This window comes from Arachis ipaensis, chromosome B7 (assembly GCF_059453495.1).
Source record: "Arachis ipaensis isolate K30076 ecotype BB chromosome B7, ASM5945349v1, whole genome shotgun sequence".
Taxonomy (NCBI): Eukaryota; Viridiplantae; Streptophyta; class Magnoliopsida; order Fabales; family Fabaceae; genus Arachis; species Arachis ipaensis.
In genome coordinates, this window is record NC_142442.1 from 24079178 (window position 1) to 24151266 (window position 72089).

General features: G+C 36.2%; 1 protein-coding gene and 1 pseudogene across 2 annotated transcripts; both read right to left on the reverse strand.

Annotated features, from left to right (window-relative positions):
- Positions 1-16765: 16765 nt before the first annotated feature.
- LOC107609755 (exocyst complex component EXO70B1-like) lies at positions 16766-24243 on the reverse strand. Of its 2 annotated transcripts, none has more exons than XR_015892254.1 (2): positions 21714-24243; positions 16766-16907 (listed from the first exon to the last, which is right to left on the reverse strand). XR_015892254.1 is itself a non-coding variant. In XM_016311777.3 (2 exons), the coding sequence occupies exons 1-2, from the start codon at positions 23936-23938 to the stop codon at positions 21896-21898; spliced, it is 1899 nt and encodes a 632-aa protein (XP_016167263.1). In that variant the 5' UTR covers positions 23939-24063; the 3' UTR covers positions 21583-21895. The 2 variants fall into 2 exon arrangements, 1 of the variants encoding a protein (XP_016167263.1); XM_016311777.3 differs by lacking the exon at positions 16766-16907 and having other exon boundaries at positions 21583-23400; positions 23545-24063.
- Positions 24244-30870: 6627 nt separating this feature from the next.
- On the reverse strand, positions 30871-33135 carry LOC107608081 (exocyst complex component EXO70B1-like; annotated as a pseudogene).
- Positions 33136-72089: the final 38954 nt, after the last annotated feature.

Sequence of the window (72089 nt, forward strand, 5' to 3'; positions counted from 1 at the left end):
AATGGGCTCTCTTGCTTGCTCCATCCTTTTCTTAGTGATGGGCTTCTCTTCTTCAATGGGAATGTCTCCTTCTATGAAAGCTCCAGCTGAGTAACATAGATGGAAAATAAGATGAGGAAAAGCTAGCCTTGCCCCTGGAGAGGGCTTTTCGGCTATTTTGTAGAGTTCAAGGGAGATGACTTCATGAATTTCTACTTCCTCTCCAATCATGATACTATGAATCATGATGGCCCGATCCACAGTAACTTCAGATCGGTTGCTAGTGGGGATGATGGAGCGTTGGATGAACTCCAACCATCCTCTAGCCACAGGCTTGAGGTCCAGTCTTCTTAATTGAACCGGCTTGCCTTTGGAGTCAATCTTCCATTGAGCTCCTTCCACACATATGTCCATGAAAACTTGGTCCAACCTTTGATTAAAGTTGACCCTTCTAGTGTAGGGACGTGCATCTCCTTGCATCATAGGCAAGTTAAACGCCAACCTCACATTTTCTGGACTAAAATCTAAGTATTTCCCCCGAACCATTGTAATATAATTCTTTGGGTTTGGGTTCTTACTTTGATCATGGTTCCTAGTGATCCATGCATTGGCATAGAACTCTTGAACCATTAGGATGCCGACTTGTTGGATGGGGTTTGTTAGAACTTCCCAACCTCTTCTTTGGATTTCATGTCGGATCTCCGGATACTCATTCTTCTTGAGCTTGAAAGGGACCTCAGGGATCACCTTCTTCTTGACCACAACATCATAGAAGTGGTCTTGATGAGCTTTGGAGATGAATCTTTTCATCTCCCATGACTCGGAGGTGGAAGCTTTTGTCTTCCCTTTCCCTTTTCTAGAGGATTCTCCGGTCTTGGGTGCCATCAATGGTAATGGAAAAACAAAAAGCTTATGCTTTTACCACACCAAACTTAGAATATTGCTCGCCCTCGAGCAAGAGAAGAAAGAATAGATGAAGAAGAAGAAGAAAATATGGAGGAGAGGGGGGAGGGGTGTATTCGGCCAAGAAGGGGAAGAGAGGGTTGTGTTGTGTGAAAATGAAGAAGAATGGAGGGATTTATATAGGGAAGGGAGGGGGGTAAGGTTCGGCCATAAGGGTGGGTTTTGGGTGGGAAATTGATTTTAAATTTTGAAGGTAGGTGGGGTTTATGAGGTAGGTTTATGGGAAAGAGTGGATGGATGTGAGTGGTGAAGTGGTTATAGGAAAGAGAGATTGAGGTGATTGGTGAAGAGTTTTGGGGAAGAGTGTTTATGGGATTGTGTGAAAGAGGGGTGAGAAGAAGTGAGTGGAGGTAGGTGGGGATCCTGTGGGGTCCACAGATCCTGAGGTGATCCTGTGGGGTCCACAGATCCTGAGGTGTTCAAGGATTTACAACTTTGCACCAAATTAGGCATGCAAAATGCCCTTGCACACAACTCTGGGCGTTCAGTGCCAGATTGGTGCTTGTTCTGGGCGTTGAACTCCCATTTGTTGCCCATTTCTGGCGTTGAACGCCAGAACCATGCTTGTTCTGGGCGTTCAGCGCCAGCTCTTCTCCAGGGTGAAATTCTGGCGTTCAAACGCCCAGATGCTGCCCATTTTGGGCGTTCAGCGCCAGAACCATGCTCTGTTCTGGCGTTGAACGCCAGCCAGATGCTTCTTACTGGTGTTTAAACGCCAGTAAGGTCTTCATCCAGGGTGTGATTTTTCTTCTGTTGTTTTTGATTCCGTTTTCAATTTTTATATTTATTTTGTGACTCCACATGATCATGAACCTAATAAAACATGAAAGAACAAGAAAAATAAAATTAGATAAATAAAAAGTGGGTTGCCTCCCAACAAGCGTTTCTTTAATGTCAATAGCTTGACAGTGGGCTCTCATGGAGCCTCACAGATGTTCAGAGCATTGTTGAGACTTCCCAACACCAAACTTAGAGTTTGGATATGGGAGTTCAACACCAAACTTAGAGTTTGGTTGTGGCCTTCCAACACCAAACTTAGAGTTTGACTGTGGGGGCTCTGGTTGACTCTGTTTTGAGAGAAGCTTACTGTGCCTCTTTTCCATGTTTACAGAAGGGTAACCTTGAGTTGTAAACACAAGGGAGTCCTCATTCAATTGAAGGACTAATTCACCTCTGTCAACATCAATCACAGCTCTTGCTGTGGCTAGGAAAGGTCTTCCAATGATGATGGATTCATCCTCATCCTTCCCAGTATCAAGGATTATGAAATCAGCAGGGATGTAAAGTCCTTCAACCTTTACTAACACGTCCTCTACTTGTCCATAAGCCTGTTTTCTTGAATTGTCTGCCATCTCTAATGAGATTTTAGTAGCTTGCACCGCAAAGATTCCCAGTTTCTCTATTACAGAGAGGGGCATGAGGTTTATCCCTGAACCAAGGTCACACAGAGCCTTTTCAAAGATCATGTTGCCTATGGTACAAGGTATTACGAACTTTCCAGGATCCTGTTTCTTCTGAGGCAATGTCAGTTGATCCAGATCACTTAGTTCATTGGTGAACAAGGGAGGTTCATCTTCCCAAGTCTCAAGACCAAATAATTTGGCATTCAGCTTCATGATTGCACCAAGGTACTTGGTAACTTGCTCTTCAGTAACATCCTCATTCTCTTCAGAAGAGGAATACTCATCAGAGCTCATGAAGGGCATAAGGAGGTTTAATGGAATCTCTATGATCTCTAGATGAGTCTCAGATTCCTTTGGTTCCTCAAAGAGAAACTCCTTATTGATCACTGGACGTCCCAGGAGGTCTTCCTCACTGGGATTTACGTCCTCCCCTTCCTCTCCAGGTTCGGCCGTGTTGACTATGTCAATGGCCTTGCACTCTCCTTTTGGATTTTCTTCTGTATTGCTTGGGAGAGTACTAGGAGGGATTTCAGTGATTCTTTTACTCAGCTGGCCTACTTGTGCCTCCAAATTTCTAATGGAGGACCTTGTTTCATTCATGAAACTTACAGTGGCCTTAGATAGATCAGAGATTAAATTTGCTAAATTAGAGGTATTTTGTTCAGAGTTCTCTGTCTGTTGCTGAGTGGATGATGGAAAAGGTTTACTATTGTTAAACCTATTTCTTCCACCATTATTAAAGCCTTGTTGAGGCTTTTGTTGATCCTTCCATGAGAGATTTGGGTGATTTCTCCATGAGGGGTTATAGGTGTTTCCATAAGGTTCACCCATGTAATTCACCTCTGCTATTGCAGGGTTTTCAGGATCATAAGCTTCTTCTTCAGAAGATGCCTCTTGAGTACTGTTGGATGCAGCTTGCATTCCATTCAGACTCTGAGAAATCATATTGACTTGCTGAGTCAATATTTTATTCTGAGCCAATATGGCATTCAAAGTATCAATTTCGAGAACTCCCTTCTTCATAGGCGTCCCATTACTCACAGGATTCCTCTCAGAAGTGTACATGAACTGGTTATTAGCAACCATGTCAATGAGTTCTTGAGCTTCTGCAGGCATTTTTTTTAGGTGAATGGATCCACCTGCAGAAGTATCCAATGACATTTTAGCCAATTCAGATAGACCATCATAGAATATATCCAGGATGGTCCATTCTGAAAGCATGTCAGAAGGACACTTTTTGGTCAGTTCTTTGTATCTCTCCCAAGCTTCATAGAGGGATCACCTTCTTTCTGTCTGAAGGTTTGAACATCCACTCTAAGCTTACTCAGCTTTTGAGGAGGAAAGAACTTGGCTAAGAAAGCCTTGACCAGCTTATCCCAAGAGTTCAGGCTATCTTTGGGTTGAGAGTCCAACCATATTCTAGCTCTGTCTCTCACAGCAAAGGGAAAAGCATGAGCCTATAGACTTCAGGATCTACTCCATTAGTCTTAACAGTATCACAGATCTGCAAGAATTTAGTTAAGAACTGAAAAGGATCTTCAGATGGAAGTCCATGAAACTTGTAGTTCTGCTGCATCAGAGAAACTAATTGAGGTTTCAGCTCAAAATTGTTTGCTCCAATGGCAGGAATGGAGATGCTTCTTCCATGTAAATTGGAATTAGGTGCAGTAAAGTCACCAAGCATCCTCCTTGCATTATTATTATTTTCGGCTGCCATCTCCTCTTCCTGTTCGAAAGTTTCTGAAAGGTGCTTGCTGGATTGTTGTAATTTAGCTTCTTAGTTTCCTCTTCAGAGTCCTTTCAGGTTCTGGATTTGCTTCAACAAGAATATTCTTGTCCTTGCTCCTGCTCATATGAAAAAGAGGGACAGAAAAATAATAATAATAATAGGGGTCCTTTTTACCACGGTATAAAGGTCCCTGTGTGAGTAGAAGAAAAGAAGAAGAAAAAATTCGAACACAGATGGAAGAGGGGGTTCGAATTTGGGTGAGATGAAGTGTTAGTAGATGAATAAATAAATAAAAGGAGATAAGAGAGAGAGAGAATTTTCGAAAATAATTTTTGAAAAAGAGTTAGTGATTTTCGAAAATAGTTTTTGAAAAAGGTTAGTAATTTTTGAGAATTAAAATCAAAAATTAAAATAATTAGTTAATTAAAAAGAAATTTTGAAAAAGAGGGAAGATATTTTCGAAAATTAGAGAGAGAGGGAGTTAGTTAGGTAGTTTTGAAAAAGATAAGAAACAAACAAAAAGTTAGTTAGTTAGTTGAAACAAATTTGAAAATCAATTTTGAAAAGATAAGAAGATAAGAAGTTAGAAAGGATAATTTAAAATCAAATTTTGAAAAAGATAAGATAAAGAGATATTTTTGAAAAGATATGATTGAAATTAGTTTTGAAAAAGAATTGATTTTTAAAATTACAATTAATGACTTGATTCAAAAGAAATCACGAGATATGATTATAGAACTCAAAGTTTGAATCTTTCTTAACAAGCAAGTAACAAACTTGAAATTTTTGAATCAAAACATTAATTGATGATGTTATTTTCGAAAATTAGGAGATAAAGATAAAAAAAAGATTTTTGAAAAATATTTTTAAAATTTTTGAAAATAAATACGAAAAATGAAAAGGATTTGATTTTTGAAAAAGATTTTGAAAAAGATAAGATTTTTAAATTGAAAATTTGATTTGACTCATAAAAACAACTAGATTTTAAAAATTTTTGAAAAAGTCAACTCAAATTTTCGAAATTTATGAGTGAAAAGGGAAAGAATTTTTTTTTATTTTTGAATTTTTAATGATGAGAAGAAAAAATATGAAAAAGACTCAATGCATGAAAATTTTGGATCAAAACAATGAATGCATGCAAGAATGCTATGAATGTCAAGATGAACACCAAGAACACTTTGAATGTCAAGATGAACATCAAGAACTTATTTTTGAAAAATTTTTAATACAAAGAAAACATGCAAGACACCAAACTTAAAAATTTTTCATGTATAGACACTATGAATGCAAGAATGCATATGAAAAATAAGAAAAGACACAAAACATGTAAACATCAAGATCAAACAAGAAGACTTACCAAGAACAACTTGAAGATCATGAAGAACAATATGAATGCATGAATTTTTCGAAAATTTTATGCAAACTTTAAAACATGCAATTGACACCAAACTTAAAATTGACTCAAGACTCAAACAAGAAACACAAAATATTTTTTATTTTTATGATTTTATTAAATTTTTTGGATTTTTGTATATTTTTTTCGAAAAAACATATAGGAGAAAGAAAATAAGGATTTCAAAATTTTTTAATATGAATTCCAGGAATCTTGTATTCTTAGTCTGAGGGTTAGGCATGGCTTAATAGCCAGCCAAGCTTTAGTATGTAACTCAGACATGCCACGGCTGACATTCCAATTAACTTGCCTCTATGCTGATGATTGGAAGCCCTTATCCAAAAGAATTAGACATGGCTTTAAATCCAGCCAGGCTTCAACATACTTCATGAAACTCTAGAATTCATTCTTAAAAATTCTGAAGAAAAATATATTTTTGAAAAGATTTTTTTTTTTCGAAAACAGATGAGAAATTTTTGAAAGGTTTTTGAAAAATTTTTGAAAATAAAACAAAAAGAAAATTACCTAATCTGAGCAACAAGATGAACCATCAGTTGTTCAAACTCGAACAATCCCCGGCAACGGCGCCAAAAACTTGGTGCACAAAATTGTGATCTCAGGCAACGGCGCCAGAAACTCTGTCAGCACGTCTTAATAATTCGTTTTTCATTCACAACTTCGATACAACTAACCAGCAAGTGCACTGGGTCGTCCAAGTAATAAACCTTATGTGAGTAAGGGTCGATCCCACGGAGATTGTTGGTATGAAGCAAGCTATGGTCACCTTGTAAATCTCAGTCAGGCGGATATCAAATAGTTATGGAGTTTTCGAATATTAATAATAAATAGAAAATAAGGATAGAAATACTTGTGTAATTCATTGGTTAGAATTTCAGATAAGCGTATAGAGATGCATTCGTTCCTCTGAACCTCTGCTTTCCTGCTGTCTTCATCCAATCAATCTTACTCCTTTCCATGGCTGGCTTTATGTAAAGACATCACCGTTGTCAATGGCTACTTTTTATCCTCTCTGGAAAATGGTCCAATGCGCTGTCACTGCATGGCTAATCGTCTGGAGGCATCACCCTTGTCAATGGCTGCATCCCATCCTCTTGTAAAAATGGTCCAAATGCTCTGTCACAGCACGGCTAATCATCTGAGGTTCTCGATTATACTGGAATAGGATTCACCCTCCTTTTGAGTCTGTCACTACGCCCAGCACTCGCGAGTTTGAAGTGCGTCACAGTCATTCAATCCCAGAGTCCTACTCGGAATACCACAGACAAGGTTTAGACTTTCCGAACTCTCATGAATGCCGCCATCAATCTAGCTTATACCACGAAGATTCTGATTAAGAGATCCAAGAGATACTCATTCAATCTAAGGTGGAACGGAAGTGGTTGTCAGGCACGCGTTCGTGGGAAATGATGATGATTGTCACGTTCATCACATTCAGGTTGAAGTGCGAATGAATATCTTAGAAGCGGAATAAGTTGAATTGAATAGAAAAATAGTAGTACTTTGCATTAATCTTTGAGGAACAGCAGAGCTCCACACCTTAATCTATGGAGTGCAGAAACTCTACCGTATGAAAATACATGAGTGATAATGGTTCAGGCATGGCCGAATGGCCAGCCCCCATGAAAGTCTAAGATAGCATAAAACTAATCAAAGATGTCTAATACAATAGTAAAAAGTCCTATTTATACTAAACTAGTTACTAGGGTTTACAGAAGTAATTGATGCATAAATCCACTTTCGGGGCCCACTTGGTGTGTGCTTGGGCTGAGCTTGAATGTTACACGTGTAGAGGTCAATCTTGGAGTTGAACGCCAGTTTGTAACGTATTTCTAGCGTTCAACTCTGGCTTGTGACGTGTTTCTGGCGTTTAACTCCAAACAGCAGCGTAGAACTGGCGTTCAACGCCCTTTTACATCATCTAAACTCGGCCAAAGTATGGACTATTATATATTGTTGGAAATTCATGGATGTCTACTTTCCAACGCAATTGGAAGCGCGCCATTTTGAGTTCTGTAGCTCTAGAAAATCCACTTTGAGTGCAGGGAGGTCAGAATCCAACAGCATCAGCAGTCCTTCTTCAACCTCTGAATCTGATTTTTGCTCAAGTCCCTCAATTTCAGCCAGAAAATACCTGAAATCACAGAAAAACACACAAACTCATAGTAAAGTCCAGAAATGTGAATTTAACATAAAAACTAATGAAAACATCCCTAAAAGTAACTAGATTCTACTAAAAACATACTAAAAACAATGCCAAAAAGCGTATAAATTATCCGCTCATCACAAAACTCAACACAATGAAGAGGTTAGCGAGACTCAATATTGTTCCACTGTTTGAAATACCTTGTATTCTCTGTGGTTGTGGAGAAGACGAGGTGGATCATCTCTTTGTTCATTGTTTTTATGTTTCATGGTTATGGCAAAAGGCATTAGCTCTTAGGGGAATTTGTTGGGTGAGACCGAAAAATATTAGAGAGCTCCTTAAGTTACGGTGTGATAAAAAAAGGTGTCAATGGCTATCTGACTTTGGGAGATTGTGGTCTATTCCGGGTTCACTAAAAGAACACTTCGAAAGTTGGACAGGTGTTGCTAACAGGAAGGGGGAGGGCAACAAATGGCTCATATGTTTTTTCTCGGTTATTTGGAACGTTTGGTTAGAGAGGAACGAGCAGATCTTCAATAACAAGGAAGGCAGTGCGGAGGAGGTGTTCCAGAAGTCCATAATCAGTTATACAGAGTGGTGTGGTTTGGATCCCTTTTGTTGTTAATGGCAATGCCGGAGATGACACTAGGGATAGTTTTCTGTTTATTTTTACTTGTTCTTCATTTTGTTAGTTTACGTTCCACTGTATTGTGTTGAGCTCCTTTGTTCAAAAAAAATGTAATAAAAATAATTGGTTAAACTTGTGGTTTGGGGTAGTTTAGATAACATGGAAAGCTAAAAACCAGACAATCTTTAAAAATAAATCTCTTCAGGTGAAGGAATTGAAGCTTGGGAGCGTGTACTTTTTTATTGGAAGGAGTGGCATATGTGTAATAAAAAATTAAGGAGAATTTTTTCAGTTAGAGGCGAGAAAGCAATTAATAAAAACAAGTATGAGATTCTTAGAAACTTTGAGTGGTCTTGGTGGATTTGTGGGGAATATCTGGCGTAAAAACAAACCATGATAGTGGGGATACCTTGTCAACGCTGAAAATAGTGTGTATAAATTTCTGTGTGAAGCCCTTAATGCAGGAACAAGAATACTTGCTATGATCGATGGGATTCAGATGGCTGCACAATTTTTGGTTGAGGAAGCAATGATTTCTTTGGATAAAGTGGTATTTAGATCAAATGACTCTTGCATCATCAGCTGGACTACAAAAAAAGGTAATGAATTATGAAGAATGTCTTTTGAAAGAAACAAACTAAGAAACTTCATGCAGTAATTCAACCCAATATGCATCCATTTTGCCGGTCGGAAAAAAAAATTTACATTTGAATAGGTGGAAAGAATTGGCTTTTAAGGAGAACATTCTAAGGTTTATATGGTGTTGATTATAGGTATCTTTGGTGAATTTGCTTCCACCTAATGGTAATGCTGGAAGGGGAAATGATTTGTCAAATTCTTACCAACCTTTTCCTTTGTAATGGTTTTAGATGTGAGATATAGAACTATCAACTATTACTTTTTATGATGTTTTAGGTTTTTTTTTGTTATTTAATTTTTTTGGTACAGTTGAACTCTTGTCTCCCACCCCGTGGTGGTCGAGAGTGCTTCAATTAATTGAAAAAAAAAAAAACCAATTCAAAACATTTAATTTTAAATATAACAAATTATTCGGTCTTTTGATCATATGAGATATCAAATCAACTCAAATAATACTTTCTCATCTAAATTCTTTTCAATCGTATTTTTTCAATATTTTACAATTTTAAAATAAGTGAATACCAACAAACAATTCAATACTTCAAAAATAGATATTCGAAAAAAATCAAATGTTTTAAAATAATATAAAGTTTCATCAAACATACATATGGTCTCATAAAAATATATAGTCCCATGTGCATATTAAAATGAGTTTAACAAGGGTAAATATTTAGTTCTAAATCGATTATTCAAGTCAATTTAAAATCCCTTGATAGTAATCTTTGTAAGTATAATTATAAGTTCAAAGCACCGTATATCAAAATAATTATAGATGCAAAGTCAAACAATTATAAATATAAAGCCTACTCACAAATTGACTCAAAAAGACCGAAAAATTAAACCTGGAGTGCCAAATTAAAAGTTGAAATACAGTGGTTGTAAAAGGGTTGACAACCGGTTGTGGGGGGTTGAAGGAAACACCAAATAAAGAATATAACGATGACGATGGAAGGAGACAACAACGACTTCAAAAGTAGCACCAGGATCATGGAGGCAACGGCAACTTTAACGATTGCAATGAGAGCAATAACACCTAGCTCATGATGGAGGTAGAAGATCGACGACGGCATTGCAAGAATCCAGCGCAAGCTTTGGCAGCTTCAATGATGGTGACGGAAGGGCCCCAACCTCCCTCGCTCGGACCCCGCGACTACAGCGACTATGACGACAACAATGTCAGCAGTGGTAGCCTTCATCATCATTGACATCGACTCCTTCCTCTTTTCCTTCTCTTCTAGTCGTCGGCTGCTCTCTCTATTCGTCTCTCTCTCTTCCTCTCGTGTCACTCTCTTTCCCCTCTGGTTCCCTTGTCTGCAACGGTAGCGGCGGTCCTCCCTCCACCAGCACCTCCTCCCCCTTTCCTCCTCTTCTTTTGTTCTTATTTTCTGTTTTTCGATCCTTTTCTCTTTTCTTTTTTTTTCTCTTCTCTGATTTGGGGGAAGTGTGTGTTGGTAATTTAAGAAATTAGGGTTAGGGTTTGGCTTAGAAAAAAGAAGAATAAGGATATTATAGAAATTTTATAGTATCATATTCTTTTTTATTTCTTTTTCATAAGTTTATGTATTAGTCATGAAGGACCGACCCAAGTTAAAGAGTGAAGGAACACTTGCCCACATAAAATTCAATAAAAAATATATATAATTGTATATAAAAAATATCTAATTGCTCTCATTATTTTGTTATTTTTGCCCTCACAATCAATTATAAATTATTATATTTTATTATATTATCTTTGTTTTTATTTTATTTTATTTTATTAAATTTAATTTAGTATCAACACTGAGAATAAATATATAAATTGACTGAATAAAAAATTAATAAATAATGATAATATAATTTTTAAAACTATCATATATTAGCTTTTAAATATAAGTGAAATCACTAGTATTTTTTGTCATGAAAAATGAATAGAGATAAGAAAGGATATTATTTATCTATTAATTAGTATTTTTATTTTAAAATTATATATATTTTATTTTTACTCTTAAATAATTTTGTTTGTAATAACTGCATATTATTAGTAAATTTTTTGTCATAAATATTATAACAATGCAAATAGACTTTCTAACTGAGTATGAGATAATCAATAGTTAGAAATTACTATAAGTAATAGAATAATTATTCAAGAGCATAAAATTTAATTTTCATGTATTTTATTATAATTCTATTTTCAAATTATAAATTAGCATACATATCTATTGATTTATACTTTTATTTATTAAATGTATGTAAAAATAATAAAAATAAAATTAGTTGAGATGACAAATTATTTATAATTTAATTAAGTTCAAATCTTGGAAATAAAAAAGAAATTTATAAATTATATATATAATGGAGGATATTTTAGAATAGAAAGTTGCGCATCAACCTTTTTTTAATTTTCATATTCTATTATATACAGTATAAATATAGATAGATAAAAGTATAAATATAGATATCACTTTAATTTTTAAAAAAATTATTTTAATATAATTTTATTCTCATAGTTAAAATTTTTTGAATCTGTTGGTTATTCTATAAATATTTTATAATGAGTATAAATTTTTAAGAGTAAAATAAAAAAAATTATTTAGAATGAAAGTAATATAAAGTATAATTTACTTAGATATGATTAAAAAATAATTGAATAACTATGTACTGTAAAAAATTAATATTTTTAAAGTATAAAATTAAAATTTATGTTTAAGTTAAATATAAAATTTATTTAAATTAAACATTAAAGAAGTTCAATAGATTAGAGACAAAAAATATAATTTATACTTTATTATATATGTATCATATTCATTTTTTTCTTTTTTACAAAAATTTATCTACTAGTCATTCTAGAAGTATTATATGATGAGTAAAAATTTTGACTTTATAATACAATTCATTCCATTAAAATCTTTTTGTTTTACTTGATTTGATAATTCTTTTAAGAATAATGTATCGTTTTTGTCCTCAACGTTTTCGTCCTATTTAAATTCCTAACATTTTAAAATCGTGTCAATTTTGTCTTGTTATCAATTCAGTTATCAAATCTTTAATGACATGACAACATTGAAAAAATTTTAAAATATTAGAGACTTAAATAGAACGATTTAAATGTTAGGAACAATTTTAAAATTTATCTCAAATGTTAACAATAAAAATAATACTTTACTATGTATAACTATTTTGATAGAATAATTATAAATAATATAATATTTAAATTAAATTAAGCTTAAATATTAAAACGTTAAATATTATATTTAATTTTAAATTATTATTTATAACGTATAATTTTATAAATTATGTGATATTTTATGAGATAAAATGAATACTAGCATCCAAGTTATTCTAAACTGAATTTGTTTTTGCTTGGGTCAAAACCAAGTCCAGTGATTGCAATCGTGTGTAGAAAACTAGAAGTTGGAATTGAAGTCTTGACAAATTCGTCCATCAATTTGGATCGTCTAAATTTTGAATTGAAAATAAAATTTAATTTTTTATTATTTATTTTATAAGTGGGACCAAGAGAAAATATAAAAGAAAGTACTGAATTCGATAATTTCAGAACGTTTGAATCATTAAATGATCTCATAACAAAACATGTTTTTTAAGTTTTTTAATAACTTTTAAATAGTCTTTATCTAATTTTAATTACAAATTAATCTCTTATAAAATTAGATAATTATAAAATTTATTTTTTATTTTATAAATTATTATTTTATCATTCATCTATTATATTTATTAATAATAAAAAACTAAAATAATAGCAAATTAGATCTTTCATTAATCGTAATAAATATTTTACAATTTTAATCGATCATAATTTTATCATTGATCTATTATATACGTATTAGATTGGAAAATCGTGTTTGTTAGAAATTCAATCTATTGAAATTGATACACAATCGATTGAATTTTGCAAGGCATGTGGAGTTTTTCTTATTTAATAGATTGGTCATATTACCCAATCGATTGAAATCATCAAAACAATATGGGTTTAGTTAATTCAATCTATCAGTTCTGTTACCCAATCGATTGACTTATGCTATTAGAATGATATATGAAAGTTTAATCGATTGGTATGATAATACAATCGATTGAAGTTTGTACGCGACTAATGGTATTTTCCAGTTCAATCGATTGGTATGAGCATTCAATCGATTTAAATGTGATGTGAATAAGGTTTTTTCTTGCATTCAATCGATTGGTATGATAATACAATCGATTGAATTTTGATATGCGCTATATATTAAGCCTGATAACCATCCGTGTTCAGCCTCCCTCCCCTTTTTAAATTTTACAACTTCATTTTTGCATAATCTCTCTCCTCTTTCTAAATCCACAAAACTTCTCTCTTTTTTTTCTCTAATCTCATCAACATCCACTCCAAATTACATACATATTATTAATCCTCATCCAAATCTTTACAAAACCCACCGAACCAATATTCCCAAAATGGCTAAAACTAAAAATGCAAAAAGAGATAGGATTGAAGGTGAAAGTTTTGCATTCATCAATTTATAACATTAATATTAAAGAAAAGATAAGATTAGAATATCTAAATCTAAATCAAAATAAAAACTTAAAAATTAAAGATAGAATTTTAAAGATAAGATAGATGGATAATAAAATAATAATTTATAAACATGAGTAGGAAAATTGAGAACCGCGTAACACATAACATAGTACACAATTCAATCGATTGGATAATACAACCAATTGATTGAATTGTGGAAATCCATATTACTTTGAAGACTTAAATCGATTGGGTAATATAACCAATCGATTGAATTGTGAGACCTCATATTGCTTTAAAGCCTTCAATCGATTGGGTAACATGAACAATTGATTGAATTAGAGAGAATCCACATTCTAATCATCGTTCAATCGATTGTGTAAAAGTTACAATTGATTGATTTTTGAAAAAATCATACTATTGTCCAACATTCAATCGATTGTGTTTGTGGAAACCTGAATTTCAATCTCAATCGATTGTTTTATTAATTCAATCGATTGATTTTATAAGAAATACGATTTCTTTTATACAAATGTAACGGCTCAAAGATAAAATTTTAATCGATTAGAATTGCTAAAAAATTATTACGATTAATGAAAGATTTAATTTGTTATTGTTTTTATTTTTTATTATGATAAATGAATGATAAAATAATAATTTATAAAATAAAAAATAAATTTTATAATTAAATAATAAATAAAAAATTAATTTATAATTAAAATTAAATAAAAATTATTTAATCGTCATTAAAAAATTTAAAAAAATATATTTTATTATAGAGTCATTTAATTAGAACCATCCAATCCTTCAAAATTTAGAGGATATCCAAATCCTATGTCAATTGCTAATAAATTATTAGAGCAGTTAGTACCCTATGACTTAAGACTGTTACGAGTCAACAAGACGCGTAAACTTATTCAGCTTTGCTTGGTGTTGAGCCTTCCATGCTCCAACACCTGGCTAGCCACATTGCGATAATTTTCTTTCTATCTCAAAAGTCAAAAACCTTCTTTTCTATAGTTTACAAGTTTAATTATTTTGTTGGTTTTTATAATTTTATGAAATTTTTAATTAGATTTTTATATTTTTTATTTTTAATTAAATTTTTATATTAATTTTTTTAATTAAGTCTCTCATAATAATAATTGGTTTAATTTTATAGAAATCTAACTAAAAAAAATTAGTACAAAAAAAATATAAAGACCCAATTAAAAAAAAAATTGATACAAAAACTCCATTAAAAAAATATATATAAGAATCTAATTAAAAATTTTACGAAAATATAGAGACTACCAATTAAAACTAGTTTACAACTTCATTACTTCACAGTTCACAAATTATAAACGTCAGAAATGTTAAGCATATTAGATTTTTGTCAACTATATACAATCCGATTAAATAATAAAATTTAAATAAATAAGTGAATAAAAGTTATGAAAATAAATTTTATTAATATTAAACAATTTAATTAGACTTAACTAACAAAAAATTTATATGCATAATATTATTCTATAAATATTAATACGTAAAAAAAACTTAATTATTATTCAGATTAATTTTTTTTTCCTTGATTTGTACTCTTCTTTTAAGTTTATTAGTCAAATTAATCTATGAAATATGAGACATTTTTTAAATTTATTTTAAATAAATTTTATTAATTAAATTAATTTTTCAAAAATTACAAATTAATTATATTTATCTTTTAGTTATTCAATTAATAATTTATATCAACGATTAAAAAATGTTCGAAACTTAATCTCTAATACCATAATAATACAATTGAAATCTCATGAAATAAACCGATGCACAGCATAAATTTCAAAAATCACTTCAAAAATTTAGTCTCCCAAGTTTATTTAGATACTTTGTTGGTGACTAAAAGTTTATGTTCAGATATTCTTATGTCTTTCTTATTTTATTTTTATTTATTACTATTTTATTAAAGACTAGGTGCAAACGTAGTTTTGGTAATGTATATTTCTACTATCTAGTTTAAGCTGTTAATTCCTAACATAGCAGCAATTGGTACATGGAACCCACTCTTTTATTTACAATATCAACCAAACACTACAAGATGACTTGTTTGTCTGCTAGTTCATAGAAGTGAATAACAATGTCCATATAGAGTTGCACATGGATCGGATCGGATTGGATATAGCCTAAAATTCTATTCGATCCGCACTGTATTTATCGGATCAGATCAGATACGATATCCGCATTTTTTCAAGTTGAATCCGATCCAAATCGGATATCGGGTATATCCGCATAATTCAAAAAAACAATTTTAAGATTTTGTTTGGCTGTTTTTACAAAAAAAAATATCCAGAAAATTCATTTTTTACCTGTTTAAGCCTATTTACTTTTTTTTGAAAGAAAGGGAGCTCAACACATTTAGTGGAGCATACAAGAACCAAAAGACAGTTTTGTAACTCCTATGTTATCTTCGGCATAGCCATCAACAACATGGGTTACTTTTTACACCACTCTCTAAAACAACAAAACGTCTTAGCAACACAATCTACCACTGCCGCTGCCTTATTCTGAAAAATCACCTCATTCCTACATAACCAGATGTTCCATATAACTGAAAAGAAATCCACTAGCCATGTTTTCCGCACATCTTTTCTCAAATTCATCGTCCTCCAGCTCTCAAAATGTTCTTTTATGGAACCTGGGCAGTTCCAAGCAAGACCCACATGACTTAAAATATTATCGATAAAAGTTCTCTTAAATAACAAAAACAAAATAATAACACAAGATTTAAGTTTAATTATTCTAAGTTGAAGTACAACATAAAAAATTAAAAACAAGATATCATAAAATTCATAAAATAACATACTAAAATTCATATCATATTAGAGTTTACTTTCTTAAACTATGCTATTTATATGAAATGTGCGGATATGCGGATTTACGGATCGGATCCGTGGATATCACTGTCAAATCCGTAATCCGATCCTATTATAGTGCGGATCGAATAATATCCGCAAAATTTGAATCGAATGCGAATAATTACCGCGGATATGCGGATATTATCCGATCTATGTGCAGCCCTATGTCCATATGTAGTCTTTAGGAGTTTCAAGTTTTGATATTGGAATCCAATGGCCTGTAATTCTTTATTCGTCTTATTCATTTTCAGTATGTTACATGCACACAAAAGAGACAAGAGGGTTTGCTGAATTTCTTAAAAGAATACAGCAGGCAATACGTGAACTGATATGATCCTACATTCCCACATAATAAGTCCATGGAACAACTCAGAGAGAAGGGGGGCGGTACCCTCACCAAATTCATTGATCACAAAAGAATAATGATGTACAATCTCAATGTCTACCCTTGTTACACTATCTCTTGATTCTAGCATACTAGCCTAATCAATTTCAATGAAATAACAAAATAACATAATCACTGAAATCCTATCCCTATACAATCATGTCTAGCTACTTCCGAATGTCCAAGAATTCTAAGCTTGATTGTACCTTATTTATTTAATCAGGCTATTATTCTATACTAATTGTTACTAGAGAATAATTAGAATCAATTCACATCAATTAGTATCATTTATATTTAGGTTTAATTATTCTGCTAGTCTCTATAGTTTTTCAAAATTTTCAGTTAGGTCCTTATACTTTTTTTTTTCTTTTAATTGAATCCTTGCACTAAATTTTTTTTTAATTGGGTCCCTACACTTTTTTTCCTTTTATTTAGGTCCCTGTACCAATTCTTTTTTTTAGTTGGGTTCCTATAAAATTAAGCCAATTACTACTAAGAGGAACTTAATTAAAAAAAAATTGGTGCGGGGACCCAATTAAAAAGAAAAAAAGTATAGGAACCTAGTTGAAAATTTCATGAAACTATAGGGATCAACAGAGTAATTAAACCTTATATTTATATAGAATATCTGTATCTTAAGTATAGGATTGTATTCTTTTATTACTTTGATTCTTCTAACACTTATATATACCTCTATGTATTGTACCTTTTACACACATTGAATAATACACTCTTTAGATAACTTTCTTATTTCTAACATGGTATCAAAAGCGTATGTTCTTTTTTTCCATGAAAATTTGTTCATAGCCCTTTTGTTTTTTCCTTCCGCCAGTGCTCTTTGTCCTCATTTTTTGATCTTTTTCTAACGCTTTGGTTCGTCACCGCCGCCTCCCGTGTGTTCGTCTCGTCGTCAAGATTCCAACGCCTCCAGACTCGCCGCTTTCCGTCGCCGGACGCGCCCTCACGCGCCATCTGAAGCCGCTGTCCGCTTCAGTTTTTTCATCTCTCCAGACGCCATCCAACATCATTGGATCCACGCCCAAGATCAACGGCACCAGACAGCGCCACGTGTCGAAGCCTCCAACACCCGCGGATCCGCTTCAGCCTGCGACGCACCCAACCCGGCCGCCTCTCCGACCCACGTGCCAACTCCCTGTCCGCGTCAGCGCTGACGCATCTCCCTTCTCTTATCATGCGTTGCCACGTGGCCTACCCTGCTGATGTGTCAGCTAACGTGGCAGATAGTAAGACTCTCCCTAAGATTTTTTGGTAAGCTCTTTCTGATTCTTCTGTCTGTTTTCTCGTTTTCGGCCTTGAATTTACAATTTTCTCTCCTCTCTTTGATCTTTGTATCTACTTTTATGAAAAAATCAAATGTTTTTGCTGCCACGAATAGAAAAGGTAACTTCTATCGAAATTGTAGCAGTTCTAGGCACTTATTCTCAAATTATCCTTCTGTTGAATGTCACAAATGCCAACAGAAAGGTCACATTAACTACAATTGTCCACTACTGTTCTGCCATTACTGTAAGCTCTCGGAATATTTTATTACTACCTGTCCTACTCGCCCACCACGTCCTGAATTCCTGATCATCTTAAGTATCATTCTCATCCCAACTTCTCCAAGAATGTGTCTGCTTCTGCTACTACTACTGAATCTACCACCTCTGCTCCGCAACCCGTCTTCTGTCTCTCTATCTGATCTTGTGTCTCTTCTTAAGCATCTTCTCTCCCTTGCTGGTAATACTCCTACTGCTTTTTCGACTCCTCCAGGTAACTCTAAATGGTATTTTGACTCTGGTTACTTTAATCACATGTCTCCTTTGCGTCATCTTTTCTCATATTTGTCTACCACTACAAATGCACCTTCTGTCAATACTGCTAATGGTTCCCTCTTGCACACGACACACAAGGGTTCTATTTTCGAATAATATGTTAATCTCCCTTATACTTATTATATTCCCAAATTGAACTTTAATCTTATTTCTGTTGGTCAACTTGTTGATCTCGGTTTTGATGTCAATTTTTCTATTTCTGGTTGTCGTGTACAGGCTAGTCGGACAGGACAAATCATTGGAACTGGACATAAGGTCGGAAGGTTGTTTGAATTTGAGAATCTTCATATTCCTTTTGTGCCAAATTTTTATGCTGCTTCTTCTCCATCTACCCTTCACTTGTGACATCACTGTCTTGCCCACAGCTCCTTAGAAAAATTGCGTCGTCTTGTGTCTCAGGGTGTTTTGGGTCAAGTTAATAATGAGTCTTTTGATTGCATTTCTTGTCAAACTGTCAAACAACCTGCTTTATCTTTTCACCATAATTCATCTCTTGCTTGCTATCCTTTTGATCTTATCCACTATGATGTTTGGGGCCCCGCTCCTACCACTTCTATGGGAGGAGCTCGATACTTTGTCGTTTTCATTGATGATTATTCACGCTTTACTTGGGTTTATTTGATGACTAATCGCCATGAGCTACATCAGATTTATATTAACTTTGGTACTATGATTAAAACTCAGTTTTCCAAGGTCATTAAGGTTTTTCGACGCAATAATGTTATGGAATACCGTGATTCCAAACTTTTAACCTTTCTTACAGAACAGGGTACTTTGTTTGAGTTTTCTTGCCCTAGTACATCTCAACAAAATGGACGAGCTGAACGCAAACACCGTCACATTCTTGACTCTGTTCGTGCAATGCTTCTTTCTTCTTCGTGTCCTGAACGTACTTGGGGTGAAGTTGTTCTTACTGCTGTTCATGTTATTAGTAGACTTCCTTCTTCTGTTCTTTGTAACATTACTCCCTTTGAGCATCTTTATCATACCTCTCCAGATTACAGTTCTCGTTGAGTTTTCGCTTGTATCTGTTTTGATCTTCTTCAGCCTCATGAACATAGTAAACTTGAACCTCGGGCTCGCACGTGTTGTTTCCTTGGTTATGGCACTAAACACAAGGGTTATTATTGTTGGGATTCTGTTTCTAGACGTATTCGTATATCTCGTCATGTTGTCTTTTGGGAGCATCACATGTTTTTTTCGGTTCTCCTCCTTGGAGTCAATTACTCCTACTCAGTCACCTTTTTTCATTAACCCCAATGTTGATCTTTTTTTTAGTGATGATTCTACATGTTCTATCTCGAGTCAACCTCTATAACCCCCTGTTCTTCCGCCTTCTCCATCTCCCAATGATTCCAGACCGGACGATGATCCTGCTCCTGCCGTCATGCCTCCTCCTTCCTTCTAAGGTAAGGAATTCACCTCCTCATGTTCTTGATTATCATTGTTTTTATACTATTCTTCATCAATATGAACCTAAGTCCTTCAAAGAAGCCTCCACAAATTCAAATTGGTAGCAAGCAATGTAGGAAAAAATCCAAGCACTTGAAAAAGCACACTCTTAGGATTTAGTTTATCCTCCTTCTGATAAGAAAGTTGTAGGTAGTAAATGGGTATACAAGATCAAGACTCGCTCTGAAGGTTCTATTGACCGTTATAAGGCACAATTGGTTGCTCAAGGTTGTACGCAAGAGTATGGTATTGACTATGAAGAGAATTTTGCTCCTGTTGCTCATCTCACATCTGTTCGAGCTTTTCTTGCCATTGCTGCGGTAAAAAAATGGTCTCTCAGTCAGATGGACATGAAGAATGCATTTCTTAATGGGAATTTGAAAAAGAAGGCCTATATGAAACCACCTCCGAATTATCTTTGTCCTTCTAGCAAAATCTGTCTCCTTCGCAAGGCACTTTATGGTCTTAAGCAAGCTCCCGTGAATGGTTTGACGAGTTCAGCACCACTATATGCAATCTTGGTTTCACTTGCAGCTCTCATGAGAATGCTCTCTTTAGTCGTAAAAGTGAGCATGGAGTTGTTCTTCTACTTTTGTATGTTGATGACATGATCATTATTGGAGATAATGTTGATGGTATCTCCGATCTCAAAACCTCTCTTCACCATATTTTTTACATGAAAGATATTGGTTCTCTCAGTTATTTTCTTGGTCTCGAGGTCATATCCACAGATGATAGTATCTATCTCTCTCCAGCTAAGTATGTTTCAGATCTTTTTGCTCGCGTCGGAATTACAGATAGTCGCACTGAGTCTATTCCCCTTGAGCCTAATGTTTGATTTATCCCTATGGATGTCACTGTTTTGGATAATCCTACTCTTTATCGACAGTTAGTTGGAGGTCTCGTCTACTTGACTGTCACCCGACCAGACATCACCTATCCAGTTCATGTTTTTAGCCAGTTCTTGTTAGCTTCTCGTACTACTCACTATGCGGCAGTTCTTCGCATTCTTCGCTACATCAAAGGAACCCTATTACATGGCTTATATTTTTCTGCCCATTCATCTTTATCCCTTCAGGCATACTCAGATGCTGATTGGGCTGGTGATCTTGCTGATCGTCATTCTACTACTGGTTATTGTTTGTTTCTTGGCGACACTTTCATTTCTTGGCGAGTTAAGAAGCAAACGTTCACTGCTCGATCAAGCACAGAAGCTGAATACCACACTCTAGCTGACACCACTGCTGAGATTGTCTCGATTTATTGGCCTCTTGCAAATTTGGGTGCTCATCAGTCATCCCCAATCGATGTTTTTTGTGACAATCGCAGTACTATTCAGATTGCACACAATGATGTGTTTTATGAACGCACCAAACACATTGAGATTGATTGTCATTTTATTCGGCAACATCTCTTTATTGATGCTGTTCGCCTCATCACTGTTGGAACTCTAGATCAGACTGCTAATATCTTCAAGAAAGCTCATCATCCTACTCGTTTCCAAACTCTACTATCCAAACTCAAGATGGTATCTTTAGCTCCCAATTGAGTTTGAAGGAGGATGTTAATGAATGATTAGAATCAATTTAGATCAATTAGTATTATTTATATTTATATAAAATATCTGTATATTAATTGTAGAATTGTATGTTTTTATTACTTTAATTCTTCTAAACCTATATATACTCCTATGTATTGTACCTTTTACACACACTGAATAATACACTTTTCAACACTTTTCAGATAACTCTTGTTTTTTAAGTTACTACTGGCTACATCACATAGTCAGCTACCCAAGAACCCTATTTTTCAGCATTTCATATTGATAATGATGAGCTCTCTGGTGCTGCATTAATGATCCAATTGCACATTGCCATTGGAGGCAAATGATTGATCTAGAATTTGAGAATCCTTAGATCTGAAGGTAAACTATCCATAAAGTTCTTACTTAATCTTTCATTTCTGCTAGTTGTTCATCTCTCCAGCCAAATAAATCCTTCAGTAGGTCTTCAATGTCTAACACTGAATACTTGATACACTCATGAGCATCCTTACCATGTATCCTGTTGAAACTCCAAATGAACAATCCATAGGTATGAGACAATATCTTTCTCAGCGATGCTATTATCTCTTCCCTTAGCTCTTCATCATGCATAAACCATGCACTTTGATCCATCCATATCTCCTTAAACCGCAAGTTGAACAGATTGAGCTTCTTCTTCATGGACTCTGCTTCTTCAATTTGCTCTGTGCTAAGTTTCAAAAATCCCAAGACCTCTTCCCACGAGCTTCTCCTGTAGTGTTCACAGTTTTCTCGGACTTTAGCAGCCCTTTGTCGGATCCAATGATTGCCCAAAATCTTATCCAATTGATACTGCTTTGCCTTCTTTTCAATGTACCTCTCATTATTCATCAAGAAAACAAAGCCCAAAGCAGGGTTGCTGTAATCTTTGGACTTGGCTTCCAGATGGCTTTCCAACAATGCAATTATTCTAGTTACCTCCGCAGAAAGCCAAGAAGACCCAAACTCTCCAACAGCACTAAGTTGGTTCATCACTTCCACGGTAACAGGGCAAATACCTCCAGGACAAGCTACTTGTGATGTATCACAATTTATCAACTTCTCAAGCTGCATGAACATCCCGTTGATTGCTTTCCTTAGTCTCCTTCCGGTCGTCGCTGCTTCACTCCTAAGCGATACACTGAATTGGTCCAAAAACACTGACTCAAACTCTGGTATCAGTTCATGCAAAGCACCGAACACTTGAAGGACACTGGGCAAAAGATTAAGCATATGGCTACCATTGGCAAAACCATTGGCAAAATCTAGCAGATTAGTGGTGAATTCTCCGCAAATCTGCGCGAAAGAACAATCAGCGACAGAAGGAAAACCCAAGAAGATGCGATCGCAGAGTCTCCTTTCATTAGGAAACAATATCTTGAGAGAAACATTGGAAACTTTAATCCAAGTCTTAATCCTCCTCTTCTCTTCGATTTCTTGTATACTAAGCTCCTTCCCCGCCAAATCTAAGAACTCTCTCCTCCAAGTGCAGTATTGGTCCACACACTCCTTCTCGAACCCGGTTCGGACCATGAGCTTCACTTTTTCATGAAGGTCACTAACTAATTGTGATGGAAGCTCATCAATCAGGAAGTTATGATCATTGATTAGTATCTCTGGAATCCGGTGAACCTTATCTTGAATGTATTTGGTCAAATTACACTTAAGCATGTTCACAACAGCCAAATTAGCCCATCTACGCTCCTCCATGCTCGGCAAGATATTCGCTTCGACAGCCACGTGTTCATCCGGCTGCTGAGCTTTTTGAGGGATATTACTGCTAACAAGATTGTTATTAATATTATTATTGACTTGCAACGGATTCATATTCACTTGAACAACAAGATGATGCTTATCTTGGAATCTTTGATTCCGGTTTTTGGCCGGTGCATCTAAACATGAACGAAGAATGATTAAGGAATAACTAAAACCGATTCCAACAAACCCTAACCACAACTCTATCTTCAGGAACTGTACTATCACACATCCTAAGAAGAAATAGAGCAAATCAACTTCAAATCCAAAGTGAGACTTACTCTGTCTTTGCAAGCTAAGCGATGTAACGGCAAAAGCAGCATAGGATGTTACGCTATAAGCATCTGGTTTCCCTTTCATCGCTTTATCGGAAAAGTATGAATAGACAGAGGTGATGATCAAGACGAAGAAGGCCATGTGTGCTTCAAAGTTGAGGCCCCTTAATTGTTGCCATAATTTTGGAAACAAAATTATGAGACAAATGATGATACTGAAAATGCTATAAGCAACGATTTTGAACAAGGTCCAACTTCCGAAGAGTTGGTAGAAGGAGGAGCTGAGAGCGTAGCATATGAATCCAATAAGGGTTGATGCGAAACCCAGTAATCTCCATATACGTGGCTGCATTAGGTAGCTATGGATTTGAGTGAGCAAGGGTCTAAGCATCCTGTTCATTGTGAAATGTGATCAGAAGAAGTAAGAAATTGTTGGGGGAGGAAGAGACACAGGAAAGGGACCAAATGCAAATAGGTGTTGTCACACTTCACCGTTTATTTGGGTAGTAGTGACAATAATGATGAGTGGAGTTAGAGTAAATAACAACTTCAACTCTATTCTGTTTGTTTGTGGCAATAATGGAGTTACCCATACGTTTGATCCGCATCCTTTTTCCGATTCGGATTGAAAATTTTCAAGGATGAACCAAAAGAATGAAAGTGTTTTTATTATTTATTCAGGTAACGTAAAGAGATAGAGAGGGAAACACTGAGACTAGAGAGACTAATTACGGAATCCTTATAATTGTGAAGTAATGAAGTTGAAGACTATAGGTAGGTTTTGACTTTTGAGTTTTGAGATAGAAAGAAAATTGTCGCAATGTAGCTAGCCAGGTGTTGGAGGCTTGGAGCATCAAATCTGAATAAGTTTACACGTGTCTTATTGACTCATATGAGTCATAGGTAATAACTGCTCTAACAATTGATTAGTATTTGTCGGCTAGGTTTGATCTTTCACAAATGGAAAATTTCGATTTCTATATCTTAAATTAATTAGTGTTATATTTAAAAATAACACTCCAATTATTCATAATCTAAAAAAATATTATTTTTAACTTAATATAAAAAATAAAAAATATTTATATTTTTTTAAATTAAAAATAAAATTTAAAAATAAAATTTTTAAATAAAAATAAAAAAATTATATCATTTAAATTATAATTCGTTGATAATAAAAAATAATATTTATCAGCACTTTAATTTCAATTTCTATACACTATAGTAAAAGTGAATCTTTTTAATTTTTTTAATGATTTTTTATTATTTAAAATTTTTTCCACATGTTTTTTTGTTCTATTTAGAAAACGTAAAATAAAAAAGTTATATTTTATTAAATAATTAAAAAAATTTGAAAAAAATTCATTTCCAACGGTTGCAATTAGTAGATTTGGTTTTGAACCAAGCGAAGGCTAACTTTCTTCTTATTTTCCTTTTGAGTCTTGTAAAAAATATTATGTTAATAACTTAATATTGTGTTAATAACTTAATAAAGTATCGTTTTTAATTTGTCCCAACGTTTGGGATAAGTCTCAAAGTTGTCTCTAACGTTTCAATCGTTCTATTTAAGTCCCTAACGTTTTAAAATTGATTCAATATTATCCTACCGTTAGGGATCCGTTAACAGAATTAACGGCGGGACAAAATTGAGACGATTTTGAAACGTTAAGGATTTAAATAGGACAAAAACATTGGGGACAAAAACAATACATAGAAATAAATTTTAGTTTTATCCTTCAATAATATCAATTTTTTACTGTACATAGTATTCAATTATTTTTAATCATATATTACACTTAATCACATTACTTTCATTCTAAATAAATTTATTTTTTATAATTTTACACTTAAAGTTATAAGTTAATATAAAAAATAAAAAAATTTATTTAAAATGAAAGTAGTGTGATTAAGTATAATTTACTTAGATGTGATTAAAATAATTAAATATTATATACAGTAAAAAATTGATATTATTGAAGGATAAAATTAAAATTTATTTCTATATACCGTTTTTGTCCCCAAATTTTCGTTCTATTTAAGTCCTTAACGTTTCAAAATCGTCTTAATTTTATCTCGACGTCAATTCTATTAACGGATCCCTAACGGCAAGACAATATTGAGTCAATTTTAAAACGTTAGGGATTTAAATAGGACGATTGAAACCTTAAGGACAACTTTAAAACTTATCCCAAACGTTAGGGACAAAAACGATACTTTACTCTTTTATTTTATTTGTTAATTTTAATATAAATTTTAGCTTAAAACAAGTTATTTTTTATATGTATTAAAAGTAATACTCCCAAAATATTCCATCATTGTCAATCTTAACAACTTTGAAAATAGAACTTATAATTAACTCTCATTTTGTATAACCTTTGAAAAAAAATAAACTAGTAAGAGATCTTGCTTAACGTGCAAGTGAGGGCCAAGTTAAACAATTTTTATATAAATTCAATTAAAAAGATATTTTTTTAATTAACATTAATTATTTTTTATTCTAAATTTTAAATTCTAAATTTATATTCTAAATATTAAACTTTCTATAAAATAAAAATTAATTTTATAATAAAAATGACTAATATTGTCTATTAAATATATTTCTTCATTTTTTACTAGGTTAATGAGATAAAAATAATTAAAATAAAAAAAATTAACAAATTAACTAGTGGTACAATCAATTACAGCTAACTAAATTTAAAAAAAAAAAACCATTAAATGTCAAATTTTAAATTTTATAAAATTATTTTTACTCGCAAAAATTAAGAAAATTTGCAAACCTTCTTTCATAAGAAATGACGTAGTGACATTCCTCGTCTCTTTTACTACGACGTTGTTTCTCCTCTTCCACCTGCATGATTCGCCTCCTCTATCTCCTCGCACAAGAACGTACAGCATGACCTCCCTCCTTCTTTATCATCCACCAGTGCAAAACACGTGGCATTCCTCTGCATTCAAACGCGTGCTCTCCTCCCCTTCTACGTCTAAACAAGCTATAACCATCTGAATCTTTTTAGTTTGTCGCATCTTCCGTCTATCTTCTTCTATTTGATTTTGGATTATTCTTTTTATTGTTTTAGATATTTTTTTCTTAAGTTTCAGATGTTTATTTTTTTTATGTTTTGGATGTTTTTCTGTTTTGAATTTTGGATTAATTTTTAATTTTTAATTTTTTTTTTGTTTTTGGATGGTCTTTTTTCAATATTTTTAGATATCTCGTTTTATTAAGTTTTGAAATTTTTAAAATAATTTTGGATATTTTTTTATTAGGAATTTTTAAAATAAATTTTTAAATTTTTAAATGAATTTTGGAATTTTTTAAATGAATTTTGAAATTTTTAAAATAATTTTGATTGTTTAAAATAAAATTTTAGAATTTTTAAAATAATTTTACAAAGATTTTAAATGCTTGTTATTATTAGAGTTTAGATATATTTTTTAAAAAAATTTAAAATATTTTGTATGATAATTTAAATTTATATTTTTTTAAAAAATTATTAATTAATTACAATTAGCTGCATTCTTTATTGGTTTCTAGTAAAATTTTTAAAATAATCTCATAATTGGTCCTTCTATCTTTAAGGATTAAATTAGGGTAAATTACGCTTTTCTTTCCGTCACTTGACCAATTACTCTGTTAACAAAGAGCTAAGTAAAATGTTAACAGCAACCTAGCATGTTTTTAGGCAAGTAGACATGATATAAAAAATACTTTAATTAATTTGGTTTATTTTTATAAATTCAATTAAAAAGTCATTTTTTTAATTAATATCAGTTATTTTTTATTTTAAATTTTAAATTTTAAATTTATATTCTAAATCTTAAACTTTCTATAAAATAAAAATTAATTTTATAATAAAAATGACTAATATTGCCTATTAAATATATTTCCATTTTTTACTAGGTTTATTGAGATAAAAACAATTAAAATAAGAAAAAAAATCTAACAAATTAACTAGTGGTACAGTAAATTACAACCAACTAAATTTAAAAAAAAAGTCATTAAATGTTAGATTTTAAATTTTAAAAAATTACTTTTGCCTTCAAATTAAGAAAACTTGCAAATCTCCTTTCATAAGAAATGACGTAGCGCCATTCTTCGTCTCTCTTACTGCGATGTTGCTTCTCCTCTTCTACATCGCCTTCTCCATCTCCTCATGTAAAAACGCACGGCCTCCTCCTTCTTCATTATCCATCGGTGCAAAACACGCGGCGTTTCTTTGTGTTCAAACGCACTATAACTATTTGAATCTTCTCGTCGCAGCATCCACCTCTCTTCTTCTATTTGATTTTGGATTATTCTTTTTATTGTTTTAGATATTTATTTCTCTTAAGTTTCAGATGCTTATTCTTTTCATATTTTGGATGTTTCTTTGTTTTGGATTTTGGATTAATTTTTAACACTTTTAAATATTTTTTTGTTTTTGGATGATTTTTTTCAAGATTTTTTGATATCTCATTTTGTTAGATTTTGGATATTTTTTCTTTTATATTTCGGATGTTTCTTTTTATTAAGAAATTTTTAAATAATTTTTAAAATGATTTTAGAATTTTTTAAATGAATTTTAAAATTCCTAAAATGATTTTGATTGTTTAAAATAAATTTTTGAATTTCTAAAAATAATCTTACAATAATTTTAGATGTTTGTTATTATTAGGATTTAGATTTTTTTTAATTAAATTTTGAATATTTTTTATGATAATTTAAATTCATATTTTCTCTAAAAAAAATTACTAATTAAATGCAATTAGCTGCATTCTTTGTTGGTTCCTAGTGAAATTTTTAAAATAATTTCATAATTGGTCCTTCTATCTTTAAGGATCAAATTAGCGTAAATTAAACTTTTATTTCCGTCATTTGACCAATTACTCTGTTAACAAAAAGCCAAGTAAAATGATAACAGCAACCTAGCTGTTTTTACTTTTTAGGCAAGAAGACATGATATAAAAAACACTTTAATTAATTTAGTTTATTCTTTGAGAGATTAATTTAATCATTGTTTATTCTTTGGCAACATCATGCAGAGTCTCCATAGCTCCAGGTCCAACTACATCAACCACCAAGTTGTGGTCAATCACCTCTCCAGGGCCATACATTGACAAACAAAGTAGCAAGGCAGATTATAACCCTGAGAACAATGTACATAGAGATTTTTACCAAGTTCCATTGTCCAAATAGAAAATTGATGGGATGCTGAGAGCATAACAGAGCACTCCAACAATGGATGAAGTACCAAGGAATCTCCATAGCTTAGATGCATAAGCCATCATGGAATTTGGACAAACACAGGTACCATATTCTTACTGAAACCGGCTGAGTGAGTAACAAGTATTTTCAGAAACAAAGAGCAAACATTTTAAATTGCATATTTTATTGACTCAGAGGTGCATTTGCAGGTATGAAAGAGTCTTCTTCTTGTAGAGTGGCTATTTGGAGCCTAGTGGCTAGTATTGTCAGAAACTTATCTTTTTCTTTCATCTTTGGAAATTTTAGAGAATATGCATATCTACACATCTTCTCATTTTCTTTGTTTCATACTAACTACACTATGTAATAAGTAATGGAATTTTTTTTACCCCCCCCCCCCTTCTGTTATTTTGTCCTAGTTAAATTAGTTTTTAAAAAATTACGCAATCTCTAATTTGGTCTCCAAAAATTTTTTTAATCAAATTCATCCCTAAAAAATTTTAGTTTAGTCACGTTAGTCTTTTTATCATTTTTACGTTAATGATGTTAATAAAAAATGACGTGGTACGTTAAGAGACATGTCAACATTAAAACGCCATTGTTTTTAAGGGTGAGAGGGCAGTGATTGAAACACTGTTATTTTGATCTCTCTCACTTCCATTCATTCATAGCTCACAATAGCCCACAAGACGAAGAGTCTCCCTCTCCTCCCTTTTCCACGTCGCTAAGAAGATGAAGAAGTCTTCATCATTGTCGCCGATTGAAGCATCCGACGCAGCGTGTTCGCAAGTTCGCTGTTGAGGAGTGGCTTCGCAGTGATTGAAGACATGACCGACGGCCATTTTTGTCGTTATTTAAGGTTTTATTTTGTTCTGGTTATTAAACTTTGTTTTAGGATTTTGCTGTTGAGAAAATTTATTTCTTGTTAGCGTTTTTGTTGGAATTGGAAATCAATTGTGGGGTTAGGGTTTCGCTCTTTGTTGATTCATGAAAATTGATCAAGGGTTCTGTTATTCTGAATATTAAAGGAGCACTTTCTCTTATCATTGTTTATGTTTAGTGTTTGTTTTGTTATTTGCAATTTTGTGGAAGGGAAGTTTTTCTATTTATTTTTTCTGTTACTGAACTTCTTTTTAAGAGTGTGCCATTGTTAAATTCTGTTTTTTATTGGTGTTTCTTGGCTGAAATTGAAAATCATTTTAGGAATTAGGGTTTTGTTCTTGCTTAAACATTTTCAATAGCTAAAAGTTGATTAGTTCTACCACTACGACCTCCATCTTCACGAACCATCATGTCGGCAACCTCAAAATTTGCCATCTGAACTGCTGCAATTACACTATATAGGAGAGGGATATATATGCAACATTTTGAGATTAGGGTTTGTCATTTAGGGACTGATTTGACCAAATTTCATAAAGATATTGTGCTAGCTGCCAATTAGAATGTAGAGGGATGTGTTGACAAATAACTTAACGTGCCACATCACTTTCCATTAACGCTGTTAACGTAGAAAGTGACGGAAGGACTAACGTGACTAAACTAAAATTTTTTGGGAATGAATTTGACTAAAAAATTCTTTCGGAGACCAAATTAGAGATCGTGTAATCTTTGAGGGACTAATTTGACTATTTACTCTTATTTTATCCTTTTGGTCAAATTCCTATTATTTTTAGATGGTTACGAGTCTAGATTCATTAGTAGATTTTATATTGGTCCTTAATAAATTTGATACTGGATAAATGAATATTTTAAAAAATTAATTGAAATTAAAGTTATTTTTTATATTTTTTCTTAAACATTACATAATTTAAATTTTTAAATAAACAAAAATAAAATTTATTTTTGATATTTTAACTTCACTGTTTATCGACAATCATATTAAGTATATATTAAAAACAGTCACTAATACAAAATATATGTTAAAATATAAATATATATTAAAAATAAATTAACAACATATATATTTATAGACAAATATATTAATGACTAATTTTAGCAGCTAATTTTAATGTACATATAATATTTTTTATTTATAAATACTTTCACAATAAACAAACCAATGATTTCTCTAATATTTTTCAATAAATTATAACTCAAATGATATAGTCTCTCCATACTCAACTAAAAAAAAAAAAGTTGCGGTTCAAATCTTTGATAAAAAAAAAATAATTTCTCTAATATTTGTATATTATTTTTTCATATTGAATCTTGTGCCTAATTTACACTTTTGACTTAATAGGCAATTCTGCTAGTTATTCATCTCTCCAGCTAAACAAATTCTTCAGAAGGTCTTCAATGTCTAAAACTGAATACTTGATACACTCGTCAGCATCCCTACCAAGCATGCTCTTGAAACCCCAAATGAACAATCCATAGGTATGAGACATGATCTTTCCCAGCGGTATTATTATCTCTTCCTTTAGCTCTTCATCATGGATAAACCATGCACTCTGATCCATCCATATCTCCTTAAACCGCAAGTTGAACAGATTGAGCTTCTTTTTCATTGACTCTGCTTCTTCAACGTTAGGCATGCCAAGTTTCAAAAACCCTAAAACCTCTTCCCACGAGCTTCTTCTGTAGTGTTCACAGTTTTCTCGGACTTTAGCAGTCCTTTGTCGGATCCAATGATTGCCCAAAATCTTATCCAATTGGTACTGTTTTGCCTTCTTTTCAATGTACCTCCCATTATTTATCAAGAAAACAGAGCCCAAAGCAGGGTTGCTGTAATGTTTGGACTTAGCTTCCAGATGGCTTTCCAACATTGCAATTATTCTAGTTACCTCCGCAGAAAGCCAAGAAGACCCAAACTCTCCAACAGCGTTAACATGGTTCATCACTTCGACGGTAACAGGGCAAATACCTCCAGGACAAGCTGCTTGCGATGTATCACATTTTATCAACTTCTCAAGCTGCATGAACATCCCGTTGATTGCTTCCCTTAGTCTCCTTCCGGTCATGGCTGCTTCGGTCCTAAGCGATACACTGAATTGGTCCAAAAAACAGTGACTCAAATTCTGGAATTAGTTCATGCAATACACCGAACACTTGGAGGACACTGGGCAAAAGATTCAGCAGATGGCTACCATTAGCAAAACCATTGGCGAAATCAAGCAGATTAGTGGTGAATTCATTGCAAATCTGCGCGAAAGAATAATCCGCAAGATAAGGAAACCCCAAGAAGACGCGATCGCAGAGTCTTCTTTCATTAGGAAACAATATCTTGAGAGAAACATTGGAAACTTTAATCCAACTCTTAATTCTCCTCTTCTCGTCGATTTCTTGTGTCCAAAGCTCCTCCTCCGCCAATTGTACGAACCCTCTCCTCCAACTGCAGTATTGGTCCACACACTCCTTCTCTAACCCAGTTACAATCATCGTACCTACGCTTACATGAAGGTCAATAAGTACTTGCGATGGAATCTCATCAATGAGGAAGTTATGGTCACTCACTAGGACCTCCGGAATCCGATCAACCTTATCTTGAAGATAATTGTTCAAATTGCACTTAAGCATGTTCACAACAGCCAAATCAGCCCACAGACGCCCCTCCATACTCGGCAGGTGCTTTGCTTCTAGACCCGTCTGTGGAGCCTCTTGAAGCATACTACTCCTAACAAGATTGCTATTAATACTATTGTTGACTTGTAATGGATTCATACTCACTTCAACAACAAGATGCTGCTGATCATGGAATCTTTGATGTCGGTTTTGTGCCGGTGCATCTAAAGACGAACGAAGAATTATTAAGGAATAACTGAAACCAATTCCAACAAATCCTAACCACAAATCTATCTTCATGAACTGTACTATCACACATCCTAAGAAGAAATAGAGCAAATCAACTTCAAATCCAAAGTGAGACTCACTCTGCCTTTGCAAGCTAAGCGATGTAACGGCAAAAGCAGCATAGGATGTTACGCTATAAGCATCTGGTTTCCCTTTCATGGCTTTATCAGAAAAGTAGGAATAGACAGAGGTGATGGTCAAAACGAAGAACGCCATGTGAGCTTCAGAGCTGAGGCCCTTTAGTTGTTGCCATAATTTTGCAAACAAAATCATGAGACAAATGATGATACTGAAGATGCTATAAGCAAAGATTTTGAATAAGGTCCAACCTCCAAAGAGTTGGTAGAAGGAGGAGCTGAGAGCGTAGTAGGATATGAGTCCAATAAGCGCTGATGCGGAACCCAATAATCTCCATACACATGGCTGCATGAGGTAGCTTTGAATTTGGATGAGCAGGGGCCTAAGCATCATGTTCATTCTGAAATGTAGTGAGATTATGAGAAAAAGAAATTGTCAGCAGAGGAAGAGTCCCTAGGAACCAAATTCCCAAAAAGTTTCGGTACTGCAAAATTAAGAATTGGTGTCAGACTGCTTATTTGGGTAAAAGCAGTGGCAATGGTGATGACTGATGAGTGTAGTTTTGAGCTTGAAAAATGTCGAACCCAACTTATATTGTTTGTTCTTGGCAAGAATGGAGTTTACGCGTATGTTTGATCCTCTCATACTTCCCCCCTTCACATTGAAAAATTCCAGCGAACAAATGAAAGTGATGAGTTTGCGCGACTGATTGACTCGTTAGTCAATAAAACACTTATCCTATTTTGGTTGTTGCATTGGGACACGTATTAGGATAAATTTTATGGAGTGGAGTGACAATTAGGTTTTTGAAGATATTTTATTTTGGACTAATTAATTTTTTTAAAAAAAATAATAATTTGATTTTTAAAAATAGTAAATAGTAGATATATGATATCTTTTTATCAATTCATCAATATATAATGTTTTTTTAATAATGTAAAATCCCTAAAATACCCTTATTTCTCTTTTTTTCCCCCAAACCAGAAACCCTAGTTCTCAAATTGGGAAACTCTTTACCTAGCCACCAGCCACACCCACGGAAGAGAGACGAGAGATCCAAAGAGTGGGGAGCCGTGAGGGAAGAAGAGGAAGTAGGGAGAGGCTAGACCGCGCCCAGTCATCACCGTCGTGTTGCGTCCCACTGTCGCCGCCATCGCGCCTGGTGCTGCACGCCAAGCTCGTTCTTTCATCGTCAACGCTGCCAGAGAGGAGAGAAGAGGGCGACGTGATGCAAGCCAAGGCCGAGAGGAAGGGGACGCCGCCGTGCCTCCATCACGATTGATCCGCCGCCACTGCTGTTGGGTCCGCCGTGGGAAGAAACGCGATGGTGGGGAAGGAATCTGTCACTGCTGCTGAGCTCTGCCCCTGTTTTTGGTTTGTCTTTCTAAAGCCGCTGTTGTCATTGGAGTTACATGATTGGAGGAAAGATGGAACTGCTGCTGCCATGGCCGCCGCCGCCGAAGCCAGCCTCGCTGCCATTGTCGTAGTTGTAGATTTGGAGCTTCGAAGAGAGAGGAGTTCCCGGAGAGAGAGAAACGCCAAGGAGGAGGGACCATCCGCTGCTGCGCTGTTCCTGTCGCCGTTCGGATGTATCTGAGCTAAGCCATCGTCCTTGCCGCCGGAGTTGTTGGTGCTGCTAGAGCTGAACTGCTCCTGTCATTATCCCGGTCCATCCTTTTTCCTTGATTCTGCTCTAGCTTTCATGTCCTATTATGCCACCATTTAATCTATCTTATCCTTGTTTTAATTCGATTTTAGTTTTGCCTGTTTTAGATTCCCAGAACTATCGCCAGCTCCATCTTTTGTCGCTACTCCAGTCCAAATTTTTGCTCTCATTCGTTTTATTCTACTTCAATCCTCTTCACCTTGAATTTGGCACTCCGGGTTTGATATCTTCAGTCTCTTGGGACTACATTGTGAGTAGGCTTTACATTTATAATTGTTTGATTGCGCATCTATAATTATTTTGACATATATCTATTATGATCTTTGAATTATACTCACTATATTTGTCTAGAACGGTTTTAAATTGATTAGAATAATTGATTTATTAAGACTGAATAATTCATTTTTATTGAGTTTATACTTTCAGAACTATACATGAGACCATATATATTTTTTATGAAATTTTGCATTATTTTAAATTATTTGATCTTACTTGAATATCTGTTTTTAAGACCATATATATTTTTGATGAAGTTTTACATTATTCTAAAATGTTTGAATTTACTTGAATATCTGTTTTTGAAGCATTGAAATATTTGTTGGTATTCACTTAGTTTAAAGATTGTGAAATATATTTGAAATGTGTTATGATTGAAAAAGTATGATTGGAAAGGATTCTGATGAGAAAGTATAATATGATTTGATTTGATTCGATACCTTATATATTTGAAAGATCAAAGATTTGTTGTATTTAAAATTATATGTTTTGAATTGGTTTGGGAGGCTCGCATTAGAAAACCGTAGTTAACGGCGGTTATGACGTTAACTTAGATGCATCTAACTCAGACTCCAGCTAGCAGGGGTGTTGCTAGCCTAACGTGTAGGCCACACGTTAGATCTGTTATTCTGTTAGGACACACAAGAGGAAAGGGCTACCCATAGAGGTGGAGCCGCCCAGGCGTGGACTTTTGATTTGATTTCTGTATGAGAACTCCCTTATTGATTCACTTATTATTATCAATTATTATTTTCTAATTAAAATTACTTTGATAATAATATTTATATGGTCTCATGCCGATTATAGATGTATTGTCTAGTCACTGAGTTGTAAAACTCACCCCGTTTTTCTAAAATTATTTTTCAGGAACAAATACTTGACTATGTGAGACTTTCTATTCAAGAGTAATAATCTGCAACGAGTATCTATTCTTTATCGAGTTTCTAGGTGTATATGCTCCATATGTCACAGGCAGGATCTAACTATTCTTAATTATTTTAATTTTTGTTAAAAATGTATAATTATTTATTTTAGAACTTGTAAAATATTTGTAAATTTCTTATTCAACTTATATTTGCGTATGTTAGGCTTGCTTGGGGATTATGTCATGGCTCATTTTCGGCCGTGACAAAGTGGTATCAGAGCTTAGGTTAATCTGTGTAATATGGAGCAAGTGTCCTATGGTAGGATCACAATTGTATAAATAGAAGCGCGCCTATTTGTACAAATTGTGACACTATCAAAGGCCTATAGGAATGTCCTCTTTGTCCTCTATGTCATTATTGTCTTCTGATTATTGTGATCATGCGTCCTCTGCCGCTTCTTACTACTCTTGTCCTTTTGCACCCAATCTTGACTTATCCTTTGGTAGATTTTTTCAAAAGTGTTTTGGCAATGATTTCAACTTTGGTTCGGGTTCGCAATTTCTCTCGTATCTAGTTCTAATTTTCTTCGATTTTGTGAATGTATGCTTTAATCTTCTTCGTTTTCGTGTTGATCTATGATTCCTGATGTCAATAGTTCATGAATTACTTAAAAGATTCAATCTATGTTTGCTGCGAATTACCATCTGATTTCTTTATAGAATTCTATTTGAATTTGTGGAATGCATAGATTTGTTGAGTTACTAATTGAGCTGCTTTGTTCTAGATTTGATAAGCGATATTGGAGTTTTCTTCTTATGTTGATAATCTTTGGAGTTATGACCTAATTTTGATTTGCTTGTAATCCTTTCTTTCAAATCAAGAATTTTGAAAACGGTTATTTAGTTACTCAAGAAGAAGGGCTATGCGATGAACATATGAATGTAGTGTTGTTGTTTGTTGGATTGATGATTTTCTCTGCTTAGGTGTAGTGAATTATTTAGATGATCAGTTAACTGGATCGAAGGTCTTTTCCAATCTAAGAGCTTTCAGTTAATTTAGTACTTTGCCTATGCAAAAAAAAAAAAAATTCTTTCGTTTATTAGCAACTTTCTTCAACATGTCAGTGGTCTACAATAACATAGTATTTTTAAGTTGAATATCAGATGTTCTGTCATGTGCATGATGGAAGCTATCTAATAATCTTGTTATATGTAAAAAGGAATTTGGTTTACTCATTCTTTCATGTCATATGCTGAAAAAAAAACGAGTTTTGGCAGCAAATTCAAAACACTTGAAAAAGAATCAGACAATTGTACCTTAGTTTAGTCAGGACTTCATTCTATTTGTATCTTAAATTCCTTCCCTCTCATCTAATTATATCTCTTTAATTTATGAAAAATTAATTGCTGCTGTTGAAATTTTGACAAGGTGAGTTTGGAAGCAGTTATATGTACAACTACATGTAGACCATCACAACTTTGTGGATTGCCTAATCTTGTCCAAGTTGATTTAGAGTAGAATGGTTTACTTGGTTTTAGTTCTTCCCTGCTATTTTAAACTTATCATTGCATAAGATGATTTTCAGGAAGACATTCCGTAAATAAATTGAATGGTTCAGTCTTCAAATTGCCAAGTACTCATTGATCGAATTAACAGAATTATTTATAATTATATTAGCTTTAAAAATTTTATCTATTTTGCTCATTGATTTTGTTGGCCATGTGGATGTTAGTATCTGCAATTCTGCATGGAACATGTTTTAAACTGATGTGCATATAATGAATCTCATTATTTGAATTGGCTATGTTTGTAAACATGGTAGTTCCAATATGAAAAAACGGGAAAGTTTTGAAACAAGATCATTTTTTTTCTTGAGATGTGTTTTCTGGATATTTTTCATGGAATATAATCTGATAGTAATGTGTTTGGCTTAGCACTTGAACATGACATGAGTTAAAATATCTAATGTTATCACATCTTGTGGTGTGGTTATTGAGCATGGTGCATACAGGACTAGAAATTATAACATGTCAGAAATAGTTCTTTTAAACTCCTTTCTTTTTATTTAAGTAATGGTAATCGTTAAGATTGAGAGCGCTAGGTATTCTTTTCGAGTTAGTTTGTGTCGAAGCATGCGCTTTGATCGTGCTACGTGATTTGACATATCATTCATTCTTCTATCTTTCATATCGGGAGTTCTTTGTTTTAATTCTTCTTGAAATGCAATACATCTTAAACATATCTCTATCTGATCGTGCTGCTGGCTATCCCTTAGATTCTCGACAATATAAGTGTTGACTTTGCTTTTCTCCACGTGAACTATGTAACAACTTGATGTAAATTTGAACATGCTTTGTTGTGATACATTATATCTTGTGGTAGTCTCCTGGAGTTTCTTATTTCGGGTCTTCTTTGAAAAAGTTTTGATTTTATTCTTCTTCTGCCTGATCGTGTCCCTAATCATTCGTTGAATTTTCGATAAGATAGCCCTAGATCTTGCCTGCATTTTCCTACATGGACCGAGTAACTTCCTTATGTTGTTTGAGCCTGCTTGTTTGCAATGCACCACCTATTTCATTAATTTATGAGAGACCTTCACGCTGGATTTTTTTTTCTTTGAATACAACTCGATTCTCTTTCAACCACATCCCATTTGCTCATGCATATCCTTGTGTGATTGTGCACCTAGGTATCCTCCGAGGTTCTTGAGGAAAAACCTTTGCCCGACATCCATTAATCTCCAATTCATAAACCTTGCATCTTTTGTTTCAACTTAAATTTGTTTGACGTGATAGCATTTATCCTTTTATCATTTCCTTTGAAATGTTCGTTTCATAACTTTCCTTTGAGCATGTGAAATAATTCTTAGTTTTATCCATTGTTGATGAATGTCTTATTTGATTGTATTCCTAATCATTCTCTTAAATCCTTGTGAACAGTGACATTGACTTTAGTGACCATTTCCTGTGAGCTTTGTACTTCTTTTTTTTGGTTTAAACTCATTTCGACTTAATAATCCATCCTTCTTTATTGTTCCTATCAAAGTTCCTTGATTTGGATTTCTTTCTTAAAATGCGAATTGACTTTCTTTCTAGAACACTTCGTTGTTTCTGTACATCATTGCTAAGTTGCGATCCTACGCATCCTTCTGAATTCTTGCGAACACCGTCCGTGATGTTTGATCTTCTATTCCTAAGTTTTGTATTCCACTGAGTAAACTCGAACTTGTTTCGATGTCACGTGTGATTCCTAGATATAACCAGTGATACGTTAGTTCTACAGAACATGAATTATGGACGCAGAAGGTGAAATTTGTAAGTGTACAACGTTACAAGAAGTGTGAAGATAAGTCATGCGGAAGTTTGAGAAGTTGAAATTCCAAGTCTTGATGTGAGACCGATTGCTACCATGGATATATGGCATATGTGCAACAGAATAAGAAGATTAGGAAGTGCGAGTGTTCTGAGGAGAAAGTTAAGGAGATTTTGGTACAAGTTGAAGAGTGCTATAGGTGTTTGTCTTATCAAAGGAACAAGAGTGTGTGTGAATGTTAACCACGTCTTTTTAACACAAACCTATCTTGTAAATTTTGCACCTCGTTATAGTTCCTTCTCATGTTTGGTAAACTGCTAAAACCAAGTAAAGTTTTGCAGTTTATATCAATTTTCGAGGGCGAAAATTTTTATAAGGAGGGTAGAATGTAAAATCCCTAAAATACCTTCATTTCTCTTTTTTTTCCCCAAACCAGAAACCCTAGTTCTCAAATTGGGAAACCCTTTACCCAGCCACCAGTCACACCCACGGAAGAGAGACGAGAGATCCAAAGAGTGGGGAGCCGTGAGGGAAGAAGAGGAAGTAGGGAGAGGCTGGACCGCGCCCAGTCATCACCGTCGTGTTGCGTCCCACTGTCGCCGCCATCGCGCCTGGTGCTGCACGCCAAGCTCGTTCTTTCATCGTCAACGCTGCCAGAGAGGAGAGAAGAGGGCGACGTGATGCAAGCCAAGGCCGAGAGGAAGGGGATGCCGCCGTGCCTCCATCACGATTGATCCGCCGCCACTGCTGTTGGGTCCGCCGTGGGAAGAAACGCGATGGTGGGGAAGGAATCTGTCACTGCTGCTGAGCTCTGCCCCTGTTTTTGGTTTGTCTTTCTAAAGCCGCTGTTGTCATTGGAGTTACATGATTGGAGGAAAGATGGAACTGCTGCTGCCATGGCCGCCGCCGCCGAAGCCAGCCTCGCCGCCATTGTCGTAGTTGTAGATTTGGAGCTTCGAAGAGAGAGGAGTTCCCGGAGAGAGAGAAACGCCAAGGAGGAGGGACCATCCACTGCTGCGCTGTTCCTGTCGCCGTTTGGATGTATCTGAGCTAAGCCATCGTCCTTGCCGCCGGAGTTGTTGGTGCTGCTAGAGCTGAACTGCTCCTGTCATTATCCCGGTCCATCCTTTTTCCTTGATTCTGCTCTAGCTTTCATGTCCTATTATGCCACCATTTAATCTATCTTATCCTTGTTTTAATTTGATTTTAGTTTTGCCTGTTTTAGATTCCCAGAACTATCGCCAGCTCCGTCTTTTGTCGCTACTCCAGTCCAAATTTTTGCTCTCATTCGTTTTATTCTACTTCAATCCTCTTCACCTTGAATTTGGCACTCCGGGTTTGATATCTTCGGTCTCTTGGGACTACATTGTGAGTAGGCTTTACATTTATAATTGTTTGATTGCGCATCTATAATTATTTTGACATATATCTATTATGATCTTTGAATTATACTCACTATATTTGTCTAGAACGGTTTTAAATTGATTAGAATAATTGATTTATTAAGACTGAATAATTCATTTTTATTGAGTTTATACTTTCAAAACTATACATGAGACCATATATATTTTTTATGAAATTTTGCATTATTTTAAATTATTTGATCTTACTTGAATATCTGTTTTTGAGACCATATATATTTTTGATGAAGTTTTACATTATTCTAAAATGTTTGAATTTACTTGAATATCTGTTTTTGAAGCATTGAAATATTTGTTGGTATTCACTTAGTTTAAAGATTGTGAAATATATTTGAAATGTGTTATGATTGAAAAAGTATGATTGGAAAGGATTCTGATGAGAAAGTATAATATGATTTGATTTGATTCGATACCTTATATATTTGAAAGATCAAAGATTTGTTGTATTTAAAATTATATGTTTTGAATTGGTTTGGGAGGCTCGTATTAGAAAACCGTAGTTAACGGCTGTTATGACGTTAACTTAGATGCATCTAACTCAGACTCCAACTAGCAAGGGTGTTGCTAGCCTAACGTGTAGGCCACACGTTAGATCTGTTATTCTGTTAGGACACACAAGAGGAAAGGGCTACCCATAGAGGTGGAGCCGCCCAGGCGTGGACTTTTGATTTGATTTCTGTATGAGAACTCCCTTATTGATTCACTTATTATTATCAATTATTATTTTCTAATTAAAATTACTTTGATAATAATATTTATATGGTCTCATGCCGATTATAGATGTATTGTCTAGTCACTGAGTTGTAAAACTCACCCCGTTTTTCTAAAATTATTTTTCAGGAACAAATACTTGACTATGTGAGACTTTCTATTCAAGAGTAATAATCTGCAACGAGTATCTATTCTTTATCGAGTTTCTAGGTGTATATGCTCCATATGTCACAGGCAGGATCTAACTATTCTTAATTATTTTAATTTTTGTTAAAAATGTATAATTATTTATTTTAGAACTTGTAAAATATTTGTAAATTTCTTATTCAACTTATATTTGCGTATGTTAGGCTTGCTTGGGGATTATTTTCCTAAGTGCCGGTCATGGCTCATTTTCGACCGTGACAAATATGTTTATTTATGAAAAATAGTTATATAAATAACAATTTAAAAAAAATATCATTTATTTTGATAAAACTTATGATAAATAAAAAACAGTTAATAAAGAGTATATAAAAACTCAAAAAATAATAAATATTTTACTGTCTAAAACTACATTGTTTTTTTGTTTATATAACAATACCAAAATATATACCATTGTAAATAACAAAATACATAGACAATTCAATTTCATTTTACACTACTTATTAACAGAAGAATATATATATTCACTATTTTATTTTATTTTATTATTATTATTTTTTTACTAAAGATAGGAGACTCAAACCCGCAACCTCTTAATTGAGTATGGAGAGACTATGTCATTTGAGCTATTACTCATTGGCTATAAAATTTGAAAAGATAGGAGACTCGACCCCGCAACCTCTTAGTTGAGTATGAGGAGTCTATGCCATTTGAGCTATTACTCATTGGCATTTAAAAATTTGGAAAAATATGTGACTCGAACCCGCGACCTCTTAATTTGACACTATTTATTATCTTAGAGAATCTAATTGATATTTTTTTTAAGATAAATTAGTCCAAAACTAATATTTTCAAAGATCTAATTAACACCTTACTCTTTAATCCCTCATCCAATACTAAAGATGAGTTACTATTGCTCTTGTGTCAGAACAAGAACTAGCAAAACTCGCTAAAGTTGTTCTAATTGACAGTTAGCTATCAGCAAATTTTTAACACTTCAATTCAAATTTCTAAGCCTGCTGTTGCAAAGTAGACTTGAAAGCAAATCAAGTTGATAATATAAGGGTAAGTTTAAGCACTTCAATATGTATTATTTGAGATATTACCTAGGGGTAAAAATGTCAAATAGATAAAATTAAATAAAAATTACAGTTTAATGATGAATGGCTATAAATTAAGTACATGGGTATATTTTTCTGATTAAAAATGATGATCTTAATAAAATAATTTACATGAACAATTGTTTTTTTGACAAATTTTAATGAAGTTTTACATTTTAATCTTTATTTTGGTTTTTTATTTTTTAATGAATAAAAAAATACATAAATTTTGTAAAGAAAATATTAGGTGTTAGTAAAAAATAATAAATTGTATTTGTTATGTAATATTACTTTATTATTAAATACTTTGATATACTTAACTAGTGTTAATATTTTAACTATTAATTTTATAAAAGACATCTTTATGTAAATAGTAATTTTAATAATTTATATATATATTGTTAGAGATGTAGAATTTATATATCTTCTCTTGTTAACTTAAATTTATAGAATAATTAATTTTATAACATATATAATTTGATTTTTTTCCTTTTAAAAAAATTGAATTATTTATTTTTATGAAACTTTTATATTATTCTAATATAATTTTATATTCTAATAATATAAAAATAAAATTTAAAGTGTCGACTCCATCACGTTTTTTTAACATTTTCTGCTGTCATTTTTATGCAATACTAGAGATGTCAGTGTTGATGTGTAACACTAGAGGTGTCAATGGGATTAATAATGTACTTGGAAACAAAGCTCTAGAGTCTAAACATGGGGAATAGCTTGCATGTTGGAAGAGCCATCCTTGAGACACATATCGCCATTAATATTAAAGAGGACAGGTCTGTAGCAGTCCGGGAAACTCATGCCACAACAAGAGTTGATGTCAATGGAGAATGACATGGTCCAAGAGTGCTGCACGCTGTAGTCTTGCATGAACCACGTCCATAAGTTGGTCGCAAAGATTACAAGATGACTCTGAGCAGAGGCAGAGGTAACCTTTGAGGACCCCAAGGCTACATTTATTTTTTTATAATTTTATATTTAAAGTTATAAGTTAATATAAAAATATAAAAAAATTTATTTAGAATGAAAGTAGTATGATTAAATATAATTTATTTAGATGTAGTTAAAAAATAATTGAATATTATATACAGTTAAAAAATTAATATTATTAAAGATAAAATTAAAATTTATTTCTATATATCGTTTTTGTCCCAATGTTTTCGTTCTATTTAAATCTCTAATGTTTCAAAATCGTCTTAATTTTGTCCCGCCGTCAATTCTGTTAACAGATTCTTAACGACAAAATAACATTGAACCAATTTTAAAACGTTAGGAACTTAAATAGGACAATTAAAATGTTAGAAACAACTTTAAAATTTACCCTAAATATTAGAAACAAAAACGATACTTTACCCTGTATTAAATTTCTATCCCACCAAAACACGAGCTTAGCAAGAATAAAATTTGGTACCGGGATATTAGCCTTTTGCAAGCAACGTCTTAAAAGATTTTTCATGTCTTAAATAAATAAATAAATAGCATCATGATGCTAATTAATATTGTAAATCTGAACATTTTTTACTAAGGTATGAAGATGATAAGAAATAAATTGTACTCTCTAAAAAGAAATTCAAAAAGGGAACACAACATAATAAATCAGTTCGTAACACGTTAAATAAAATGAAAGAATCCAACAATAACAATAACATAAATATTTAACACAAAAATAATATAAAAGTATTCACAATATAATACGACAATAATTATGAACAAGCAAATATATCAAGTAAAACAATAGCAAAAACAAGTTAAGATTTTAATGTAATTTTTTTTTAATATGAGAGGTAAAAATTACGAGTTGTTCAAATCAATAAAATAGCTCTATTATAATCAAATATGAGATACAAAAGAGTCTGAAACAAAGTACAATCGTGCATACAATTGCCTAAAACACCAAAACGCTAAAACTTATAAATGAATAACAAGAAGATAAAAAATACCCAAAATCAGAGTTGTTATGAAAGCCAATTTCTCCTATTATAGACCTCTAATCAACATCTTCACCGTCAAGAATGAAGAACAAGATAAGGCAAATCGGAAGTATAAATTTCAGACCGATTCAACAGTGAACGAATGAGAAATTGCTGTTTGAAATCTGTTACTCTGTACAAAATCGAAAATTCTATTTTCCCTCTTCTCTCACTTTTGTGGCTGCTCTCTCTCACTCTCAATTACCCCAAAAATTTTATTAGGATATTGACAAAGGGTGTAAGGAGACACATCCAAAAATTGGGCTTGAGCCTCAGAAAGGAGAGAAACAATCCAAAAAATCTCTCCTTCTTCGACTAGGTGGAGGCCCTCACAATTCCAATAATCAAACAACATGTTTTAAACTTATCTCTTGGCAATGTTTTTATCATCATATCATCATCATTATCATCAGTGTGAACTTTTTTAATTTTTAACAACTTGAAATTCAATATATCTCGTATCTAGTTGATGGTGGCGGAAATTGGCGAGTTAAGAATGATTATAAAATATGCGTTACAAGTATAGTTCTCAACCAACCAGAAATCCGCTTATCAATTTAGAAGGGTGTCACAGAAATTAAAATTGAAATACTGGGAGTATGAATCCCAGGTCGTCTCCCAACGAGTTGCAGACAAGTGTGCTATTTTATTGATCAGATGTTTTCAAAAAGGTTTGAGTTGAATAGCAGAAAATTAAATTAGAGAATTTATATAAATTTAAATAAAAGCCTTGACTGGGAGTTGATTAGCTGGAAGCCCTATTCTTGTTGGAGTACTCTCAAGATTAATTGACAATTGGGGTTATTATGTTTAGTTGTCCCTTACTAAATAAGGGAAAGTTAAACAAGTTGGAATGCTGTTTCTATCCACAAGTTCCAATCCGCTCTTGGGAGGATTGGTGTTAGTGACTAGAGAGCAATCCAACAATAAACCCAATTACAATCTTTCTCTTGAGCATCCCAACTCAAGGATTCCTTTCAATCAACTCCTCATCAAGTTAGGGAACTACTCGCTCATTGTAAATGTAAAATTCATAACATAAGAAAGGGAATTAAAGAAAGACATGATAAATAATGATCAAAAGATTAATTAAAAATAAAAGTAATTCTTGTATTAATAAATACTAAAATAATCCAATAGTAAAATTAAGTAAATTAAGGAACATGAAAGAGTAAGAGACAAGTAAAGAGAACGAACTAGAATGTCGAAGTCTTGATGAGGCAATAACTCTTCTCAATATCCCAATGCAAAAACAATGAAAATAACAAATCCTAAAAACTATGAACGTGTAGAGAGAAAACCTAGAGGAGAGGAAAACTAGATCTAAAAACTAAAAACTATGCGGAATGAATGTTGTTGTTGGTTTCTGCATGTTCTCTGGCTCTAGTATGCCTTTTTGGGCCGAAAACTGGGTCAAAATCAGGCCCGAAATCGCCCCCAGCGATTCTGTAGATTATGCAGATCGCGCATGTCATGCGGACGCGTCATTCAGGCGGACACGTCATTCGGCGTTTCGCTTTGCCACGCGGGCGCGTCGTCCACGCTTCCGCGTCACTTGTGCAATTTCCAATTCACGCGGCCGCGTCATCCATGCAGCCGCGTCATTGCGATTTCCTCTCTTCCGCGCGGTCGCGTCATCCATGCGGCCGCGTCGCTTCTCGCTGGTCATCTCCTCAATTTCTTGTGTTCCTTCCATTTTTTGCAAGCTTCCTTTCCAATCTCTAACTCATTCATGCCCTATGAAGCCTGAAACACTTAACACACAGATCACAGCATCGAATGGAATAAAGGAGAAATAAAATATATAATTAAAAGTCTCTAGGAAGCAAGTTTTCAATCATGCGATAACTTTAGGAAGGAATTATAAATGCATGCTTATTTAATGAATAAGTGGGTAAAGATCATGATAAAACCACATAATTAAACACAATATAAGCCATAAAATAGTGGTTTATCAACCTCCCAACACTTAAACATTAGCATGTCCTCATGCTTAGTTGAAGGAGATAAAATGAATGAGTGGGAACATGCAAAATCCATGCAATGCAATGCAGCCTATATATGCGAATGCAACTATATGATTCTTGTCCACTTGATCTAAAGTAAATAAGCTCTTCAAAACAATTACAAATCAAATTCCACTAATCCAATTCTTATAAAGCAAGAGCAGATAAAAATGCAAGAAGATAGCTCATGAAAGCAGGGAACATAGAAATTCAAGCATGGAACCCTCACTGATGATGTATGTACACTCTAGTCTCTCTAGTGTATAGGGTCATCACTCTATCATTCTCTAATCATGCTCTCTAATTTTTGTTCTTCTCCTAACCAATCAACAACATTTAATACACCAATGCAAACATCATGAGGTCTTTTCAAGGTTGTAATGGGGCCAAGGTGAGGGTAAGGATATATATATGGCTAAGTAAGCTTATAAATTGAATCTTTAATTAACCCAAGCTTTAACATAACCTATATATATATTCTATATAACTTTAGAATTCATACCTAGCTACCCAGAAATCTCTTTCACATCCATACTCATGTATCAACCTTTTATTTCGATTTTATCATACATGCATTGATCTTTGAATGCTTGACTTAGCATTGGGGTAATTTTGTCCCCTTATTTATTTGTTGAATATTTTTGGATTTTTTTTATAAACATAGAAACATAGAAATAACATAGCTTATCAATGCACATAGATTTTTAATTCTTATAGTTTCTCATGAGTAGGTATCCAAATTCCTAGTATATTATCATGACACATTCCCTTATTATCTTTTGCTTCCACAATTTTTCATACTTAAATAACACACACAATTCTATCTTAAGCTAACCAAAGATTCAATTTGGGATATATAATTGTTTTTCCGCTTAAGGCTAGTAATGTGGTAAAATATAGAACAAATGGGATTTAAAGGCTCAAAGTGGCTAACAAAGGTAATTGAAAGAGTAAGCTTGATTTGGATAAGTAAGCTAAACAAATAATGGCCTCAATCATATGCAAACATATAAATATAATAAACATTGGACATATAGGATGAAACAAAATATAGATTACAATCATAGAGAAGTAAACACACAAGAATAAAATAGTTATGGTTAAATAATGTAACCATTCATAAAGGCTCAAATCTCACAGGTTGTGTGTTCTTTAGCTCAAAAATCATGTTCCAAATACAACTTCAAGCAAATTTAACATAAAATTTTTAATTAAAATTAGTGAAATTTTGTTCCAAAGATAGGGTCTTAGAAGAAACTTATTGTCTTTTCAATCAAGCAGAACATGCATGCAACTAATTTATTACTATGCAATTTATCCTATTCTACAAAAGAAAAATCTAACTAAATATCCTAATTTATTGGTGCTAGGGAAGAGAAATTACCTCTGGAAGTCAGGTACTGACCGACCTCCCCACACTTAAGGCTTTGCACCGTCCTCGGTGCCATCTGTCAGGAATAAAGGTGGGTTGGTAGCAGTATCTCCATCGTCGGGGCCATCGTGGCTCCCTGTGCTTGTAAAAGGAAGTGGAGTCCGGGGTATCTGAGTCCTTGAATTTTCCCATGATAAGCTCCTTGAGGTATGTGAATCGGCGCTTGTTACAGCGCTCTCTCATCTTAGCTTTGTGTTCCTGCCGATCCAACCTTGCAAGTATTTGCTGGAACAGTTGGTCAGTAATGGGTGCTTGTGGTGTTGAAGAAGGAATATCTTCAACTGGTTCAGTAGGCTGGCTGATAGTGGCTGCTGAAAGTCTAAGGTACTTCCCGTTGGGGACATACTGATCATCCCGTGGAAGCATGGCTTTGGTGTCCCCAGCTTTGTAGGAGACTCCGGCAGCTGAGACAAGATCTGAGACCAGGGCGGGAAAAGGTAAGTTGCCCACAATTTGTACGTGTCTCATGGCATTTCGGATATGTCTTGGTAGATTCAGAGGTTGGTCTGTAAGGATGCACCATAGTAGAACGGCCATGTCCGCAGTGAAGGAGGACTCGTGAGTGCTCGGAAAGACGTAATGGGACATAATCTGTGCCCATACGCGTGCCTCCAAGGTAAGTGCTGAAGCCGAAATTCCCTTAGGGCGGGTACGATGGTATCCGTAGATCCATTGGCTGCCAGGTAGTGCGATGACTCTGAGAACGGCGTCCCAGTCAAATTGGTACAGCTGGCGCTTGAGTGCGACTTCTTGAAAGGCGTCCAATCCTTCTGGAACAGGGGGAAGACCTAGAGCTTTTTGAATGGCTTCTTCAGTAATGGGGACTTGCTTCTGACGGACAAAGATAGACTGCAGGGTTGACAGGTGGAAGTTGGAGTAGAACTTGACTACCCAAGAAAGATTGACCTGCCTTGGCTGTCTCTGTAGGAAACCCCATTGTCTTCGGGCAATTTGCGGCTCAACAAAGGTAGCAATATTGGGCGGGAGGAGAAGAAGGTATTCGTTGTTGTAACTCCTTTCAGCCAGGATGGGGAACATCTGCTCACAGTAGCGATTAGGAAATTGCGCAGTGTCCTTTGCTAGGAAGGCTTTTTCTTTATCATCAACCTTTATAATCCTTTTTGTTTTCTTTGTTGAGGGCTTTACCGCAGTTGAAGAGGGTTCTGCCACTAATGCTCTCTTTGTTCCTTTTCTTGCTGGTTGTTTGGGAGTAGCTTTCTCCTTTCCTTTCTTGGTGGCCATCCTGAAAAAGGGGAGAGAAAGTAAATTAAATTTTTTAAAGGGGTAAAGCAAGGAAGAGGGTGATGTGAGTGATAATCAATGCACAATAAAGAAGAATGACGTTAACACATGGTCTGGACTACATGTGAAAAGTTCATCAATGGAAATATAGCAAGTGCATGTAGGACAATGAAATGCAAGGGGTTTATTGGCATGCAGGCAAAGGCATGAGTAGCATAGATCAAGCATTCAGTGTCCAATTAAAATATGTTATCACTCGTAACTAACTATCACATTTGTATTGACAATTAAATTCAATGAATAAAATAGTAAAGGGAATTTGTGAAAAGCAAGCATTGAATATTAGAGTAGAAAAATGTAAAGAAGTTCATAATGCCATATGGACTTTTTCACAAACACATAGCATGCATGTAGAAGAAGCTCTTGAAAATAAGAATTTGAACATGCAAGTAATCCCTTAAAAAGCAATATATAATTGTCAAACAAATGTACAACAATCCACAAGCATATAATAAAAAATAATGACTCAAATAAATTTATTACACCAAGTAAAAAGGAAAAAGAAAGGAAGAAAAATAATATATGAATAATGAAGGTAAAGCGAAAAGAAAAGAAGATAACATATAAAAATAAGAAGAATAATAGAAAAGTAAGGAGGGAAGGAGAACAAGAAGAACCTTGTTAATGGGGGTGAAAGAGAGTAAAAAGTGAGAAAGAAGGAAGAAGGGAGGAAGGGAGGAAGAAGAAATAAGGAGGGAAAAGAGAAAATAGGATTTGGGGAGAGAAAGATATGATAATTGGCAAATTAGGAAAACTGTGCGGCGCAAGCGACGCGGTCGCGTGGGGCACGCGATCGCGCAACTTGCGCTTAAACTGAATGACGCGGTCGCGTCGGTCACGCGGTCGCGTGACCCGTTTTATGCCATTGGCGCGAAGGCAGCCGCGCACTCGCACAACTCTCTGTTCAAAATCATTAAATGCCAAATTTTGGGTGACGCGATCGCATGGGGCATGCGATCGCGTGAGTGGTCAATTATTGGGGTACGACGCGGCCGCGTGGGGCACGCGATCGCGTGAGAGGGACTGCGCGTCCAGCGCCAGTCCAGCACCACTCTAACATAACTTTCACATGGGTCGCGCGATCGCGTCGCTGGAATTCGTGCTAAACGCACGACTCCAACGCTGTTTCATGCAACTCTCTGTCTCCTTTTTGGGGTGATATGCAATCCATGCGACGCGATCGCGTCGCTCACGCGGTCGCGTGGGATTGATATTGTGCAAGTGACGCGATCGCATGGGGCATGCGATCGCGTGGGCCAATTTGTGCGAAACGCACAAGGGCCGCACGATTTCAGTCTAACTTTCTGTTCGTTGGATCCTTATGCCGATATATATATCACGCGGCCGCGTGGGTCACGCGGTCGCATGGGTGGTGTTTTTCGCGATATGACGCGATCGCATGGGGCATGCGGTCGCGTCGTGCAACCCATTTTTTTTATATGCATGAAAAATGCAGAATGCAATGACTATCATGAATGCTTATGCATGATTCCAGGTTTAATAAATTAAAATGAAAAAGGAAAAATGAAAGCAATTAACAAGAAATAAATTGAAAAAGAAGCGACCATACCATTGTGGATTGTCTCCCACCTAGCACTTTTAGTTAAAGTCCTTAAGTTGGACATTGGAAGAGTATCCTGTTATGGTGGCTTATGTTTAAATTCGTCCAAAAATTTCCACCAGTGCTTGGAATGCCAATAGCCTCCGGGGTCCCAAACTAGGCACGTAAAGCTTCTGAGCAGCTTCAAACAGATAATCAGCCTCCCGGGATGACGAATGTCAGAATATAATCCATGATCCCAAGCTGTGTTTTTAGATCCGCCTCTGTTTTGATTTGCAAGTTTCCATTCGGGCGGGTTAAAAAGTAGAATCTCACCGTGGTGACCAAACGTTCTCCGTGATCCATGCAATTGAGCATGATACCAATCCGTGTACTTCGAGGTGAAGCGCGGAACCTTATTGAACCTGGTGCACCAGTTCTGAGTACGAGCCAATTCCCTCTTACTCTTAAAGCCGCAGAGAGCTTTAAGTTGGCCATCTATTTCAAGCAAACCATATTCAAGTGAATAAGTAAAGCTATAAGTTAAGGATTGTACCCACTTGAAGCTTGTATTAGGTGGTAATGGCCTTGGAATTGGTGTTTTTGGTGGCTCTGCAAGTTCCGTTTCCTTGTGCTCTTCTGTGAATTCTTCCACTTCCTCGCAAAGATCTTCAATTGTATCTGTATCCTGGTCAAAGTCTTCTATATCTTCCTCATCACTTGAGTCATAGATTGGAGGTTGAGAGAAATCTACCTCCGCATCATCTTCATATTCACTTGGGAAAGATTCTTCGATATCAGAGAATTCACTTGCGGACGCAAGTTCATCACTAGGAGAACTAGACTTGTGACTATCATCATCAAGAAAATTTACTTTTTGGATTATTCCGTCTGATTCTTCGTAAACGACTTGCCTTGGAGATTGTACGGTATCCTCCTTAGCATCAACTGTAGCATCTTGGACGGAGTTTTCCTTAATTCTGGATTTCCAAGGAAGTTCAGCATCTCCTAGATCTTCAATCAACTCTTCTTCTTGAACAATGACAGCTTCTTCCACTTGTTCTAGTATGAATTCATTCTCTGTCTTGTCCACTGGAGTCTCTAGTATTTCTTTCATGCTACGCTCTTCATCGGGCTGTCCACATGGAGCTGTGGTTGATCCTTGTATATTTGAGCACCTAGTGGCCCATTGAATTAGTGCTTGCTTCAGTTGTTGAATGGTTGTTTGAAATTTAATTACTGTTTCTTTTAGGCGATCCTTTGCTTCGCGGTTTGCCAGACTTGGACATGATACAAAGGAATGTGGTGATGATTGGGGATGATTGGATTGGTATTGGGGTAAGGAAGGATCATATGATGGCGAATGGTGAAGAGAAGCTTGTGAGTGTGGCGGTTCGAGGTTATGTTGAAAGGATGGTTCATATGCACGGGGTGGGACTTGTTGGTAGTTACAAGGTTGTCCACCATATCTTTCGGCTGGGTATGCATTGTAGAATGGTCTTTGTCCAGGATATCTCGGAGGGTGTTGCTGTCTAAAGGGTTGATTAGATCCTCTTGGCTCCATCCATCCTTGATTGGTCTGACCATGATGCACATTCCTGCTGTAACTTCTATTTCCTTTAACAATATTAGAACCAAACTCAAAGTGAGAGGGGTGAGAGTTCATAGTAGCAAATAAAGATAAAAAGGAAAAACAAAAATAAATAAATAAGCAAAAGAAAAATATTTACAATAACCAATAACAAGGCACACGTTAGCAGTTCCCCGGCAACGGCGCCATTTTGACGTTAGAATTTTTGCCAGTAAAGAATTTCATAAAAATAGTTGCGTTGTAGATATAGTCTCTAAACCAACAAAAATCCCTTCGTGCAAACGTTTTGGGTGTCACAAGTAACAAACCCCTTTAGAAATTGTTAACCGAGTATTCAAACCTCGGGTCGTCTTCTCAAGGAACTGCGAGGAAGTATGTTCTTATTATTGGTTATAAAGGTTGTAATCGGGGTTTAGAAAGTGAGAAGCAAGTAATTTAAATGACGAGTGAATTAAATGGCAATTAAAAATAAATAATAACTGTAAAACAACTTTTGGCAAGATAGGGGAAATTAGAAGTCCAACTTAGTTATCCCTCTCAACAATAATGAAAGTTGTATTTTAATTCCACTTGGTCAACCCTTGCCAGAGCAAAGGAAAGTCAAGGGACTAATTAATTTGACCTTTGAATCCTAATTATTTCCTAAGAAAAGGTTGGGATTATTTAGGTTCAGCTCAATTAGCAAAATAACGATTATCAATTATGTTGAGTTTAATAACTGTTGAGTTACTAAATTCTTAACCAAGACCAAAAGGGGGAAAAGTAAATTGCTGGAATAATGAAAGTATCCTTAGATGGGAAGCAATGGCAACTTAAATCAAAGAGAACAATTATAAACTGAAAATACCTCAAATATCATTAATTCAAATAGAGATCTGTAACATGGAATAATTCATAAATCAAATTATAATACTCAATTCAAATGTTGGGATAAAAGTAAAACTAAAATAAAAGAACATTAAAACCTGGATCCAGAGTTACTCCCAAAACAAGAAGAAGTCCTAAATCCTAAGAGAGAGAGAATCTCTCTCTAAACTAAATCTAAATCATGAAAACTAGAAATTGGTGAGCTCTCCCTGAATGGATGCATTCCTCCACTTTATAACCTCTGGTCTATGCTGTCTGTACTTGGATCTGGGCCAAAAAGGGCTTTAGAATTTGCTGGGGGCGTATTCTGTAATTTCTGGTGCGTGGCCTCTGTCACGCATCCGCGTGGGTCACGCGGTCGCGTCATTCGGAGCTTTTCTTTGCCACGCGGTCGCGTCAGTCATGCGGCCGCGTCGCTGCTGATTCGGGCTGGGCACGCGATCGCGTCATCCATGTGATCGCGTGGGTACCAGTTTCCTTAAAGCTCCGTTTTGCTTTCTCCTTCCATTTTAGTGTGTTTCCTTTTTCATCCTTTAAGTCATTCTGCCTTTAGAAAATCTGAAACTACTCAACACACTAATCACGGCATCGAATGGAAATAAAGGTAATTAAAATAATTAATTTTAAAGCTTAGAAAACATGTTTTTCATTTACATCACATAATAAGGAAGGGAAAGTAAAACCATGCAATTAATGTGAATAAGTAGGTGAAGGATTGTATAAATCACTCTAATTAAGCACAAAAGAACTCATGAAATATGAGTTTATCAACCTCCCCACACTTAAACACTAGCATGTCCTCATGCTAAATCCAAGGTAAATAATTAAGGTTAAAGTGATGGAATGTTATGAAATGCAACCTACGCTAAATGCATCTACCTAATAAGTCATGCAATTCTAATTCATCCACTCATATATAAAGCCTACATGTAGTCAAATTATTTCACATTCTCAAGGAGATATATATACATGTATATAGCTAACCCTTAAATAATAAAGCATTTTAGCAAATGAGATGGGAAAGAAAATATTGTACAAACTTGCAAAACAATTAGTAAATATAAGCACAGATATATGTTGATGAGTTATAGAACCCTCACTGGATTTTGTATTTACTCTCTAGTCACTCAGTGTTTATTGGGGTTATTCACTCTATTTTTCTTTTTATCCTTAATTTCTATAGCTTTGTTTTTCATCTAACCAGTCAACAATTATGTAATATAGTCATACCAAAAAGTCATGAGGTCTTAATTAAGGTTGTAATGGGGCCAAGGTAAAGGTAAGGATTTATGTATAGGGTTAAGTGAGCTAATAAGCGAATCCTTAATTAGACTAAGATCTCACCTTAACATACATTTTTAGCAAGATAAAACTTCTTTACCTATTTTCCCATATTATCCCACTTATTGTTTACATGCTCATGTTTTTACTTTTTATTTTTTATTCCATGTGAATTGTTTTTATTTTGCATTGGAGAATTTCTTTTGTATCCCCTTTTATTTAGATGCTGAAAAATAATTTTTTTATACACATGGTAGTTGAATCACTTAGATTTTCTCATGAGCATGCTTCCCAAATTTTTATTTTTATTCTTTTAACTTTTTCTATCCTTTTGTTTCTATTACCCATGTTCCCAAAAGGTTTCCCACATTTAACTCTATTCATAATTTTCTATCTTAAGCTAACCAATGATTCACTTGGGATTTTCTTTTGTTTTTTTGCTTAAGGCTAGTAATTTGGCTAAATAGAATAAAGGGGTTTTAAAAGGCTCAAGGGGGCTAACAAGGGTGATGTAGAAGGTAGGCTAATTTGGGGTAAGTGAGTTGAAATCAAATGATGGCCTCAATCATTCTCTTGGTATGTATCTATTCTATATTCTATAACTGGACATATAGATTAAAGCAAAGGAAAGAACATCAGAATAAAAAGAAATGTAACACACAGAAATGAAATTATGGTTTGAATGCAACCATACAATTTAAGCTCAAGACTCACAGGCTGTGTGTTCTCTAACTCAAGCATCATATATTATTTATATATTGTATGCAGGTTTAGTTAAAAATTCCCATTATTCTCATAAAAAAAATTATTTAGGGTAGCTTTTAAAGTTTTAATGTTCCTCCTTGATGAAATATTGTCAGCTTAACTACATCATGTAATGCTATATACAAGTTTTGTGGATTTAAATCTGATATGTTCAATTTCCTAGCTTACTTCCTTTTTATATTTTTCAATTTAAACTATACTATCTTATGCTAAAAAAAGGGTAAATGGTGCACAAAAATTACTTCACACTATGTAATTCCGCACAACTAACCAGCAAGTGGACTGGGTCGTCCAAGTGATACCTTACGTGAGTAAGGATCGATCCCACGGAGATTTTTAGCTTGAAGCAAGCTATGGTTATCTTGCAACTCTTAGTCAGGATATTAATTAGTGGTTATCAATTGACTTGCAAATGAACAAGAGAGCATGAATTAAAGGTTACTTGTTATGCAGTAAATGAGAATATGTTGGAGTTTTGGAGATGCTTTGCCTTTTGAATCTCTGCTTTCTCTCTATCTTCTTCTTCTCACACGCACGTCCCTCCTATGGCAAGCTGTTTGTTGGAGGATCACCGTTGTCAATGGCTACCATCCTTCCTTTCAGTGAAAATGGTCCAGGTGCGCTGTCACCGCACGGCTAATCATCTGTAGGTTCTCGATCATACCGGAATAGGATTCGCCATCCTTTTGCGTCTGTCACTATGCCCAGCACTCGCGAGTTTGAAGCTCGTCACAGTCATCCAATCCCAGAATCCTACTAGGAATACCACAGACAAGGTTTAGACTTTTCGAATTCTCAAGGATGCTGCCAATGGATTCTAGCTTATACCACGGAGATTCTGATTAAGAAATCTAAGAGATACTCATTCAATCTAATGTAGAACGGAGGTGGTTGTCAGGCACGCGTTCATAAGGTGAGAATGGTGATGAGTGTCATGGATCATCACATTCATCATAATAAGGCACAAATGAATATCTTAGATAGGAACAAACATGATTGAATAGAAAACAGAAATACTGGCATTAACTCATCGAGGCACAGCAGAGCTCCTCACCCCCAACAATGGAGTTTAGAGACTCATGCCGTCAAAAAGGTACAAAGTTTAGATCTGAAATGTCATGAGATGCGAAATAAACCTCTAAAAGTTGTTTAAATACTAGACTAGTAACCTAGGTTTACAGAAAATGAACAAACTATGATAGATGGTGCAGAAATCCACTTCTGGGGCCCACTTGGTGTGTGCTGGGGCTGAGACTTAAGCTAATCACGTGCATAGGGCTGTTTTGGGAGTTCAACGCCAGCTTTGGATCCTTTTCTGGCGTTGAACTCCACTTTGTAACTTGTTTCTGGCGCTGGACGCCAGACTGCAGCATGGAACTGGCGTTGAACGCCAGTTTACGTCGTCTATCCTTGAGAAAAGTATGGACTATTATATATTGATGGAAAGCCCTGGATGTCTACTTTCCAACGCAATTGAGAGAGCGCCATTTGGAGTTCTGTAAATCCAGAAAATCCACTTTGAATGCAGGGAGGTCAGAATCCAACAGCATTAGCAGTCCTTTTTCAGCCTGAATCAGATTTTTGCTCAGCTCCCTCAATTTCAGCCAGAAAATACCTGAAATCACAGAAAAACACACAAACTCATAGTAAAGTCCAGAAATATGAATTTTGCCTAGAAACTACTGAAAATAAACTAAAAACTAACTAAAACACACTAAAAACTATATGAAATTAACCCCAAAAAGCGTATAAAATATCCGCTCATCACAATACCAAACTTAAACTGTTGCTTGTCCTCAAGCAACTAGATAAATAAAATAGAATAAAAATAATTTAAGAAGCAATAATATCTCAGAGTTTTTGAGTGAAGCTCAGATTCTAATTAGATGAGCGGGACTAGTAGCTTTTTACTTCTGAACAGTTTTGGCATCTCACTTTATCCATTGAAGCTTAGAGTGATTGGCATCTATAGGAACTCAGAATTCAGATAGTGATATTGATTCTCCTAGTTCAGTATGTTGATTCTTGAACACAGCTACTTTATGAGTCTTGGCCGTGGCCCTAAGCACTTTGTTTTCCAGTATTACCACCGGATACATAAATGCCACAGACACATAATTGGGTGAACATTTTCAGATTGTGACTCAGCTTTGCTAAAGTCCCCAATTAGAGGTGTCCAGGGTTCTTAAGCACACTCTTCTTTTTGCTTTGGACCTTGACTTTAACCGCTCAGTCTCAAGTTTTCACTTGACACCTTCACGCCACAAGCACATGGTTAGGGACAACTTGGTTTAGCCGCTTAGGCCAGGATTTTATTCCTGTAGGCCCTCCTATCCACTGATGCTCAAAGCCTTGGGATCCTTTTTATTTACCCTTGCCTTTTGGTTTTAAGGGTTATTGGCTTTTTGCTCTTGCCTCTTGGTTTTAAGAGCTTTTGGCTTTTTCTGCTTGCATTTTCTCTCCTTTTTTTTTCGCTATTTTTTTTTGCAAGCTTTTGTATTCACTGCTTTTCTTGCTTCAAGAATCATTTTTATGATTTTTCAGATTATCAATAACATGTCTCATGTTCATCATTCTTTCAAGAGCCAACATATTTAACAGTCTTAAACATCAAATTCAAAAGACATGCACTGTTCAAGCATTCATTCAGAAGACAGAAAGCATTGCCACCACATGTAAATAATTAGAATTTATCTTATTAAAAACTCGAAAAATATTGCCTCTTATTCTAAAGAAATTCTTCTATTTTATTCATGTTTAATGATGATGATAAAATTAAATTATAGCTTAATTGGGGATAAAATAAAAAATATAGATACTAATTACTACTATATGACTCCTAAGGTAAAACTAAAATAGAAACAGTTATCACAGGGTTAAGGCTAAGATTGGAATTTAACAACCTTTGTTCTGGGAAGTGGATGTTCCTCTAATCTGTGGGGTGCTTGGTCCTTCAAGAGATAATTTCTGGCGCTTCAATTCCCTTAAGTCACGCCCTTGCTCCTCCTGTTCTTTAATCAAATAGCAAAGAATGCTACTTTGTTCCTTCTGTTCTTTTATTATTTGTTCCATAGCTTCTTGCATCTTGGTAACTGATGTTTCAAGATACTCCCAGTATTCAGATTGAGGGATTTCTGGGAGAAATTCCTGTGTTTTCTTCTTGATGGGGTCATCCTGTGCTTGTTGTTTTTCCATTGATGCTTTGGTGATTGGTCGCTCAATTGAGATATACTCAGTTATTCCCATCCTTACTCCAGCATCCTTGCAGAGCATAGAAATTAAGCTTGGATAAGCCAACCTGGCATCTTTGGAATTTTTATTTGCAATTTTGTAAAATTCAGTTGAAATCAGTTGATGAACTTCCACTTCTTTTCCCATCATGATGCAATGGATCATCACTGCTCTTCTAATAGTGACTTCAGAACGGTTGCTAGTGGGCAGCAGAGAATGCCCAATGAAATCCAGCCATCCTCTGGCGACTGATTTGAGATCTTCTCTTTTGAGTTGATTAGGAACACCCTTCGTGCTGGTGGTCCACCTGGCTCCAGGGATGCATATGTCCTCTAGAATCTTATCCAGGTCCTTGTCTGTTCTCATCATTCTCCTATTGAAGGAGTCTGGATCATCTTTCAGCTGAGGTAGCTTTAAGATCTCCCTGATCTTGTCAGGGTGGGTATGGACAATCTTTCCTCTGACCACGGTCCGATAGTCATAGATAGCAGATCCAGATAGTCTTTGCCTGTCTGTATGCCACATATTAGCATAGAACTCCTGGACCATATTCCTTCCCACTTTCGTTTCAGGATTGGCTAGGATCTCCCAGTTCCTGATTCGAATTTGCTCCTGGATCTCCGGATATTCGTCTTCTTTCAGATCGAATCTGACTTTCGGGATCACTGATCTTAGACCCATTATTTTGTAATAATGGTCTGAATGTTCTTTAGTTAAGAACTTCCCTTGATTCCAAAGTGGTTTTGGAACACTCTCTTTCTTGCCTCTTGGAGTGGGTTGTTTTCCTTTAGGAGCCATGATCTTAGTGATCACGGATGAGCACACCAAACTTAGAGGTTTGCTTGTCCTCAAGCAAAAAGAAAAGAAAGGAGAGGGAGAGAAGGAGAGCTAGGTGCAATGGTGGATGGGAGGGGAGGGAGGCCGAACCCATATTTAAAGGGAGAGGGGGGTGGGTTTTCGAAAAATAGGGAGAAAGATAAGATAGAAGATATGATTTTTAGAAAAAAATTTGATAAGAAAAGATATGATTTAAAATTGAAAAGATATGAAAGATATCTGAAGAAGATAGATTTGGGATTTTGAAAAAGATAGTATGGATATTTGAAAAAGATATTGCTTAGTTGAAAAGGTTTTTGAATGAAAAGATAGAGATTTGTTTTGAAAATTTTGAAAAAGAGTTAGTTGGATTGAAAAAAAGGATTTATGCTTATGGATTAAGATACATTTAATATTTTTAAAGAAGGGTTTTTAGAAATTAGGGATTTTAGAAATCAGGGTTCTTAACATGTTTATGCAAGAAATCATGAATTGGAATATGAAAATTAGGATTAAAATGAAAAATGTGAAAAAAACGAATTTACCTCCTCCCCACCATCCTGGCGTTTGAACGCCCAAATGCTACTTCTCCTGGGCGTTCAATGCCCAGCTGCTGCTTATTTCTGGCGTTGAATGCCAGGAAGTCCTTTGTTACTGGGCGTTTTTCTGAACGCCCAGAACGCTGTAAATCTGGCGTTAAACGCCCAGTGGATGCTTCTGTTGGGCGTTGAACGCCCAAAATAGACTTTTACTGGCGTTTTCTTGCCAGTGAGCTCTTTTTCTCTATTTTGCGTGCATAATACTTCTGTAACCCTGTGAACTTATACAATTGACTCTTTACCTTAGGATCAATGAACTTTATATAAACAAATAAAATCAAGAATAGGGCAAAATGCTTAGAGGAAGTGATGCCCCATGGCTGGGTTGCCTCCCAGCAAGCGCTTCTTTATTGTCTTTAGCTGGACCTTGCTGAGCTTTTAATCTAGCTTCAGCCTTGAGCACTCTTGCTCAACATTGCCTTCAAGATAGTGCTTGATTCTCTGTCCATTAACAATGAACTTCTTATCAGAATCAATATCTTGAAGCTCCACATACCATATGGTGATACACTTGTAATCACATATGGTCCCCTCCACCGGGACTTCAGTTTCCCGGGGAATAGCCTGAGCCTAGAGTTAAACAACAGAACCTTTTGTCCTGGTTTAAAGATTCTAGATGACAGCTTCCTGTCATGCCATTTTTTTTATTTTTCTTTATAAAGCTTGGCATTTTCGAAAGCAGTGCATCTGAATTCCTCTAGTTCATTTAGCTGATTCTCCAGCTAATTTGGCATCAAAGTTTAGGAATTTGGTTGCCCAGTAGGCTTTATGTTCCAGTTTCACGGGCAGATGACATGCCTTACCATACACAAGTTGGTATGGAGAGGTCCCTATAGGAGTCTTGAATGCTGTTCTGTATGCCCACAGAGCATCATCCAAGCTTCTTGCCCAATCCTTTCTACGGGTACTTACAGTCCATTCTAGGATTATTTTTAGCTCTCTGTTAAAGACTTCAGCTTGTCCATTAGTCTGTGGATGATATGGAGTCGCTACCTTGTGGCGAATCCCATACCGGACCATGGCAGAGTAAAGCTGTTTGTTGCAGAAGTGAGTGCCCCCATCACTGATTAGTACTCTAGGGACCCCAAACCTGCTGAAGATATATTTCTGGAGGAACTTCAGCACTGTTTTAGTATCATTGGTGGGTGTGGCAACGGCCTCTACCCATTTTGATACGTAGTCAACGGCCACCAGAATATAAGTGTTTGAGTATGATGGTGGAAAAGGTCCCATGAAGTCAATTCCCCATACGTCAAACAACTCAATCTCCAAGATTCCTTGTTGAGGCATGGCGTAACCATGAGGCTGATTACCAGCTCTTTGGCAACTGTCACAGTTACGTACGAACTCTCGGGAATCTTTATAGAGTGTGGGCCAATAGAAGCCACATTGGAGGACCTTGGTGGCTGTTCGGTCACCTCCGAAATGGCCTCCATATTGTGATCCATGGCAATGCCATATGATCCTCTGTGCTTCTTCTCTAGGCACACATCTCCGGATTATTCCGTCTGCACATCTCTTAAAGAGATAGGGTTCATCCCACAAGTAGTACTTTGCATCAGTAACTAATTTTTTCTTTTGTTGCCTATTGTACTCTTTGGGTATGAACCTTGCAGCTTTATAGTTTGCAATGTCTGCAAACCATGGTGTTTCCTGAATGGCAAATAAATGCTCATCCGGAAAAGTCTCAGAGATCTCAGGAGAGGGAAGGGACGTCCCTTCTACTGGCTCTATCCGGGACAGATGATCAGCCACTTGGTTCTCTGTCCCTTTTCTGTCTCTTATTTCTATATCAAACTCTTGCAGAAGCAACACCCATCTTATGAGCCTGGGTTTTGAATTCTGCTTTGTGAGTAGATATTTGAGAGCAGCATGGTCAGTATACACAATCACCTTTGATCCTACCAAGTATGATCTAAACTTGTCAATGGCATAAACCACTGCAAGTAATTCTTTTTCTGTGGTTGTGTAATTCTTCTAGGCATCATTTAAAACGCAGCTAGCATAATAAATGACGTGCAGAAGCTTTTCATGCCTCTGCCCCAGCACTGCACCAATGGCGTGATCACTGGCATCACACATTAGCTCAAATGGTAATATCCAGTCTGGTGCAGAAATAACTGGTGCTGTGACCAGCTTGGCTTTCAGCGTTTCAAACGCCTGCAGACACTCTGTGTCAAACACAAATGGCGTGTCAGCAGCTAGCAGATTGCTCAGAGGTTTTGCGATTTTTGAAAAATCCTTTATAAACCTCCTATAGAATCCTGCATGCCCCAGAAAGCTTCTGATTGCCTTGACATTGGCAGGGGGTGGTAATTTTTCAATTACCTCTATTTTTGCTTGATCCACCTCTATTCCCTTGTTTGAAATTTTATGCCCAAGGACAATCCCTTCAGTCACCATAAAGTGACATTTTTCCCAGTTTAAAACCAGATTGGTCTCTTGGCATCTTTTCAGAACTAGTTTCAGGTGATCAAGACAGGAGTTGAATGAGTCTCCATATACTGAGAAGTCATCCATGAAGACTTCCAGAAAATTTTCCACCATATCAGAGAAAATAGAGAGCATGCATCTCTGGAAGGTTGCAGGCGCATTACACAGCCCAAATGGCATCCTTCTATAAGCAAACATTCCAGATGGACATGTGAATGCTGTTTTCTCTTGATCCTGGGGATTTACTGCAATCTGGTTTTAGCCTGAGTAGCCATCCAAAAAGCAGTAATAATCATGACCTGCCAGTCTTTCTAGCATCTGGTCTATGAATGGTAAAGGAAAATGATAATTTCTGGTGGCTGTGTTGAGCCTTCTGTAGTCAATACACATGCGCCACCCTGTAATTGTTCTTGTAGGAACCAGTTCATTCTTTTCATTATGAACCACTGTCATGCCTCCCTTTTTGGGGACAACTTGGACAGGGCTCACCCAGGGGCTGTCAGAAATAGGATAAATAATCCCAGCCTCCAGTAATTTGGTGACCTCTTTCTGCACCACTTCCTTCATGGCTGGATTTAGCCGCCTCTGTGGTTGAACCACTGGTTTAGCATTATCCTCCAATAAGATTTTGTGCATGCATCTGGCTGGGCTTATGCCCTTAAGGTCACCTATGGACCACCCAAGAGCTGTCTTGTGTGTCCTTAGCACTTGAATAAGTGCTTCCTCTTCCTGTGGATTTAAAGCAGAGCTTATGATCACTGGAAAAGTGTCACCTTCTCCCAGAAATGCATATTTCAGGGATGGTGGTAATGGTTTGAGCTCGGGTTTAGGAGGTTTTTCCTCTTCCAGAGGAAATTTCAGAGGCTCTTTCATTTCCTCTGAATCCTCCAAATCAGGCTGAACATCTTTAAAGATGTCTTCCAACTCTGATTCGAGACTCTCAGCCATGTTGATCTCTTCTACCAAAGAGTCAATAAGATCAACTTTCATGCAGTCATTGGATGTGTCTGGATGCTGCATGGCTTTGACAGCATTCAACTTAAACTCATCCTCATTGACTCTCAGGGTTATTTCCCCCTGTTGGACATCAATGAGAGTTCGTCTAGTTGCTAGGAAGGGTCTTCCTAGAATGAGAGTAGCACTCTTGTGCTCCTCCATTTCCAACACTACAAAGTCAGTGGAAAAGGCGAATGGCCCAACTCTAACAATCATGTCTTCAATTATGCCTGATGGATATTTAATGGAGCCATCAGCAAGTTGGAGACATATCCGGGTTGGTTTAACTTCTTTAGTTAAACCAAGCTTTCTGATAGTGGATGCAGGTATTAGGTTGATGCTTGCCCCAAGATCACATAAAGCTGTCTTGGTGCAATTACCTTCTAATGTGCATGGTATCAGAAAACTCCCAGGGTCTTTAAGCTTTTCAGGAAAGCTTTTCAGAATGACTGCACTGCATTCTTCAGTGAGGAGAACTCTTTCAGTTTCTCTCCAATCCTTCTTATGACTCAAGATCTCTTTCATGAACTTGGCATAAGAAGGTATTTGCTCAAGTGCCTCTGCAAATGGAGTCTTTATTTCAAGAGTCCTGAGATAATCTGCAAAGTGAGCAAATCGCTTATCCTGCTCCTCTTGGCGGAGTTTTTGAGGATAAGGTATCTTGGCTTTATATTCCTCAACCTTAGTTGCTGTAAGTTTATTTCCTACAGAAGTGGTTGAGGAAGCCTTTTTAGATGGGTTGTCATCAGCACTTGTGTGTGTCTGATCCCTCACTGGCAATTGAATGCCAGAGTTAGGAGTTGGAGTGGCGTTAGACGCCAGCTTCCCAGTTCTTCCTGGCGTCTGAACGCCAGAACTGTGCTCCTTTTGGGCGTTCAACGCCAGATCCTTGCTTGTTTCTGGCGTTGAACGCCAGTCTTGAGCATGGTCTGGGCGTTCAGCGCCAGCCTTCCACCAAATTTCTGGCGTTTTAGCGCCAGAATTATTTTTCCCTGGGCTCTTACTGTCCTCAGATGGATTTTGGGTGGTTTGCTCATTTCTTGGTTTCCTGCTGCTTTGAAGTGGGGTAGTTAGTGCTTTCCCACTTCTTAGTTAAACTGCTTGGCATTCTTCTGTTATTTGTTTTGACAGCTGCTGCCTTGTTTGCTTTAATTGTACTTCCATGTTTATATTAGCCATCCTTGTCTCTTGTAGTTTATCCTTGAATTCAGCTAACTGCTTTGTTAGAAAATCCAATTGCTGATTGAATTCAGCAGCTTGCTCTGCCGGACTGAGTTCAGCAGTTACTGTTTTAGCCTCTTCTTTCATGGAAGGGTCACTGCACAGATGCTGATTTCTAGCAACTGTATCAATGAGCTCTTGAGCTTCTTCAATTGTCTTTCTCATGTGGATAGATCCACCAGCTGAGCAATCTAAAGAGATCTGAGCTCTTTCTGTAAGCCCATAATAGAAGATTTCTAACTGAACCCACTCTGAAAACATTTTAGAGGGACATTTTCTTAGCATCTCTCTGTATCTCTCCCAGGCATCATAAAGAGATTCATTATCTCCTTGTTTAAAGCCTTGGATGTCTAGCCTTAGCTGTGTCATCCGTTTTGGAGGGAAGTATTGATTCAGGAATTTTTCTGTTAGCTGTTTCCATGTCCTTATGCTAGCCTTAGGTTGGTTATTTAACCACCTCTTGGCTTGGTCTTTTACAGCAAATGGAAACAGTAATAATCTGTAGACATCCTGATCTACTTCCTTATCATGTACTGTGTCAGCAATTTGTAAAAACTGTGCCAGAAACTCTGTAGGTTCTTCTTGTGGAAGACCGGAATACTGGAAGCTTTGCTGCACCATGATAATGAGCTGAGGATTCAGCTCAAAGCTACTGACTCCAATGGAGGGTATGCAGATACTACTCCCATATGAAGCAGTAGAGGGGTTAGCATATGACCCCAGAGTCCTCCTGGACTGTTCATTTCCACTTAGATCCATGATGGAGAAAGGGAGATGATGTAAAATAAAAAATGTATTTATATTATTTTTATTTATTTATTTATTTATTTATTTATTTTGAAAATAAATTAAAATAAAATAAAAAAATAGGTGAAGATTTTCGAAAAAAATGAGGAGAGAGAAAGTGGTCAGGAAGTTTTGAAAAAGATATGAATTGAAAAAGATTTTAAAATTTGAAAGAAAAAAAAATCTGAATTTTAAAAATAATTTTCGAAAATTTGTTTTAAAAATAGAGAGAAAAGATATTTTTGAATTTAAGGAGGAGAGAGAGAGAAACAATAAGATAGCCCAAGATTTAAAATTTTTAGATCTAATGCTCCTTGTTTTCGAAAATTCTGGAGGGAAAACACCAAGGAACACCAAACTTAAAAATTTTAAGATCAAGACGCAAGGAGAACTCAAGAACACTTTGAAGACTCACAAGAACACAAGAACATGAAGAAAGAACACCAAACTTAAAATTTTTAGAAAACCAAAATAAAATTTTCGAAAAAAAAAATCAACAAGAAAACACCAAACTTAAAGTTTGGCACAAGATTTATTCAAAGAAAAATTATTTTTGAAAAAGATTTTGAAAATAAGATAGCCAATTACTAAGAACATAAGCACCACGCTCTAACTAATTGAGCTATAAATTTAAAGTGTTTTAACAAGGTATAAATAATAAAATACTCTGAACCAAAAAGACAAATTTTTTTTTCCTAATCTAAGCAACAAAATAAACTGTCAGTTGTCCAAACTCAAACAATCCCCGGCAACGGCGCCAAAACCTTGGTGCACGAAAATTACTTCACACTATGTAATTCCGCACAACTAACCAGCAAGTGCACTGGGTCGTCCAAGTAATACCTTACGTGAGTAAGGGTCGATCCCACGGAGATTGTTGGCTTGAAGCAAGCTATGGTTATCTTGCAACTCTTAGTCAGGATATTAATTAGTGGTTATCAATTGACTTTCAAATGAACAAGAGAGCATGAATTAAAGGTTACTTGTTATGCAGTAAATGAGAATATGTTGGAGTTTTGGAGATGCTTTGCCTTTTGAATCTCTGCTTTCTCTCTATCTTCTTCTTCTCGCACGCAAGTCCCTCCTATGGCAAGCTGTGTGTTGGAGGATCACCGTTGTCAATGGCTACCATCCTTCCTTTTAGTGAAAATGGTCCAAGTGCGCTGTCACCGCACGGCTAATCATCTGTAGGTTCTCGATCATACCGGAATAGGATTCGCCATCCTTTTGCGTTTGTCACTACGCCCAGCACTCGCGAGTTTGAAGCTCGTCACAGTCATCCAATCCCAGAATCCTACTAGGAATACCACAGACAAGGTTTAGACTTTCCGGATTCTCAAGGATGCTGCCAATGGATTCTAGCTTATACCACGGAGATTCCGATTAAGGAATCTAAGAGATACTCATTCAATCTAATGTAGAACGGAGGTGGTTGTCAGGCACGCGTTCATAAGGTGAGAATGGTGATAAGTGTCACGGATCATCACATTCATCATAATAAGGCGCAAATGAATATCTTAGACAGGAACAAACATGATTGAATAGAAAACAGAAATACTGGCATTAACTCATCGAGGCACAGCAGAGCTCCTCACCCCCAACAATGGAGTTTAGAGACTCATGCCGTCAAAAAGGTACAAAGTTTAGATCTGAAATGTCATGAGATGCGAAATAAACCTCTAAAAGTTGTTTAAATACTAGACTAGTAACCTAGGTTTACAGAAAATGAACAAACTATGATAGATGGTGTAGAAATCCACTTCTGGGGCCAACTTGGTGTGTGCTGGGGTTGAGACTTAAGCTAATCACGTGCATAGGGCTGTTTTGGGCGTTCAACGCCAGCTTTGGATCCTTTTCTGGCGTTGAACTCCACTTTGTAACTTGTTTCTGGCGCTGGACGCCAGACTGCAGCATAGAACTGGCGTTGAATGCCAGTTTACGTCATCTATCCTTGAGCAAAGTATGGACTATTATATATTGCTGGAAAGCCCTGGATGTCTACTTTCCAACGCAATTGAGAGCGCGCCATTTGGAGTTCTGTAGCTCCAGAAAATCTACTTTGAGTGCAAGGAGGTCAGAATTCAACAGCATCAGCAGTCCTTTTTCAGCATGAATCAGATTTTTGCTCAGCTCCCTCAATTTCAGCCAGAAAATACCTGAAATCACAAAAAAACACACAAACTCATAGTAAAGTCCAGAAATATGAATTTTTCCTAGAAACTACTGAAAATAAACTAAAAACTAACTAAAACACACTAAAAACTATATGAAATTAACCCCAAAAAGCGTATAAAATATCCGCTCATCAGTAAACTATACTAATTAATCCACTAATAAATCAGAATTGCAAACTAAACTAAATAGCTAAAATAAACTAAATGGCTAAAGTATGAACTAAAGATGCAAAATGCAGAAAATAGAGCAAAAATACATAAAAACAATGTATAAGTACTCAAAAAATAACAGTAAAAGGAAAAGAAAAGAAAAAAATACAGAAAAATATCCAAAATAAAAGAAAAAAGTATGTAGTAGTTCACCAAAATAAACGCCAGAGATGGCGACCTCCCCACACTTAAAATGAAGCATCATCCTCGATGCTCAATCAAGCTGGGTGTGAAGGAGTGTCATCACTGGGAGGGATGGTAGCTGGGGTCTCTGTGGCGGTGGTGGGCTGAGAGTCTGGCTGCTGTAGAGGGGAGACTGACTGGATCGGGATCTCCAGATCTGCAGCCTCAAGCTAGGGCATAACCTCCTGATGCGGGGCAGTCTTCTCTGTGGCTGCCTGCTGATGGGTCTCCGCCTGGGAATGAGGCTCCTCCTCGTGCTCATCCTCCTCTTTCTCTGATGGCTCTGATGGTGTTTCGGGCTCGGAGGGGATGTTGGCGCCCTGTCTGATCATCAGCTTCAGATGGGAATAGCGTCGCCTGCTGCGGCGCTCCAATCTCTCTTACCGGCGCCTATTACGGCGCTCCATCTGATCAAGCTGGCGGAATAGACGGTGCACGAGGCGATAAACTGGCTCAGAGGCGGGTGGAGGTGCAGTGGTAGCAGCAGGGGCAGCTGTGGATGAAGAGGGTCCAGCAGACGGAGGGGCTGTCTCATCAGTAGCAGTGACAGGTGGTGGTCTGTAGCCCAAAGCAAGGAAGTTCCTGCTGTGAGGAATGATCTTCCTGCAGTCCGTTGCTGGGGGTCGCTCATCGGCATCCTCCCAAGGCACATCAGCCTGACGGCCTAGCGATGTAACTAGATAAGGAAAGGGGAGGGTGCCTCGGACGTGGACCCTGGCCATATAATGCCGGATAAAACGAGGTAAGTACAGGTCCTTACCCTCCAACGCACACCAGAGGAGGGTGATCATGGTAACCGGGATCTCAGTCTCGTGAGTACTCGGCATCACAAAATTACTCAAGATCTGATGCCAAAGCCGAGTCTCATCATTCAAGTACACTCTCTTGATCCCTCTAGGCATAGTGGTGTTCTGACCCATCTCCCAAGGAACAGCAGGGTCGAGAGCTATCCGTGCCTTCACAGCATCCCAGTCAAACTGCATCTGGCCCATGTCCTCCTCAGCCTGTGCAAAACCATCTGGCTGATCGGACTTGGCTGGGAGCTGGAGAATGGTCTCGATGGCCTCCTCAGTGACCAGAATTTGTTTTCCCCTCAGGTTTACTGCATCTAGGGTAGTAAGGTAGTAGTTGCAATAGAATTCCCGGACCCAAGATGCATTGACCTCTGTCAGTGGTCTCTCCAGAAAGAACCAGCCCCGTTGCTTGATTTTCTCAGTAGTGTACTGCTGGAGGGCTTCTGGAATCTTCAAGGTACGTTCCAGGTATAGATTTCTGGAGTTCGCAAAAGCCGGGTACTTCAGTTCACAGTACTGGTTTGCAAATTTTATAGGATCATTTGCAGGAAGCAGCTGGTTAGCTTTCTCCTGCTATGTGAAGTTCTTCTCCCGCCATGATGAATCGTGCATTAGAGCAATGATGGACTGGGAGGAGTCTCCTCTCTTGCGCTAGCCAGTGGCCTTGCCTTTGCCTTTTCTCTGTGAGGCAGACATCCTGAAAAACAGAAAATCAGGAATGGATAAAAAAAATAGGAAAGCAAATAGGCAATTTAAACAAAGGAAACTCAAAGCGGTAAGGGAGAAATAGAAAAGGAAAATGAGTAATTGAAATGTGATTGAATTTATGTTAAATGGAAAAAAAAATCAATATGCCATAGTGAGAAAGTTAGAGGAAGTGAAAGTAATCAGAAAAGAGATCAAGAGGGTTAGTATGGTAAAAAGAAATTAGTAAATTAAAATTAGTGAGTTAGGAAAGTAAGTGGCATAGAAAAATTCCATATAACAAGGATTCACAGGTAAGAATAGAAATACTCATAATCGAATAAAGAAAACAGGGTGATGCTGATTCGAATAGAAATAAAGAAATCAGAAATTGGAATCAGTGAATCACAATTGCAGGTTATGAACCAGGAATGATTTGGGGGAAGCAGAGTAAAACAGAGTTGCCAAACCAAAACAAGAATGAAAACAATTTTCAAAAAATTTGGGCAGCATTCTGGCCAAAATTGGATTGTCCCGGAAAATAAACAGCAATCATATCAGTTCATATGAAAAAAATCAAGCTGCATGTACATAGATATAAAATAAACATAAAAACTCAATGTAAACAGCAGCAACATACAAGAAAGCAGCATATGATTACAGCAGCAACAGATTTGCACATAGGATAAAACAGAAGTAAGAACAGTGCAAGTAAACAGACCTAGATCCACTAACCACAGCCTAAGCTACCTAACAACCTAAAAAATCCACTACGACATGCAAGTCTAGCTATTCTAATCATGAACATAAACGGAATAAAAATATAGAAAAGTGACGAACGGATAAAAAGGATTGCGGGTTGCAGAACCTGGGAAGCGGAAGGGGTGGAATAGGGAAGAAGGTGGCGGCGGCAGCGTCCGGCGCGGTGGTGGTGCACGGCGTCGCGGTGGCGGCTGAGGGGGCAGTGGCGGAGGGAGGTGTTAGGGTTAGTGAGAGAGGAAGAGGATAGGGGAAGGGAGGGCGGTGGTTGTTGCTGGTGGAAGGGGGTGGGTGGCGGAGAGGGGGGTGCGGTTGGACGGCCGGTGGTGGCTCGGCGGTGCTCGCGGTTGGCAGTGGTGGAGAGGGGAGGAGAGAGGAAGAAGGAAGAAGAGAGAAGGGGATGGGGTGGTACGGCAGTGGCGTTTGGGCGGCGGCGTTGCGGTGGTGGTGTGGTGGCTGGCCGGCGGTGGCTGGGGGAAGAAGAAGAGAGGAGGAGAAGAGGGTTGGGGGTGAAGGGGGGGCTGCGCGACTGATAGGGTTCGCGGGCTGGGGGGTTATATTTTCGAATCCACGCGGCCACGTGGAGAAGGCGGTCGCGTGGTTGGGATGAAAATGGGGGTGATGCGATCGCGTGGGTCGCGCGATCGCATGAGAGGGGGGAAAGAGGGGCGACGCGATCGCATGGGTCGCGCGATCGCGTTGCTGGAATTCGTGCTAAACGCACGACTCCAGCGCTGTTTCAGTGCAACTCTCTGTCTCCTTTTTGGGGTGATATGCAATCCATGCAACGCGATCGCGTCGCTCACGTGGTCGCGTGGGATTGATATTGTGCAAGTGACGCGATCGCATGGGGCATGCGATCGCGTGGGCCAATTTGTGCGAAACGCACAAGGGCCGCACGATTCCAGCCTAACTTTCTGTTCGTTGGATCCTTATGCCGATATATATATCACGCGGCCGCGTGGGTCACGCAGTCGCATGGGTGGTGTTTTTCGCGATATGACGCGATCGCATGGGGCATGCGGTCGCGTCGTGCAACCCATTTTTTTTATATGCATGAAAAATGCAGAATGCAATGACTATCATGAATGCTTATGCATGATTCCAGGTTTAATAAATTAAAATGAAAAAGGAAAAATGAAAGCAATTAACAAGAAATAAATTGAAAAAGAAGCGACCATACCATGGTGGATTGTCTCCCTCCTAGCACTTTTAGTTAAAGTCCTTAAGTTGGACATTGGAAGAGTATCCTGTTATGGTGGCTTATGTTTAAATTCGTCCAAAAATTTCCACCAGTGCTTGGAATGCCAATAGCCTCCGGGGTCCCAAACTAGGCACGTAAAGCTTCTGAGCAGCTTCAAACAGATAATCAGCCTCCCGGGATGACGAATGTCAGAATATAATCCATGATCTCAAGCTGTGTTTTTAGATCCGCCTCCGTTTTGATTTGCAAGTTTCCATTCGGGCGGGTTAAAAAGTAGAATCTCACCGTAGTGACCAAACGTTCTCCGTGATCCATGCAATTGAGCATGATACCAATCCGTGTACTTCGAGATGAAGTGCGGAACCTTATTGAACCTGGTGCACCAGTTCTGAGTACGAGCCAATTCCCTCTTACTCTTAAAGCCGCAGAGAGCTCTAAGTTGGCCATCTGTTTCAAGCAAACCATATTCAAGTGAATAAGTAAAGCTATAAGTTAAGGATTGTACCCACTTGAAGCTTGTATTAGGTGGTAATGGCCTTGGAATTGGTGTTTTTGGTGGCTCTGCAAGTTTCGTTTCCTTGTGCTCTTCTGTGAATTCTTCCACTTCCTCGCAAAGATCTTCAATTGTATCTGTATCCTGGTCAAAGTCTTCTATGTCTTCCTCATCACTTGAGTCATAGATTGGAGGTTGAGAGAAATCTACCTCCGCATCATCTTCATATTCACTTGGGAAAGATTCTTCGATCTCAGAGAATTCACTTGCGGACGCAAGTTCATCACTATGAGAACTAGACTTGTGACTATCATCATCAAGGAAATTTGCTTTTTGGATTATTTCGTCTGATTCTTCGTAAACGACTTGCCTTGGAGATTGTACGGTATCCTCCTTAGCATCAACTGTAGCATCTTGGACGGAGTTTTCCTCAATTCTGGATTCCCAAGGAAGTTCAGCATCTCCTAGATCTTTAATCAACTCTTCTTCTTGAACAATGACAGCTTCTTCCACTTGTTCTGGTATGAATTCATTCTCTGTCTTGTCCACTGGAGTTTCTAGTATTTCTTTCATGCTACGCTCTTCATCGGGCTGTCCACATGGAGCTGTGGTTGATCCTTGTATATTTGAGTACCTAGTGGCCCATTGAATTAG

Excerpts from the sequence above, each read along its gene's own strand:
- LOC107609755 (XM_016311777.3), bottom strand. The coding sequence starts at position 23,938 with ATGAACAGGATGCTTAGACCCTTGCTCACTCAAATCCATAGCTACCTA. Across the intron at positions 23,401-23,544 it reads GCTTAGCTTGCAAAGACAGA|ATGCACCGGCCAAAAACCGG; the intron begins GTAAGTCTCACT and ends GTTCATGTTTAG.